General features: G+C 44.6%; 2 protein-coding genes across 6 annotated transcripts in view; one reads left to right on the top strand and one right to left on the bottom strand.

Moving 5' to 3' along the window:
- The first annotated feature begins 10914 nt into the window (after nucleotides 1-10914).
- Nucleotides 10915-50159, top strand: trim2a (tripartite motif containing 2a). Of its 4 annotated transcripts, none has more exons than XM_061245605.1 (12): nucleotides 10915-11070; nucleotides 36090-36268; nucleotides 36650-36887; nucleotides 38353-38504; nucleotides 39075-39255; nucleotides 41239-41962; nucleotides 42635-42738; nucleotides 45677-45844; nucleotides 46508-46676; nucleotides 47202-47272; nucleotides 47423-47563; nucleotides 47804-50159. In XM_061245605.1, exons 2-12 carry the CDS (start codon nucleotides 36135-36137, stop codon nucleotides 47954-47956), a joined length of 2235 nt encoding a protein of 744 aa, XP_061101589.1. In that variant the 5' UTR covers nucleotides 10915-11070; nucleotides 36090-36134; the 3' UTR covers nucleotides 47957-50159. The 4 variants fall into 4 exon arrangements, with proteins under 4 accessions (XP_061101589.1, XP_061101587.1, XP_061101586.1 ...); XM_061245603.1 differs by lacking the exon at nucleotides 10915-11070 and adding an exon at nucleotides 11814-11943; XM_061245602.1 differs by lacking the exon at nucleotides 10915-11070 and adding an exon at nucleotides 21527-21668.
- A 3172-nt stretch (nucleotides 50160-53331) lies between these two features.
- Nucleotides 53332-69733, bottom strand: part of LOC133131154 (zinc finger protein 827-like) — a 50330-nt gene continuing 33928 nt past the window's right edge. Inside the window, exons 9-15 of one of the 2 annotated variants that reach the window (XM_061246340.1) lie at nucleotides 66157-66294; nucleotides 64646-64814; nucleotides 62381-62547; nucleotides 61354-61512; nucleotides 60516-60693; nucleotides 56264-56781; nucleotides 53332-56128 (exon numbers count right to left, since the gene is read on the bottom strand). In XM_061246340.1, the coding sequence (XP_061102324.1) occupies nucleotides 55731-56128; nucleotides 56264-56781; nucleotides 60516-60693; nucleotides 61354-61512; nucleotides 62381-62547; nucleotides 64646-64814; nucleotides 66157-66294 (1727 nt within the window). In that variant the 3' untranslated portion in view covers nucleotides 53332-55730. Of the gene's footprint in view, nucleotides 56129-56263; nucleotides 56782-60511; nucleotides 60694-61338; nucleotides 61513-62380; nucleotides 62548-64645; nucleotides 64815-66156; nucleotides 66295-69733 lie in introns of those variants that run through there. The other variant, XM_061246341.1, reaches the window with a different exon arrangement.

Genomic DNA, 69733 nt, shown 5'->3' with positions numbered 1-69733 from the left:
TTCCTCCAAAAGCAGTACACAGTGAGGAGCATTCTGCACTGAGTGTTGGAACATGAACCTTGACAAACTGAAGTTTAGAGATTTATGACGATTGAAAGTGATTGGCATATGTCATATGTCTGCCATTGGACAAGGCAAACCACCTCTGAATCTGGTGGATAGATCAATCGGTCAACAGACAGACTTTTATTGAATCCCTTGGGGGTAATTTGTCCTCTGTATTTGACCTGTCCTAGTTACTTAGGAGCAGTGGGCAGAGGTGCTCCATCCAGCTGCTGCTCAAAGCCAGAAGCACCTCTTTGCGAGGCAACAGTGCTAACACAGTCACCTTTTCTATTTCAATGTACATTACATGTAAAAGCGTGTCCAAGATACAGCTATACTCTCATTTTTTATTTCCTAAATGGGTCTGCATTGCTAATGGTTTCAGAATGTCTCCCCCTATATGCAGTTGAATCTATTCCCCTAGGTCAGACCCTGTGAGTTCAACTAGTTCTGGTACATTTGAAGGAAATGTGCTGCATTTAATATATCTGCTGGATGGAGGTATGGCTTTGTGTGGGGAGGGCATTCTTGCATGTATAAATTGTATATTTTTTAATCAAACTGACATCCAGAGTTTGGATTTCTCTTTGAGGTTGCGGAATGAATCATAACGGCATGAGCTTGTGCAATGTGCTTAAATTATTTATGCAACCCTGAAACATTTGAATTCATCCTCGACCTTGATGCTGTTTCTCCCTCCGCACATTAATATGCAGAAATACAAAGGTTCATCATTCTTTGTCCTCTGTCTCCTCCATAGATGCTAGGAGTCTGGTTTATAAATAGAGTAATAGATTAAATTTACTTAAGAGGCCAATGTGGGAAGATTGCAAAATATTTAAATAAGTATATTCACAAAAGCTGTTCAAACTACTATAGTTCAAAAGGATATGTCAAAGAGCATTAAAGTGCTAATAACTTGTTGTTAACCAAAAAAATGGAATAATTGCACATTCTGAAGTGTTACACTGTAGTTGTGTGTAGCCTGTTCCTGAGTGGGCACTGTGTAAGATGGAAGTTCAGGTCCTGCTCACAGTCTCCTCCCGGGCTGAAACACAGATCCTGCTTGACTTTAATGGCCATGAACCCTCCAGTTCAGCAGAAGCGGTAAGGGTTTGGGCTGGTTGTGGTTGTGAGTGGGGAGGTTGTGTGTTGCCCTTTGGGCTGGGAGAGGGCTGGCTGCAGTGAATTTTGGCTGGGTATGACCATCCGTGTTCACCATGTTGTAGCAATGCAAATCATGCAAATAAGCAGCGCCTCGGGCCAAGCTGAAAAGTGAGAGATTCTGCTGGCACAGGCGGGAGCCAGGCGAGGCTCAGAGAGGAAACGCAGTGCTGTCACTCTACTCCTTTGCATGTTGTACTCCATTGCCTCTGCAGGGAAAATGCCTGCCAAACCTGGCCAGTACGGCAACAGTTTATCTTTCTCATCACTGGGCATGTAAATGTCAAGTCCTCTGGACAAAGTTTCTGTTTAATCCCAGGCCATCCGTATGCTAACAAAACATACCGCAAGATATGGTAATTATGTAGAATTAAAAATATATATATTCATAAGTTTTGAAGAACTGCATTTAAAAAATATCTTACAATATTTGAAGGTAGCACTAACTTGCCAATATATCTGCTTCTAATATAAGTGTTGCTAATTATCTAGGTAATATAGTTTCAATATATTGTAGATGATTCAATTTGTTTAAGGGCAGACGCGCACACACTGACATTGATTTACCGTAATTGTCTGGTATGTCCAACCGAGCGCGTTCCCTGAGTTTTGACACAATGTCACCCTGTGGGGTCCTTTTATTCCTGTGTTTATCCGCTGAGACGTCCTGCCCCTTTCTTTGTGCCGCCTCGTGTTTTCGTCCAGGGCAGACCCCCCTTGATGGATAGCCTATTGACGTTGGGCCCGGTGACGGCAGTGGGACCTTTTGTGAAGAACTATACTTCCCACCGTCTCTTCCTCCCTGGCCGGGTGCCATGGCAACCCGTTGCGGCGGTGCGAGACCGCGGCTGTGTCAGGTGTCTCTCAGACGGTCTCCCACCTCCGCAGTGAGTAACGCACCGCCAGGCACACTCTCAGCCCCGGACATCGTCATCCTGTCTCTATATTTTATACTAACTGCTAAAGGACATCACACTCCATGGTTCCCTTTTTAAACCGAGACAAAAATAATCTGTGATTTATCTTGAAATAAATTCAACATGCGATATAATTTGATACCTGCTCTACAAGCGTATTATTATCACGAAGAAAGATTTCCGAACAGATAAATGGGCTGCAGGCAAAACATGCAACATTTACTGGAACTTTTCTGGAAACATCTGAGTTCACTGTGAAGAGTCATTGTCCGCAGTGCAATGATTATTTTCCTCTGAGGGAATACTGTTGTCTAAGAGTATTTTAACAGTAAACCATTTTCTTTAGCGCAGTTGAGCTCAATATTAATCTCCTGAGTATGAGAATGCAGTATTTCAAGGAAATGCCTTTGATACAGAGAGCAAACTAATCTCCCGTCAACCAGTCAACAGACCTGAATATTTTTGCCAATCTTATTAATTAGTTGCAACATCTAAATGTACTTATGTATGACTGCACCATTCAATCAACATGTTACAACAGTATGGACAGTGTAGCCATACTGTTTAACTGAATACAGAGCCGTCCAAAGGACTTCTTTAAATGAGAAGTTTCCATGAGAATCATCATGTTGTATCACAAGTAGTCTGCATATGGGAGAATCACTAGAATTGTGTGGAAAATAAAATATGCAGGCATCTGGGAATACAATTTATTCTCCCTGTGGTTGAATTTACAGGCTTTGGACTACATTTGAGGAGAAGCTACGGAGACAGTTCGGTAAGATTTAAATTGCTATGGTTTGAGGCCTAAACACATTTTAGCTGATAAAAAAGAAAAGCTGTAAATTATTTTCAAATCAGCATATTTCTTAGAGCAAACCGCTCATGCCTTGGGTATTAAACAGTCTAGGATTATGAAAGAAAGGTTTCCAAAGTAGAAAGCCAGTCATTTAAAAACAGATCATCTGTCTCTACCACAGCATGCAGAGGCTTTAGTGTGTTATGGTCATTTTCGCCCATCAGCACGCACACATAAACACACATACGTATACATACACACTTAAACCCACACGTACACACAAACACACACACACACACACAAGCTTCTAGCAATATTATTTTAATTCCCAAGTCCTAAGTACCCTGTGTCCACTTCTCCGTTACCTCTCGGTAAAATTGTCAGATGTATTACATGCTGCCTGCTTTCATCCTCAGTTACAACGAAAGGGTTAATGAAGCAAAGAGCTCCCTTTCTCATGCAAATCAGTGAGTGACTACCCACACACCTCTCCTTCCATCTCCAAAAGATCAACCAGCTCCACACCAGTGACAGTGCCTCAGTTCTACTGCCCCCAGCTGTGTTCAAATCATAGCACATCTCCATGTCCATGGCCTGTCAGCTGCCTATCTGAGGATTTCCTAACCTTTTCTGAAGTTATTATAATAATAATAATAATTAATAATAATTCCTTGCATTTACATTGCTCTTTTCTCACCAGCTGATGACTCCGACTGCTTTACAGTGTTTCAACCACCACCAATCTGTAGCAGGAGAGGGAAAGAACAAATGTATTTTGGCCAATTAAATCAGGGGATAATTAGGTGGCAGGTTTTTTTATCTAACGTGTTGTATGGTTTATATGGGTTTATATGGTGTAACACGTCCTCCATTTTGAATGTAGTTTCTCAATTTGTTTTTTGAGAGGTATTTTGTAACAGTACAGTACCTTTGTGTTATTTTGACAATTCTTGAATTGTTTAAATGGTATCATGACTTACGAGTGTGTGTGTGTGTGTATGTGTATGTGTATGTGTGTGTGTGTGTGTGTGTGTATGTGTGTATGTGTGTATGTATCCCAGCTCACATTTCTGCTGTTCCCTTATCCTATCCTAGAGGTGACAATGTGGTATGTGGGGATTTGATACTCTTACCATTAACTGTACATGACAGTATGAATTTTGTGATTGTTTCTTGTTTCCAGAGCTTATTTAGTATTCTATTCCATTGCCTAACTTGAGAGAGGTATGCCAGAGTCGTTCCTAGGATCACGTCTTCAAGCCACAAAGGGCTCCAGAATCTACAGTGAACCCATATTTATCCAGCAGTAAAATGCTGGACCTTTTCTGCCAAATTATTCTTCTCAAATATTTTACAGGGCCGCAGACTCATAGTAAAAACTTGGCAAAGTTTAAAAATGACATTGTCCACAAATGGAAAGTGGTAGTTTCAGCAGTTCCAACACTAGAGGGCAGCATCACCACAGTATTTTGCAGACATACACACCCTCTACTTGGTGAATGCAAATGCTGTGTATATAATTTCAGTGTATATAATAGTATTGACTTGCTGGAATTTTAACATGGAAACTGCTTTGGTAGATCATGAAAATCAGTCAAATCCACCTAAATATTCTTCAATCCAAGAGTTAAATCGACAACATGTTTTAGATTTCACTCTTCATGTTGCATATCAGCAATGGGCCTTAGTAACCACTAGAGGGAACTACATCACAGTAATTTGACATTTAACCACTTATTTTACTTAAACTAGTGTGAGTACTTAAAGATTGTATGTGACTACCATATATTTTAAGGTAAGAATCCAATTAATCAGTATAAATTAGTTTGATAATAGCATGTGCATTATCCCTCGGTATGACATCTTGAAAAATCCATCAAATTCTATTACACAAAACAATCCACAAAAATAGAACCTCCACAATCACTTCTCATACAACTGTACATGGTACAAAATGATAGCACTCAGAAATAAATACTGGGCGTTACAGACATTGATGGAGCAAATATAAAATATAATTCAATTTATTTGTACATTCTCATACACAGGAAATAACAGTGTAAGGGTAATAACAGCTATAAGTATCAGTAATGGACACTGAGCTCTGACATGTTTAATAAGCAGGTGTTACGAACCGGTCTCGGGTCAGGCCGTGATAGGGTAAATGATAGGGAGATGGAATGGGGAGGGAGAATGAAACGAACACTGCAGACCGATGAGTAACTCCGGTTCTGTTTGCCTAAACAAATGTAAATAACCGTCAAATAGTCTTCGAAGCCTTACCGGGCTCGAGGTGGCGTGTAGCCAACCCCCATTGGAGATCAAGTCTCCTCCCAGGATCGCCTTCCAAAATAATAAAGGAAAATAACAAACAGTGCCCCGATGAAAGGATGCAATCCAGCTGTAGACACTAACTTTACCGGAGTCACTACGGTGAGCAGAGTCAGGATCAAAGTCACAGTCAGGGTGGGCAACAGGGTCGAGCAGTGGGGCGAACATAACAAAATGGGGTGGACAGGACTCAAAGTCGAAAACAAACGAGGCAATGGCCATACACGGTACCGAATAGTAAACAACGCAAAGGGGCTAGGCCACAGGTTTCAAACTCCAGTCCTGGAGGGCCGCAGTGTCTGCTAGTTTTTGGTGTGCGTCAGCACGAGAGATTCATTTCCAAGTCTTTCATTGGCTAAAGAGTCCACCCACCTTGTTCTCAAGGCCTTAACTGGCTGCTGATTGAAAGGAAACCACAAATACCAGCGTACACTGCGGCCCTCCAGGACTGGAGTTTGACACCCCTGGCTAGGGGAAAGTCCTCAGTCCTCGGTCAAACAAAAATACGGTCATACATAAGTGCAATCACAAATCCAAACTCAAACGCAAAAGGGTCACAGAGCTCGTCTACCCCGATCAATAAGATAGGCAGGCTTTTCAAATGAACGACCCGGTAGCGGAAATGTCCAATTCCGCGGCAAACCGGAAGTAAACAAAGGCAGTTGTAGCAAAAATGCCCAACTGCAAATACAAAAGCTTGCGAGGTCGTAACACATATTGAATCCATTATTAGTTTGGTGGGGAATTACAGAAGGGTCATACATGGTCATTTATAAAAACTCATAGCTAATCTACAGAGAACTGACTGAGTGTTGTCTCAGAAAATACAAAACAGTTTTCATACAAATGCATTTTTAAATTAAAGAGTACCACTTGGGCATTACACCTGAGAACCTTAGGACCAACAAGCTCGTGATCTGAGGCTACAGCATCTTTTCATCTTTTCCCTATCTTTTCACAACGAGATGAGGTCACTTTGCCTGGCTGTCATCGAGGTCGGCCTACACTGCAGGCTCATCCGTGGATAAACCCGGGTGTTTAGGATTATGTGGAAATCCCTCTGTCATCCCATCAGCTAAGATCCACAGGTCGCTTTGTATCTGGTAGCTACTGCTCCACGGCTCTGAGAGATGCATCGAAGGACGTAGTCTAGTTCTGCGGAGAACGGTGACAGGCACCATCGAAGAAGATGCGTGGTCTTTTTTTAGACTACAGATGTTTGAAGAACAAACGCCACTTTGGCGTGGAGGCGACCATTTTAATTAGCTTAGAAGTAGGCCGGGCTCGGCGTGCTTCACCACGTCAGGCGGTGTGCTGATGGTGATTGGCCGCTGGAGGCCTTCTCTGAGCGATCTCTAATGAGCAACTCCAGGGCCGACCGGGGGAGCGTGGGTAAGAGGCATTGATTTTTAATGAATGTGGGCGCCTCGGGTACAAGGCCTCCAGCTGGTTTGCAAATCTCGCAAACACACCTATCCATTTCGCCTCAGACCTTTATTACTGTCTCTACTGGATGCAGTGCTATTTGTGTAACGAGAAATCATTGTGAAAATAGCTGTGTAGATAAACATTAAGAGCAAGCTATGTATGTTTTTGTAGACTGCTTCAATTTCCCGAGACTGGATTTTCTTTCTTTTTAAGCGCAAAAGGTGAGGCCTTACCAACTGTGGTCCTGACGAAATCCTGTAGATTATGTTTTTTTCCTTCCACACAATCCCTCCTTCTACCCAACCCCATAATTAAAATGTTTGAAAACACGGTTTTAAGTTGCATAAATTTGAACAGAAACCGGATTTAACACAATGCAGGGTTGGCTTGTTCCGCATTCTGAGAAAACAAGAGCTACTGGCTTCAAGGATATCCCATGGAGTACTGCTGCAGCTCTTTTGATTATGAAAAGGAGGTATCGCTTTTTTAAAATGGATGAGATTTCTTTCCAGAGCTCGTTGATTGGTTGCCATATTTGCAGTGACCGCCTGTGATTTTTTAAAATCATCTGAGAAGTGCAGCTTTGAGTAGATTTGCCACGGTCAGCCTCTGTGCACTGCTGACATGAGAACACAGGGAATTCCTCTTCCTCTCTGTGTTTCTCCAGGTGCAGTGCATTGTGGGATTGGACTCAACAGCACACTGGAGATTGCAAAAATACGTTTTATAAAGGGGATCTTAGGGTTGCCCTCTAAAACTAGATCAACCCCGGAGATATCTACAGTTAACTATACCATTGTTATTGAGATGTTCTTTTCTCCAGTTTGGAATTAGGAAATGTATTATGCTTTTCTCCTCCCACTGTACCACCTGAATCCATGTGGGAAGAACTGCACCCGTTATACATGCAGTCCTGCAATATTCTCACCTTGAAAAAAAAAAAAGGCAGTCTATTAAGCTGGCACAAACTACAGGCACCTTGCATGCAGGCCCCCTGAACATGTATAGTTCAGCTTGTGACATAGCTCATACTCAGACTAATGACGTACTAGCTACAGTATAAGGTTCAGCTTGTACTCTTGGTCAGTATATTTACTGAGTAAGCAACTGGGTAGCCTGAGGTTGTTATGACTTTTGAATGAATCTGTCAGGGTATCAGTTTACTGCAGCAAACAAGCATATATTGATTTGAAAAAGAACCCCAAGGATAGTGTTTTGATTTTACTTTAGTGAATGACCCCTGCAATTCTTCTTTATAAACCCCAAATATACAGCTATCTTGGGTTTGATTTCTTCTGAGAAGCAGCCTTCAGTAGGCCGTAGTTCAGAGCTGTTTCCATGCTAAGACTTAAGACCTTCTGGAGCAGTGAGCTGTAAATCTCCTGATGTCAGTGCTGTGTGGTTAATGTTGCCTGGAAAGAAAGCAAGTGGACACTCCCTGCAGGTACAAGATATGCTAAAGATTTATTTTCATGAGTGTGATTAAGGAAGCTTCAGGAATAATTAGCACTATTTCCTAAAGTACTGAGTCATCTATGCCTTGGTGTTTTCTGGACCATTTCGTCCTCATGCTCCCTTTGTAATGAATGGGCATATAATGCAGATTTACAGTAAGATGTAAGATTAATGAGGAAAGTACACAGTTATTGACTGACCAGCCAGAGGATTTATTTAAGTTTATTTAAGACTGTATACGGTGTGTTGTTATTCAGCAAAATCAAGTTGGTTTGATGTAACAATAACGTTAAGTGCATGAATAGGCCATGCACTTTCATGCTTTTTACTTCTTGTGTAATTGCCTTTGCCAGTGTACTGCTTTGGATGACATTTTTGAGCTTTTGAGAATTTCTCTCTTACCCTCTTCACCATGGAGAGGGGGGTTGTGGGTGATTGGGGATGTGTTCCTCACTGTGTGGAGGAAATAATGGCTAAAGTTCTCCATCTTCTCAACAAAGAGCGAAAATAATCATGGGGGCTGTGGAATTTTGGACAGTTACCATGGTTGTGAGTGTGAACATGGAGGAATGCCCACACTCAATTACAACATGTATTATATTTAAGTTTCTTTAAAGCTCACTAAACATCTAAAAATCACTCTGTTCAGTAAATAAGCTCCGGTAGAATACATTTTACACCAAAGGAGTCTCCATAAGGCTCAAGAATTCTGTTCTGTTGAGAAGTGACACAATGATAAATGTACATTTGTACTGACCATTGCTTCACATTGTTTTGACACAATTGCAAGTCTCTAAGCATTTAAACAAAAAATATGGTTCAAGAAAATGCACATTTGTTACAAATCTCCATAGATGCAGACATTGACTAGGCTACATGCCATGCAAGTACTTCAGTTTAGCATTTTAAAGTAATCTCTCAGGCAGTTATGTAGCTGACGGCTTTAGAAGGAGGGTGTTTCAGAATAGGAGGCTCTTATCTCTGATGGCAGTGGCTTGTGGCGCAATATACAGGGATTGTGTCGATGTTCTCTGTGTGACGGTAACAGTTGCCACTCTTTGTATTTGCAGATCCTTTGGAGATGAGATAAGAGGGTGTACGGCCCCCGTGGACATAGGAACAAAGCCCATTCCTACTTGTGAGCAGTGAGACAAGGATATCATGATGGGGTAAGGAAGAATATCAATACAAACTAATCCTTTAAGCCAATGCTTAGTGGGCTGTATTTGGGGCAGAAAAGAAAGTTTGTCTCTTTCTGAGGGAAAACAGATTATTGCAACCAAAAGTATAATCATGAAGACATAATGATGTTGATATGAGATACAGTTTAGATATTGTACATTAATCACTAATAGTCACTGCAGTCACGAATGTTGTTTTTTCATTATTTTCCTCTGCTCACTAAAAGGTTATATGACGGTAAAATATATTGTATATATAGAAAATAAAACTCTAAATAGAGAAAGATTTTGTGCTATGTTCCCCTCAAAACACTCAAAAAATGTAAATCATGTAATTAGTGGTTGCTTTGATCTCACAGAATGCAATACAGCAATTCACTCCTGTTGGGATTAGTTCCATGGATGTTTCCCTGATCTGCCAGCACTGCAAAAAACTTCAAATTGGATTATTCCCTCCTAAATTCACAACACTCTTTAGATGATGTGTGTGTCTGCCTGCCTGTGCGTGTGTGTGCGTGTGTGTGTGTGTGTGTGTGTGTGCGTGCACGTGAGTGCGTGAGTGCGTGCGTGCGTGCGTGTCTGCCTGCCTGCCTGTGCATGCGTGCGTGCGTGCCTGCCTGTGTCTACCCTTCCAGTTGCCACAGAGAACATGAATTATGTGTCTCACTTTTATAAGATTGAATATTGCACGGTCACATGTCTACCAAATTGTTAAATCATCATATTTTTATGGTTCAGGACCACATGAGCAGGAACATAAACTCCTATTAATTATTCACCATATAGTCTGCAGGCAGCAGCACTAATTCCCCTGTCCCCAGAGAGGATGGCAGGTGCACAGGCTAACAGGCTAGCAGACTAACGGTACTCTTCCCTGTGTCTGGGCCAGTAACCACTGTATTAATGAAAAGAGGAATAGTCTTTGTTTTGGACTTTGTTTTGCTCAATGCTTAGCTCATTGTGAGTTTTCCCTGCCCTTGTATTGGTTCCTCAGTTCCTCTTCTGCTTCAGTAATTCTCACAGAAGGATTTTCCATTATCTTACTTTTTTCAGGCCGGGGAAGGGGGGGGTGGGGGGTGGGGGGTGGGGGGTGTATGGAGTCTGGAGCAACATCTCTTCTGCATCGCTGTGTTCTCTGCATGCTTATTAATTCCTAATTGGAGACTTTTAGTATTCCATTCACATACATTGTATTTTGGGAGCGGAATGCACTCAGATGAAGGCTGGGCTGTTGAACTCAGACTGAAAGTTTCTGTGCCCCTTACACTGTTAGCATCAAAGAATTCTCCCATTAATAAGATGAATGCAAATAACTTTTCTCTCCCCCCCCCATCTGAAAGGGGCTTTCATCCACTGATGCATAATGTATAGTTGCCATAGCAACAGCCTCCCACAGGACAGAAAAGAGAGTGGAGGGTTACCTTGGAAACCAGAGCCATGCTGAGAATCAGATGCCTGAGGAAGGGCTGAAAGGAATGGGAATGAGGCGGTGGCCACTGTCGCTTTAAAAGTTTATGGCTCATGCGCATGGCGGTACAGGAAAGAACGGTTAAAACGAGGACAAGCTTTCCGTCCTATCCTCCGAAAACGGGGCTAAAATAATAACGGCGGCCACGGAATTTAGGACGGTTCACGTGGTGCAGAATGAGAACACGGAGGAATGTCCTTACTGAATTACAACATCGGTTATATTTAGGCTGCTGTAAAGTATATTAAAAAATCATGAACAGGGGAAGAGACAGTGTCTACAGTATGTATATGCCATGCATATTCTATTTAATTGCTGTAAGCTAAATGGCAATATTACCTGTTCATCTTATTTGCTGTTATGCTTTTACAATCTGGAATTTGACTTATTTATGTTAGGCCATTTCACCTGGGAAGCATTTGTTATCGCAAAAGTGTGAATATCTGATTATTTGTGATAGAATCTTGCCTCTCCTCATCAATACCCAACTTTTTGCTTGAGCAAAGCGGTATTATTGTTAAGTGTGCGAAGTAGGGCGTGCCTTCTGAGGGTTTTCATATAGGTCACGTTGCCAGTGCAGTTTTCTGGGTGAGAAAATCCTTGGAGAAAGACATTTAGCCACTTCAGCAAAAATGCAGGTGAGCTGACAAACAGTGGGGAATGTAAATGCTCTCAACATCACCTTTTTTAGATCTACATCGAACATGTGTTTGTACATCACGTAGCCTATAGTCGGTTGTAACTGTGGTATAAGTAAAGGTGTTAACCGGCATACTGTAGGCAAGGCTTTGCGCAACAGTGAAATGTGCAATCGACTGTGAAATGATGCGTGCACCTTATTAATTTGTATCGGATACACCCTTTGAAATGAGAGTGGATGGATATACAGTTGGTCTGAGCTAATTTATTATTATCCCGTCGGAACCACTCCTCCCTCTCCGGTCAGATTAGAATTCCTGCACTAACTGCAGTAAAACCGAGAGCTGCATTACATGCACACTGAATTTGGGAAAGAGGAGGGAACTGACAGGTCAGTCTGTATTGACTTCATATGCGCTGTGGCTGGTGGAGTGTGTCCTTATTTTACCGACAGCATATGCTGTTTTGGCGGAAGCTGGACGTGAGGGTACATATTCCTAAATTCAATTCCTGAACGTGAGTATGCGTGTGTTTGCCATTCACAGCCGTTTGCCAATGCTTTTTAATTAAGGATGTAGTAACGGGATGTTTCCGTCAGACTGCGTCATGTATCGTTTTCACTACAAAAGCGACTCATGAAATAATCTTAAACTGATTCGGTTTATTGACCTAGTGGACAATCACAAAGGGAGGCGTGTGTCCATATAAACGGTCATCTTTTGTTTTTACTTACCAAGAGAAAAAATGTGCTCAGTGTGTCCTTGGTTTTACAAAACGTTTAACTGCCATAGGCTACGGCTAATTCAAAGGTAACCTATTCGGTAATTCGCGTAAATATTTAGCCCAGATTAGGTCAATCGTCTCCTAAATTGTACTATTTGTAAACTTTCTGTCACATAGTAAAACATGTAGGCTATATGCTAGACACATGTGTTTTTTCTACCTGCTCATAGTTGTGTAGAATTTGTGGATTTTATATCTCGTTACAGTTACTGTAGGTTATGCTATCTTCCTTTTTTAATTTTGGCGGTTGTAAAAAAACAGTTACACTGTGCATTTGTATCTTTATTTTGTCACTGTGCTAGTTTTGAAAATATATAGCCTAATTGACACTTGCCATAGCTATTTTTAATCAGGTCAAGTGAACGCTGCATTCTGGTAGAGTACCCCTTTAAACCAGTGTTAAATCTATGGCTACGATAAACGGAAATGGTCGGGCCACTCCAACGAAGTCATCTTCCCATTCTTACATTTTCACCATGTGCTATTAATTTACGAATTTATCCGCTGACTTAGAAAGTCCCATTTTTAGAAGCCCTATATAAGTAAATGAGGTGATATTAAATACGATATTCAAATGTTAAATATATGGCTAGAGTGAAGTGCTGTGTTTATAAAATCACCCATTTTTGAATAAAACTTCGTTGGTCACTCAGCTGGAGCTTAAAACGTTGTTTTAAAGCAAAATGCCTAGGGTTTTTTTCAATGATGTAGCCTATTGTGGCCGTCCATACTTTGGGAAATGTGAATGATTGTGCACGCTTGCGGCGACACAGGCGACTACAGCTTAAGTCTGATTTGATTCCACTGATATACCCTACTGCGAATGCTTTTGTGCGGACTCGTGTTTTCTTCCAATGTATAACAAGAAAAGGACATGTAGCACGTGACACAATAATTGTTTATTGCTGGCCCAGATCCCATAGAATGCAGAGTTATTTAAGCCGATAGTAGTAATAGCCTACGGGATGACGTCTGAATAACTGTTGCTTCATGCGTTCTGTTCATGACATCGTGGGCAATGCATGCTATTGCCCGTGCCACACCCAGTAGAATGTCAGACACTGGCTGTGTGTCTACTACGGGGACTCTACAGTGGTATGTCATTGCAGAGTCGATGGATCGTCATCTTAAGTGACGGTAGCGCATGCGTCAGCCATACATACTGCCCCGTCGAGCGTATGCGCGCAGTCAGCCCTACTCATCGACGGCGCTTTCGCGTCTCTAGCATCAGCAGAGTGTGGCAGGACATTCGAACAGGATATCGACTTCCCTGAAGTGTGAACTGAACGGTTTACATGTATTCCACAAAGGAATTAGCCTAAGCCTCTATTAGCACACAAGTGTTGTGGCCCGGTTAAGCCTGCAATTAATAGCGCGGTCTGGTTACCAAGGATGGAAAGCCTCGTCCCTAACCTGAATGCTGACTCGCTCTCAGTGTGAGTGTCACTTCAAAAGAGGATTGTGTGTCATCATTCTATAAAACCTAGAGACCACTCCCCGTCGGATAGGAATGGAACAGGCATTTTCTTTTCTTCGTACTGTGTAACTTAGGCAGCTGCACATCATTAGTCGTTACAGCTGTGTCACGTGGATACAGCCTGGTTTCATTACATAGTTTTAGGTTTCTGGGCAGTGATGTTTTAATGGAAAAATGTCATGAGAGATGGATGAAGTGGATCAGTAATGACATGGACTGCATGCTCTTATCTTCCAAAGCAGCAGGCCTTTCTGCAACATGATTTCTGTATAATAGATAAAATATTTTATTGTCCATTAAATATGCCATAAAATGGAAAATTGCATTCAGGCATCTCACTGACTTGTCCAAAGACTTAGGGTACTCATATTCATATGAACATAAATTAGAATGAACACTATTAAAACCCAAACATGACAGCTTTGCATATGCAGTAGCATCCAGTATTGACCAACAATGCACCTCCCACACAAGAACAAATACAGGTGTCTTATCCTGATATTATGAAAGCAGTTATGGAAATGAATCTTTCGATAATCTGATTAGCTTCCTTCAGGCATACTGAGGCATTGCGCCATGACATATTATTGCACAAACAAATCTGCAGAGTGCACCCAAATTTATCCAAACCGCTTATGCATATTAAGTTCTTGGAATGAAGCCCGGAACATTCTATTTTTAAATGAATTCTTTCATGAGATCCAGAGACAGTAGCCCTCCTCCCTCTGCAAGCTCATCCTCAGACGGACATTATGCTGTGCCGCGCTGTACCGCCTGAGGGCCAGATGGACTCAGAGTGACAGCAGAAGTGCAGTTCAGGGCTCGGTGAGCCAGACACCCAGATGGGCACCAGATGACCTCTGACCCCTAGATAACTCTCCTAATGGGGGAAATCCTTTCTGGGCGGGCATAATATTGCACTGAAGAAAGACGTTACAGAACGCATTTGTGCTATGAGAGTGAGTCTTCTGTGACAGTGGTCTAACCCACATTATTGACGTTATTGATTAAAACTGTGGGCTTAGAATTGATTATTGGGTGCAAAGCATGATATGCTTAAATTATTGAACCATTTGCCTCCAGTATTTCATTTCACTGGCCTTTGATTCAATGATCAGTGACATTGCTAGTGTTGCATGCTTAGTTACCAATGCGGTATTTCACTTGTGAAGGGGTTTGTCATTAGGTTATGAGGCTCCTCTCTTCGTGTTGAACTGGCTCACTGAGAGCTTTCTGTCAGGCCCAGGGTTGTTATGGGGTAGTGATGACCACCAGCACTGATGGCCTGAATGCATGCATATATTCAACCGATGAACTATGAACCTGTGTGCTCCTACGTCCTGTTGTTTTTAATATTTACATGCTTTTTGTTTAGGTTGAGCTCCTTTGAGTTATAAACGCTTTATTTCTTTCCAAATAAGTGGTGCATTCCCTTTTCCTACCACCAGAGGATATCAAGGTCCTGTGAATTGGCTTTTGAGGGAAAAATGCTTCTGATCTGAAGCTATGATCCCCGTTGGGTAAAACATTAAAGAAGATGGGGCTTCCATTTTTTCCCAGAAGTAATTAAAAAAAAAGAAAACCCAGCTAACATTCAATCAGTTTCCATTCAAATGTGTCCATTATCCTTGGGAAATCTGGTTATGAGAGATTTCTGGGATTTAATGGAAAGGTCACTGTGACAGAAACAAAATCTAGAGTCTGGTTATGTAGCTTGAGGGGGATGTCTGTTGTGGGATATTACCGCCAACATGTCAGGACTTCCTGTTCAATGTGGCAGAATGGACCAATGATGCAGGGGCAGTGCTGTTAATGGTAACCACTAGGTGGCTCAGGGCTGCAGATATACTTGATTCTCAGATGCTGTGCAGGAGAGATAGGAGGATAGAAAATGATTCAATCACTTATAGAGAGTCCTGGGTAATGTAGTGTGCAGGTAAAACACTAATGTGTTATACAATGCATCAACACTGCTCTAGAATCAGACCAGGTGCCCAGAGGTTGCAAGACGAAGAGGTCTGGTAGATGTGTTGGTTCAGATCCTTCGAAGACAGCTGCCTGATAGCCTAGCACCAAGGTTTAGAATTTGAGCTGATATCAGTAGCCAGTGTAGGGAGATTAGAAAAGGGAGTGACATGGCTGAGCCTGAGGAGGTTGTGGATTGTGTGTTTGTTTGTGTGTGTTTGTGTGTGTTTGTGTGTGTGTGTGTATGTGTGTGTGTGGATAGATGCATGCAGAGAGAATCTTTTTACTTTTTGTGTTTGTGTAGCGAAAGCATGTTAGAGTACAGAGCATTTCTGAGGCAAAATGTTTTTACCTTAATTTTAATATCCCCCAAGAGTCCAAAATGCAGTTAGGTTAAATCCAGCATCTATAAGCAACATGCAGTGAGTAGATGTTGAGGCTTCTTTCTTCCATACACTGAGCACAGCTTATCTGCACTGTGAGAGAGGGGAAAGCACAGGCACATTCTCAGAGAAGTATGCTTCAAAAGCGCTGCTACAATCTGTCAGGCTAATCGTTACTACGGGAAGGTCAGAGTTCACCATTTAATACTTATCCCCCTGCAAATGCATCATTTCTGTGATTGGCCCAGAGCTGCCCAGGCTTCCGAATGCACAACCCGTGCTGCGTAGAGGGAATGGGGGCCAAACCAGGCATGAAATGACATGTGAACACTTTCCCCTGTTCCCTTAGAATCTCTCATTAACAGAGCGTTAGTAAACGGCTCTGTTTGCCCCTTGTAATGTAACAATTGCATACATCATGTTATTTTAAGTATGTAGTTATTTTAGTTATAGGCACTACTACTACTTTTACCCATGTGCACCACACATTGTGTCATGGATGGGAGGGTGTTTATAGACCTCCCGGTGGGGTCCTTGTGTTTGCTCTTTTGACTCTACGTTAGTCTTCTCCAGTTTCATTAAACAGTGTGTTTTGCTCTGAGCTCCCCATGTGAAGTCATCTGGGTAAGGAGTCCTTAAAACAACCCTGTTAAGCAGATTTAGGGGGCATTCATAAAATAAGGGCTTACTTCTGCAGAAAAAAACCCAGACTGGATTCACGTAATGAGGACTCGCGTTTCACAGATGTGTTCACAGTATTTCTGAACCAGAGCTATGCACTGTGTCCTAAACGCCTGTCACCTCTTGGCTTTGCACCGCTGTCTGATCATTGTCTACCCACACGTTAATGGTAAAGCCTTTGGCTGCCGTCTGTAAGCAGAATGACAGTAGACAGTGGGTTGCCTGATTTGACTGTGTCAGCTCACTAGAAGCACTGAACCCTCAACACCTTCACATAAAATTCAGTGTGTCTGTTTGGATGAGCCATTAAAAAAAAGGGGTTTAAAGGAATAAAAAATTAAAATAAAATAAAAATATGAATAATTTCACATGACATTTATGTGCATTTATGCTATTATGTTATGTGTGTCCTTTCCTTTATTTTAGTTGTAGGCTCTAATAAACTACTAACAGGGAATTAATGTCATGAAATTAACCCCCATTTAACCTGTATAATTCTGGAGGCCTTTGAGAAAGATTTTGAAAAACCCAGACTGGTTGAGGGTCTGAACTGGAAAAAGTGGGGGTGCTCTCAGGGGTCCCTGCCCTGCCTCTCTTGAGTCTGAAAACAGGCTTGTAGGCTACATTTAGCTGAAAAAAGGTGATTTTATATCTGCACAAACATTATGAAATAATGAAACACTTTTAAACCTCTATGTGGTTTTTCTACAGCCTGTCCATGCTATGTTGCCTTGCGCTACTAGGCCCTCACTGAACAGCTGCGCTGTGGAGCTTTTCCAAATAGCCCTCCCTAAAATCCCCTTAATCATTTTAAGTGATGCCAGAAGAGGTTACATGGGCTTGTATAAACTGGCAATTGTTTTGAGTAGTGTTTGTGTGTGTGTCTGTGTGCGTGCGTGTACGTGTATGTGTGTGGGCATTGGAGCGGGGTGGCTGTTGGGGCTGCCAGCAGGATTTATGATATTGAGCAAATGAGCTTTTTCCAGTTGATTGAAGCTGTTTGTCAGGTGGTGTCTCTTTTGATGTTACCTAATTTGAGGTCAAAAACATGCATCTGTTCCAAATAAACTGTTTTTAGTTCACTCCTATAAATCAATTTGGTTAGAATCTCTTTTGCCATGTATGTAGTAAACTTGTAAACCAGCTTTCAGACCCTAGACAGCCCTAGAATAACAGATAAGATTATTTCTATGATTTTAGGTTTTTTAAGTGCTTTTGTACAATATATGTTCTCGAGTAAGAGGATTCAACTATGGTAGCTCCCTTTCTGTAAGCCCTTCCTGACTCTGGACAAAAGGGAGGAACTGCACTGTCATCCTCGGTGGAGAATGAGAGATGGTAAGTGGAAGAAAGGGAGAGCGAGAAAGAGAAAGGCCCTTTGGGACTAGACAGATTAATGACTTGGGGGTAAACCAGGCTTAAAACTCCCCCTGTGTCCTGGTGCTCACTGATGCTAGCTCTCATCTGTCCTGCACAGAGTGCCTGCAGTGCTCAGTCAGACTGGGGCATGTGGCTCGGACACGTCTCTGGACATTACGTTTGCGTGTGCAGTATGGGCTTGCTGGCTCATGTAGTGTCTGCTCGCTTCATCTGCACTCAGGATCGTTGGTTCATGGAGTAGAAGTGCACAGTGGGGTCGGAAGCAGGGTTACCCAGGCCCGGTCCTGGAGAGAGAGACACACAATCTGTTTTTTGTTGTGACTCAGCAGTTAATTGTGTAATTAACGGTTTCTGTAAGGCCCCTCTCGTGCTTTTTTGTGGCTGAATTGGTTGCTAATTTTAAGGGGCCTGGGTTGGAAAACACAAGTCTAAAGTATGTGAACAATACACTAAGGGGACTTACATTGTAATTATACAATGAGCAATCATATTTAATTTAATCAGTAATATCAGGCTTCCGAGGTGCTTTTTCCCTCTTGGTGATGCTCTGTTATCACTAAATGGGGAAGATAGCCCTACTGTATGTGGCTATTGATTCTGCAGTCTGTATCTGTTGGTGCAATAGGGGTGTGAGGCTGCGCTCTGGATGAGTTTTCATTGGTGGATCTGAGAGGTGGGTTCTGATGGAAACAGGCCATTCTAGGCTACAGGTCCGAACAGGGATGGGCTTCCCATTGGTCCAATCTTCAACATTCTCAGTCGCTGCCTTGTAGAATTGTTGTGGTTGGCTGAAATGCATTTAGCTGCATTGTGAATCCTGAGTTCATCACTAGTGGTGCATTTAGGGTAGCCACCCATCCCTTATAATACGGGGTCCCTTATTGACGAATAAACTGCATTCCTTCTTGAATCAATGCAGGATGCAATTCTGACCTATGCAAAGTTCCATGCACACACAAGTCTTTTGCAATAATGAATAGTGATTCATCATCATAAATAAAATCAAACCAGTTTAACCAGAAATAGTTCAGATACAGAATCCGGGTGGTAGCAGACAATGCTGCAAGCACTGCTTCGCTCTGTGTGTGTGTGTGTGTGTGTGTGTGTGTGTGTGCGTGTGCGTGTGCGTGTGCGTGTGCGCGTGCGTGCGTGCGTGCGTGTTTGTATATGTTTGTGTGTGTGTGTGTGTGTGTGTGTGTGTCTGTCAGGCTCTGTCCAAATTTTGTGATGAGAGGGCCTGAGGTAGGGCGTGTTTCTTATTTTCTCTGCATTGAAGGTGGCAGCTTGAGATGCAGTCAACTTACAAGAAAAAAGCCTTTTAGCTACTGTTAGCCTCTAACCCTTATTTTTAGCTTAGCGTTACCTTTTCTTTACTTTATAGTTCCTGGTCGATTTGGCTCTACCCAGCAAACACCATGCATCATATCAAGAGAGTTTGAGGCAGTGGCTTCTAATTGTGCCTAATTTTCAAGAATGCAGCTTTTGCTAAAGCCTGTGTTATCAATCTAGCTTAATCTCTCTGAAAAATAGCCAAACTGTTTTTCCTTTGTCCGGGTTAAAGCCCTGCTAGACTTCACTGATTATTACTGCCATCTCATTACTCTGTAAGGGAGACCACACAACAGGAGGTTCAGACCGAGAGTTCAGGTTTCTTTAAGGCCACAGATGATTTGTGGGAACAATATCTGCACTGTACAAGTCGTCCCCTGGCATCTTACCATTTCCTGTTTCTTTCAGGAATTATTGTCACCCAGGTTGCATGGCAGCATATCTGTGTGTTTACAGTATTCTTCTTGGGGCTGCTTGCGACAAAACAAGAAAGCACTTTATTTATGAGGGACCCCATAACTTGTGAAAGGGCAAAGCTTTGAGGTTGTCTCATGCATACTGATTATGTTTTCGGTTATATCTGTGGGAGCTTGGATATGCTTGGTGAAATAGTCAAGCATTTCTCTAGCAACCCTTCGTATCTAGGACAGATAATGAAAGTACTGCCAGTGTACTGATTTTAATCCGGTCCCTGAAGGGCTTACCCAAATTACTGAACTGAATATGGAGTCTAAATATGAACTTGCATGAAGGCGATGAACAATGGTGGCCATGGGTGTTTAATCTTCTGACTGTAGTTTATCAAGTTGTGTTGCTGTGTTAAGTGTTGGTTTTCTTACTACAGGTTGGTGGTCACAAAAAAAAGTGTGGCAAAACTAACACTTTTTAACAAAATTCACACGTCGGAGACCAAGGACAGTGTAGACTGAATAACTGCACTGAATAACCAACTGCACTTGTGCTGAGCCTCAAAGGTCACGGTCCATTTCCTGGTCAACCGCTGGTTGCGACCTGTTTCCTGGTTGGTATCTGGTTAAGTTCTGTTTCCTGGTTGGTATCTGGTTAAGGTCTGTTTCCTGGTTGATAGCTGTGACCGCAATAAGACCCGTGTGACAAAGTGAGGCCCAGTGAATGCAGAAGAGTCAGCTGGTGTGTGTGTGTGTGTGACAGGCCTACTGGCTGTGAGAATCCAACCAACACCAACCGTGGGCTTAGAGGAATTTAAACCAATGGGACTCAACCACAGATCTGTGGGCTCAACACTTGAACCAAGCATTTGTGGCTGCTTATGTAACAGACCTGCACTTCACAGTTTGAAGCAGCTTTGCAGTTTGGGTTTTAATGTGAACTGTATGGGTGCATTATTTCATATATTTTGTACATATTTTTTTTATAATGATGCTTTGTAATGCCATTGGGTCATTTCTTCTCCAGCTGTGAAGCCTGCCGCTGACCTCACAGTTTGCAAGTGGATACAAGTGGGTGTGATAATGTCTTAAGCTTTTACTGCCTTATGCTTAGAATAACGATTTTTAAATATAGAAAATATAACAGTGACCCATGAGATTGCTGCAGTCAGCTGCAAGCTGTTCCCACTGGGATCAAAATCCACATTTTTGCTGCCCTTTTGGTGTTGATCACATGCTGTTTTTGCTTTTTTACAATTGAAAAATGTCCATTGTGGTTGCTTTAAGATTTTAATGCATCGGTAACTGGTGAGATCATGGCTTGGATTTCGGTTTAAAAGAGGCCCAGAATTTCCTGTAACACAGGTTCTGAGGGTCTAAACATTACCATCTGATCTTGTGCAGGATGGATGTGTAAAACAAGGGTCGGTGTGCATGAGTGTGCATGCAGCCAGTCCCCAGCCAGGCCTTCCTCACCCCCACCCCCACCCCCACTCCAACCGACCCCCACCCTTATCTAGAGAAACTGCTGCTTCTGCGCTGTGCTGGCCTCCAGCCCTGGACCAAGGCAGAGGGACACGCGGATCTGCCCACAAGCCTGGAGCAGCCGTCTGATTGGCCGCCGCCCCTCCTCTGCCGGTAGAGCCCCTCCCCCCTCCCAGGACTAGTGCTGCTGAGTGTTTGTGTTTCTGTAACCCGACACTGGAGCCTCACACACGCGCTAGCTAAACGCTGAGAAATGGGACCATCTCTCTGACAGGGCGCCCTCCACAATTTATCTCCCTCCCCTGTCTGCCGTTTACCGTGAGAGTGCACCAGGGCAGCTATGGAGACCAAGTAAGTGCTTTCTGCTTTCACGAGAGAGAGAGACAGAGAGACAGACAGAGAGAGAGAGGGGGAGAGAAAGATTGAAGGGGAATGACAGCATCTAGATAACATCGTTCTCTGTCTGTCTATGGAGAAGAGAGGTATAGAGATGGGTTTAGACAGTACTCCTTGTTTCTGGTACGGGCATGAGGAAGCCTTTTTGCACCCGTATAATCTGCCTCTGGCACAGACATGCGATTTGATTGCAGTTCCCTTGGCTGAGATATACTCCGTGTGTGATGTTCAGGGGCAGTGGGCAAAGGGAACTTTGCTTGGGTGGGTCTGGCAGGTGCGAATGTGACGCCATCTCAGCTTCTTGCTGAGGCACCCTGCGTGTCTCTGGGTTTTGGTACAGCGAACATCCGAGTGTGTTTTTCTTTATAGAGCAGGTGTGGTGAGCGCCAGGGGACTGCTCTGTTCTTGTAAGACGTAAGAAGCATCTGTGCCATGTACGAGCCAAACCATGTGATAAAATCTTATCTCTAATCTTTATGAAGTTGTATTTATGTGTTTTAAGCTGACACAACTATTGAGAAAACCAGGTAATAAAATCAGCCATTAATCTAAACTGTCATTCATCATCATGTATAAGAAAATAAGTGAACTACTGTTGAGACTTAATAAAGATAACATTGGATAAATGCAAATTAATTGTTTTATCTGCCACACAGTCTGAACTACACAGATATTTGTGTGCTGTGTGCATGAAGTAATGACAGCTCAAAACACAGCTTTGTATTATATCCTTTAACTTGTGTAGTTGTGAGTGTTCTTTTGAATCGATGACATAAATTAGGTGTGCATAGGGGATGTAAGAGTGATGCAATCTCTAGCTGTTTTAGCCAGTGGCTGACGGCTGGCCCAAATGGTCAAATATGCTTGTACGAAAATATTTGAATGCAAATTAGACACTTACTGTAGAAGCTTCTAGAGCTTTTGGTTCTATCATGGCTACTTTGCCCAGCAATCATCAGATGAAAGTAGTCTACTCAGCATATTTGCATTTTTTGTTTGCTGTTTTCAGGTATTGCTGTCATGTCACACGCATTCAAAAAAGCTATATTGTACTGTTAGTTTGAGATGAGATGTTTGTCATTCCTTAACTGGGAGTTTGTTTCAGTTAGTTATTCTGCCAGTCACTGTGCTGGGAGAACACTGGTTCAAATTTTTGAAAATAAATGGATAAGTAAGTCAATCTAATATTGAGCTAAAGAACTTTGTTCTCTTCATAAGTGGGGCAAACTTCATTAGTGGGGCAAACTCAGAGCATTGGTAGAGGCTGGAACGAGGTATGAGGCAGGAACTGTGAATAATCTAGTCTGCAGAAGGGGTGACGGTTCACAGAACCAGGCCTATGTTCAAAGTCCCACAGAGGGGCAGTCCCTCTGACCATTCATGTCATTCATACTGTACGACATCACTTTTGTTTATTTTCACTTTTAGTAAATCATCATGTGTTATGTTTTTCTAGTCCCCCAAATATAGTTAATAAAGTTAGGTTTATTGCTTCTGGGAGAGAGCTTGGGCAGAACTTACCAGTCCAGGGCCTCTCTCACCTGAACTGTGTTAGTAATTCATTATATACTATGGATATATATTGATCAATTACATTAGTAAAATACACACATATAAATCAAATATAAGTCATGCACATATTAACTCCAACCCTTGCTATGTGTATTATTGAAGGGGTCATTTTCCTGGTGCAGTTTTGGATCCAGGGCCTTTTTCAGCCTTGCCTGGGTTCAGGTGTGCCACGTGAAAGGGAGCATAGTCTGCAGACGCCACGTCAGCCACCCCAACCACCAAACCCCCCCCCCCCCCCCCCCCCCATCTCCATGCCACCTGCGCGGCTCCTCCAGCAGACCCTGATCCCCACCGCTCGTACCGCTCTGTCGGAACGCGCCGGTTAATGCCGTTTAAAGCAGACGTGTGGTAATTGTCATTTCGTTATTTGCAGGGAGCTTAGGGAGATTATCTCTGCGGGCAGACTGCAGACCGTCATGCGTGTTGGGGCTCAGGCTGCGCAGATAGGTCGCTCTGCGGCGTGTAGGCTGAAGTCTTGATGAAAGCGATATCTGGGTGTCACACTGACTCTGCTTAATGAGCTGGCACTGAGGGCTCTGCATCTGACCTGAAGGTCTGAGGAGTGTTTATCAGGCCCACAAGACTTAACACTGCGTGTGGGTGCGGTGTGGGGCATGAGCACCAGGGAATAACCTTTTTAAATGATCTGACTTCATGGTTATAACACTGGATGGCTGTGTTTTCACATTATCTCGTGATGACCTTTTTCATTGCAGTGCATGGCTGGCACAGTGACAACCTAAAGGTACTGCATGTTCTTGCTTTGGGAAATGGTGGCAAAATAAGTCTGTAATGTGTAGTTAAAACATATTTGTGGTGTTTAATACACATTTGCATTACAGATGAGGGTAACTCGGTGGTACAGGAATAACAAGTGCAAGGAAGGTGTCACAGCAAGCCAGGCCTGCAGCAGTTCTCTTATATCCCCTGAAGACATTACGCAATAGAGCAGGAAGTGCGAAAAAAGAGACGATGATGGAGAGGAGGAAACAGCTGACACGGCAGTCTCACGGTTTAGGTTCCTGAGATCTTTTATACCTGCAGAAAAACCTGCTTGGCTGGGCTGCTAGCATCTGCGTTTTCTTAAAGCTCTCCTACAATAAGTATCGGTTTAAAACCTGAGTGTGTCGCATGTTGTGTCTGCCAGGCCTGTGGAGAGCGAGGAAATTGAACCTCCACACGCACAAGGGAGGCAAACGAGACACCAGGGACCTGCTGTTTTTCCCCTTCTCACACTTATAAAAGGTCTGATAACTGCTTTGTGCGCAAGCACGTTTGTTACCTGGTTGCTATGCTAAGGTGGCCAATTTTCCAGCAACTTGCTGCTGTCTTCCTGGAAGTGTTTTAAGTGCAAGAACTTTTGGCCATGATACTTCAATGTTCTTGACTGTAGGATGGGTTTGGAGACATTGAATTCTGTAACATGTTTATGGGACTTTCGGTTTACAGACATCATTGTCTGTACATTAGCAAGTCAGTGATATATTTTCCTGTGAGATAAATTATTGTGTATTATTCGATAAGAAAAATTTTATTCAGAAAAGGGGAATTCATGATAAAATAATTTTTTCATATATTATGAGCAGGCCTTAATCTGGAGGGCTGTTGTATCTGTAAATTTCTGTAGTTTTTGACTACAGTGTGGACATTGAACTGGAAGTTAATTATACCAATTATGATAATCTGTTACACTATGTGTCTTGCTTCATTAAACCCCCTAGGCCTGCCCACCCAACAAACAATTCCCCTATAGGACCTGCATTTAAATTCCTTCAGGGGTCCAGCTAGAGAAAAGATGACAGCAGTCTTCATTTTTTGTTTTGTTTTGCTAAATAAGTCTCCCATGCCTCAAACTATGACTTAAATCATGTCTTCATTAGCAGCTTTTGGTTGATAGCTTATTGGAGATATGAGCTTGCCAGTGAGTGTTTCTGAAGAGCTTCTATTTTCCAATGGGTCCTGCACACATGGTTGGTATGGAATGTGTGTGAGTATTATATACTGTGTGCTAAAACAGTTGTAGGGGAGCTGAGTTATCTTGACACATGATTGACAGGCAGGAATTTCCTTGAGGGCTGCTCAGTAATTAGTGAAGAGTGAATCGAAAATATGTTGCATTTTTATTGAAATTTCCTGTACGGAAATTGAGTATACCAAAAATGTAATTATCAAAATATACAAATTGAAGCTTTCTGGAATTGAAATAAAAAATGACATATGTATATAATGTATATATTTACGATGTATTACATATTCTATCTCCATGAGGATTGCCCCCTCCCCCTTGGAGCAGCAGCATGCTCTAATCTAGTCATGGGGTCATGACCCCAAGCCATCGCAGCAGAGTATTTCCCATCCTATGCATCCAGCATGTCATATAGATCATTCTCTGGGATAGAAATGACAGTAGATGATGCAGTTGTCAGTTCCACAGCCCCTGAATTGTGAGGGACTCTGGTCTCTGTCGAACGCACGGCAGAGTAATTTCCTGTATGGCTGCCGCTGTCTGCTCAGCAGAGCTGGGTTTGACATGCTTTCATTATCTGCTTGTCCCGCGGGGGTCAGCTCTTCATGTGTCCCAGCCTGAACAGAGGGGGTAGGAGGGGGTGTCCGGCACAGCGCTCTTCTGTCCTCAGCAATTCTGCCAGAGTGCCTCCCCTCCCTCTGTCCTAACCCCTTCTGCTATGGATTCAGCTTAGGCAGACTGTGGGCTTAGCACACCCTATACGATAACAAATATGGTCCTGCAGATGAATCTCATAACAGTGAGAGATTAAAACAAGATCAAAACGGGATGTGAAGCTGAAGCATGCCTGGATTATCCACACAATTTTTCTGAAAAGATTTGACTGGAAACAGCTCTGTAAACCATGTCCATATGTGCCATTCCATCAGTTAGGCTGAGGATGGAACGTGGGGAAATGTTTTCCGGGTGAAGTTCTCATGATAGCGTATGGTTTCCATTGTTAGCATTAAAGTCGAGTTGAAGAACAGTTTCGTAATACTCATGAAATTAGATTTTTATATATATTGATTTTATATATTGTATTGACTTAAAAATGCATGATATTGTTCATTGTATTTTGCCATTTCATATTTTCCGCATTAATCATGCACCAGATACTGCTGTAGAATTAATTTCCTTCCAGAAATTAATTCTACAGCAGGATGTTTATTGGATGTAATGAACTCAGAATTACATCCAAGGCCATGTCATTCTGAGTTTATTAAGTCACATTAATTGGCCGATGATAACTTTGTTATAATTATTGCTGGGTGTTTGTCACAGAAGTTAAGGGTGTCATGGCTTCTGTGATTCTGCCCATTGCTTTGACATTGTCAACCTTAACATAGCCTTCATGATTTGTATACACCTTTAAAAGCATTTTTACCTTTACAGTAGCCACTGTAGCCTACTGTATACAGATTCTGAAATGCACTGGAATGAAGATTCCCGCCATGGTCACTTGTTGCAGTCATGTTTGACCGGCACTGTACTGTGTTGATGGCGAATGGTCTTCCCCCATTGCAGTAATGTTGACAGAGACAACAGGCACTCCTTCAAAGACTCAAACATCAATGCACAGCATGTTGTACAAAACAGACTTTAAAGAAATGAAAACACACTGTAAACCCGTTTTATTATTTTAGTAATGCAATTCAAGCAGTCTCTGTTTCTAACAACATTCTGTCACAGACAAAAAGCTTTATGCTCTTTAGTCCCATGCTGTACTGAAGTGATTAAATGCTCCAGCCTATCAATGCATTTTACTCAGAATTTGTTCTTCACGGCAACTTGCCACTGATTTTTTTTACAGTTTTTTGGGGAAACTTCAAACACTTATTACTGTTGCTAAATTTCTCTTATACATGCCTTTCAAATAGTTTCCCACTGCTGCACAGGACCTATTTATTTCTTAAATGAATGCTTTTTAAAACTCACACATTGTCCTGCTTATTCCGTTTTTTTGTCATTCCGAACCTGTACAACTCAAATTAAATACATTCCTACATATTGATACTGCATTTACTGATAAATTCCAGTATTTTACTTTGTTCTACATCGGCATTGTCCCTCTGTAGACTCGAACCTGCAAACACTCTGTTTCCTGAGCACTGCTCTCACACGATAAGATCACTGATGCTGCAGTGTTCCTCCCCATCCTTGAGGATGCCTGGAGGCTTTGGATGTGCTCCATGTTAGCTGTAGTCACTACAGAGCTAACATGCAGCCTTTCTCAGATGGGCTCACTCATGTCTAAGGATGAGTCTCCCTGCTGCAATGAGAGACAGCAGGCTTTAATATTTTCCTACCAATCATCCACACCAAAGCTCTTTGTGCAAGTCGATTCTATTCCTTAGTGTCATCATCCCTTTAAAACAAATTACTGTGCCTTTGTCATTTTAATGCGTTGTTCTTTTAAATCACTGAATCCCTCCATGTTACAGATACTGTGTTTTTTTTCCCCTCAGCACTTTCACCAAAGACCAGAACAAAGGCTTGAGGAGAAAATTGGTCTCAGATGGACTTAACTACAGCTCTATCCAATAATATTTGCTGCAGTAATGAGCAGGAACATTAGAATCTAGGACAGTGCAGGCTGGAAAAATCCTATCATGGTTAATCTCACAAAACACATTCAAAGTTGAGAGAGGTTGTGTCATTTTTATCTTTTTGGTTCTTTTAATTCACTTGAGAATAATGTGCTGTGTAGTTTAGTGCCTCCACAGTTGTCCAGTGTTTTTCATGCATTCCTGATTGATGGCTTTAATCTGTGTTTTCTGTGTGCTACTGTAATAGCTGTGGGAGGACTTGATGCCAGTCATTCATGCATAATGGCTTTTGTGATGATAGTAATTCTGAAGTGCTATTACTTGGAACCCCTGATGTTGCCTGGTAACAAATGCTTGGGAAATGGTACTTTTATATTCAGATACTTGTAACTCTCTCGTAGTAGTACATTATCGCACAACTGTTCAACATGAAACATATTATTTTACTGCCATTGAATTGTAGTATGAATGGCTTTGATTAATAACCCGCTGTATCTCTAGTTGTACGTAAAAACAGGAATTTAGTCTGTGTAAGTCCCTCTAGTTAAGTGCATCTGCTAAATGCTTAAAATAGAGATTGCAGGACATTTTTGTTGTACACTTTTGAGTGTGTGTGCATGTGTGTGTGTGATGTGGACGTGGGTGTGCGAACATGTGCGTGTCTGTCTGTGTGAGTGTATGGTGTGTGTTTCTCTGTGTGTATGTGCATGCGTATGTGCAGTGAAGCAGTGCCTCTGTCGGACAGGTGAGAGATTTGGTTTTGGACTGTGTGAAATGCCTGTGGTGAGAGAGAACACAGGCCACAGCTCTGCAGCGCTTCAGATATACAGTACCATAGCTCCATATCGGCACACGTGCTCAGAACAGACATTTTAGGAGCCTGTCTGTGAACCGTTCCAGATTGGTGGCGAGACCCCACCATGTCACGTGACCGCCCACCTCCCAGCCAACCCGTTGTTTACTTTTGAAAGTGCCAGCTGTTTGCGTCTGCGTCACTGTCATCAGCCCATGAGGCCCGGCCTGTGGGTGACGGGGCGATGTTTACTGACAGGCCTGTGGGTGCAGAGGTGATTTTTACTGACAGAGCTGTTCTGGGAAAGGGCTGAGCTCAGTGCTCTGCAGGCACGCACTGACCAACTCAACCTGGACTCAGACGCTAGGATCTTCAGTGCTTTCTCAACAAATAATCCACCTGTAACCACAAACCAGCCTTTTCTGCTCTGCCGTTTAATCTCGTCTAAAATGTTTAGCCTTCGGTAGTGAAGAAGTGATCTGCAGTGAAGTGAGGTTGTTCTGCTTAAGAAGTCCTGTCAACTCTTCCAGGGGTGGCTGCCTGTGAAAGGTGAGTTTTGATCTCGACGTGGTCCACAGAGCGGGACACAGTTAGGAAATGTGCACTCCAGGCCTCCGCACAGACACAGTGCCGTGAATTCTAATGGTGTGGCCTGTTTCTGCCCACCTCTCTGAGGCCGCTGTGATGTAATCCTGGCAGGGCGGGTTATGAATAGCGCTTTTGGCAGAAGGTGACAGCTCGCTGCTTTGTGTGCCTCTGCGTGGGACGGCACCGGGTCCGGGTGACTGCCTCATCTCCCGGCGGTCCAGCGGCTTCCTCCCTGCCCTGCTGGGCTCCCCGAGGCGGGCGGCCCAATTCCTTATCACCCCCCGTCCACTCCGTGCCTTTCACTCCTCCCCCGCTTTCCCAGAATGCAGTGCAGGAGTGCAGCCAGGCAGTGTGATAGTAGCTGTAATGTAGTTAAACTCTCTGAGTGGGAGAGAGTGATTGGAATCTCTTTTGTAGTGTTACCTCTATGCTTCTGTAAGCAGAGGTGGGCAGACCAGGGATCATAGAGTTAAAGGTCCTTCCATGTGTGTCAGCTGATTTCACTCATTAGTTCTACCTCCTGGCTGAAGAGTTGTGCAAATGAGCCAAACCAGGTGATTGGAACAGAATAGTAGGTGGGGAGGACTTTTACGTTCTGGAACTGGGTTTTGTAAGTTGAGTGAGTGCTGTATGTAATTTCCATTTGTGTTTGCTGGCTGAAAGCACACAGAGGTGTGAGAGAGACCATGCTGTGCTGAATGTCTGATTTATCCCCCAGTATGGAGAGGGATTCCCTCACTGAAGCTTGTAAGATAAACGATGTAGCCGATAACGGTAATGTATCTCCACTGGTGAGGTCAGAATCGTGTCCCCGCATATAGGAGCGCCCATTGCCTACAGTCAGACAGAGGGTTCACGTGGCGTAATATACGGGCGGTTTCTGGGTGTACATGCTCAGACTGAAAGTGGATCCATCCCACGGCCGTTAACTCCCCTGCTCCTGGTGTCCTTAGACTTGACCGTGAGAATGCCTGGGTATTTGTGGCCTTCTGATGTCGATGGCTCTCTCTTGTCCTTCTCGTTGTGGCCTTGCAGTTATTTTCTCTCATATTATATTCTGTCCTGCGTCGCCTTTTCATGGACGTTATGATTCATCCAGATGCATTTCATTTCCCGGAATTGTTTTGACCGCGATTATGGGCAGCAGCTTAAACAGCGTGTTGACTGCCACGGCCTGCCTGAGGGTGACATCAGAGCAGAACAAAGCCCTGGATGACTCATACAGAAGAGTGTCACTTTACTGCCCTGGCATCTTAATTATCTGCCGAATAGGTGTTAAAAACATGAAAACACCATCGAGGGAACCATAAACAAGCCAATGAAATGTAAAAGACTGTTTGGTATTTCTCTACTTTTCCGTATGAGATCAACGCTGGATTTTATCCAGATAATCTCAGCAGCTAGAAAACAGCCCCTCCCAGACAGAGTCAACATTCTATGGTCAGCTTTATATTTTGATTTTAATTTTGTTTGCTTTTTGACTTGCAGTAACTCATTACAAACACAGCTGGGTGTGCTGTTTCCAGGTGTACAGATTGACTTGTTTCATTCTCTATTATGACGTTTGTTGGATGGAGTCACACTATTTATACAGCAGGCCGTGTCTTGTGTTCGGTTCTTGACCATATGGCTCAGGTTCTTTCTGCGCTGTAGTAGAGAATTGGCTCTTATCTCACTCACAGTGACATGGTATGCCTGCAAATCATGCCACCTGAATGTGTCGTACTGGACTATTGGGACAAGGGGAGTGTGATCATATCTGGCCTTTCACTGCACTCTGTGTTTCCATGACAACGCTGGAGAGTAGTCTGAAGTTCAGTTGAGGTCCTATTGCACCGCAGGGCAGTTTTTTTTGTTTTTTTCTTTGCTCATTGAGATGTGTCCAATCTGTGTGACCAAAATGATAATGACTTTAACAACATGATGTCTTTACCCATGCAGTCTGTCTTATATGCTGCCTATACACTCACCAAGCACTTTATTAGGAACATTTTTACTTTATTACACCTACTTATTCATGCAATTATCTAATCAGCCAATTGCATGGCAGCAGTGAAATGCATAGAATCATGTAGATACTGGTCAGGAGCTGCAGTTAATGTTTACATCAACCATCAGAATGGGGGAAAAATGTGATCTAAGTGACTTTTGTGGATCTAGGACATGCTCTGGGAACTACGAGTCCCAGACTGCCACTGTGCCTGGGTGGGGAGGGGTTGAAACCAGCAGCAGACTGGATGTCTCCATGTAGGACCATGGGGGACAGAGTCATGGGTATTAGTGTGCTGCGGATCTCTGTGTTAGAGTCATGGGTATTAGTCTGCGGTGAATCTCTGTGTTAGAGTCATGGTTTTTAGTGTACTGTGCATCTCTGTTACAGCTATGTTAGATGTACATCAGTGCATTATCATGGCTTCTTTTGATTCATCTCTAAATGCTTCTCGAAGCCTGAGGAGAAAAAGAAAAGAAATGGCAAACGTTGCTGTGAAAACATTCTGAAATGACAAACGTTGCTGTGCCAATTGAAAAGTCGGTTCAGGCAATGGAACTGTTCCTTATGAGCGACTGAGCTCATTTCTGTTTTCCCAACACTGCAGTAGTTGGACAGAGTGAGCGGTAAATCAAAGATGTGTGTGTATGTGTGTAAGAGAGACTGAGTATGTGAGAGAAAAAGACAGCATGTGCATGTGAGAAAGAGTGTGTGTGTGAGAGAGAGAGAGACAGTGTGTGTCTGTCTGTGTGTGTGTGTGTGTGTGTGTGTGTGTCCCTGTGTGACCAAAATGATAATGACTTTAACAACATGATGTCTTTACCCATGCAATCTGTCTTATATGCTGACTATACACTCACCAAGCACTTTATTAGGAACATTTTTACTTTATTACACCTACTTATTCATGCAATTATCTAATCAGCCAATTGCATGGCAGCAGTGAAATGCATAGAATCATGTAGATACTGGTCAGGAGCTGCAGTTAATGTTTACATCAACCATCAGAATGGGGGAAAAATGTGATCTAAGTGACTTTGACCGTGGAATGATTGTTGATGGCAGACAGGCTGGTTTGAGTATCTCAGAAACTGCTGACCTTTTCACACACACACAAAAAAATTAAATAAATAAAAAATGAGTGAGCAACAGTTCTGCAGACAGAAACACCTTCTTAATGGCATGAGGTCAGAGGAGAATGGCCAGACTGGTCAAAGCTGACAGAAAGGTGACAGTAGCTCAAATAACAACACATTACAACGGTGGAATGCAGAAGAGCATCTCTGAACACACAATGTATTATAACTCTGAAGTAGATAGGCTACAGCAGTAGAAGTCTAAAGAATAAGTCTGATAAATACCTAATAACATGCACACTGAGTGTATATATATATATATATATATATAGTTCTTACCTCAGGACCCCATTTCAATGGGTCTAATCTGGAAAATTTTTACAGATTGGCCATGTGTTTGTTTTTTTTGTTGTTACTGTATTTTAACGAACAGGGCAAGGGTGAGCTACAGTGTTGAGATATTGAACCTGCAGTCCTGGTGCTGAGTTGTGGACTGTGGATTAATATTCTAGAGCCAGGATCCAGAGGCAGGAAGTGAGGTCATGGCTAGTGAGCTGGGAGCTGGACTTATGCGGTGGACTGGAAGGGTGTATGGAACAGCAAGTGTGTGTGTGTGTGTGTGTGTGTGTGTGTGTGTGTGTGTGCGTGTGCGTGTGCGTGTGTGTGTGCGTGTGTGTGTGAGTGCGTCGCATGTTCATGTTCGCATGCCTATATGCTTGCATGGTGTGTGGGCCTGACACACAGCATAGTGTCACACTGAGGCACACGTTTGCATGTGCGTGTGTATGCACTGTATGTGTGTGTGTTTGTACTGTGTCTGTGCATGTGTGTGTACTGTATGTGTGTGTTTATACTGTGTGTGCACTCATGTGGAAGGGCTGCAGCTCTAAGCTGTGTTGACCGTCAACACGCTGTGAGGGGCTGGCGGAACTCTGGGTGAGTCAGCAGGAAGCCATAGGCCATTAGCCTCCTCTCTCGCTCCTCTCTCATTCTCTCTCCTCTCTCATTCTCTCTCTCTCCTCTCTCATTCTCTCTCTTCTCTCTCATTCTCTCTCTCCCCCCTCTCTCATTCTCTCTCTCCTCTCTCATTCTCTCTGTTCCTCACTCTCTCTTTCTCTTTCTCGTGCTCTCTCTCTCTGTCTGGCTTCATCCATGACCCATGACCAGAGGGCCATCGACTGATGGTCAGGACTGGATATTTGCTGACTACTGCAACCACAAACCTTTGCAGGTTTTAATGCGGTGAGCTGGCAGAGAGAGAAAACAATGAAGTAAGGACTTATGTAATGATGGATTTTCTGAATTGTCGATCTTGATAAGATAGAAAGCTATAAATCTCCTAAGCCGTTTTCTTGATTATGATATTATGGAGTGTTTCTGAGAAATCCTCAATGTAAGATACTGTAAATAGGTCTTACTTACAGTATTGCATAATTTGCAGTACACCACTGTTCTCTGCATGAAATATTTAAGAGCAACGTACTAAGTGCTTGTGCTTCCCATCTCTAGGCCTGTAGGGATTTGGGGAGAAGTGCACATACACCTCTGCTTTGGTTGCTGTAAATGCTCTGTTCAGTGTGTACTTCTGCCTGTCTTCTCCTGAAGAACTCCACCTGAACAGCTGGCCTGAGAAGTCAAATGCCATCATGCGCAGCAGCGAGATGTCATGGCTTGACCCAGGAAGTGAAAAGCCCTCCATGAGCGGATAGTCATTTCTCGGTTGCATTTAATGTCAATGTATTTGAACCACGCTTCCTCCCATATGAACGGACAGGACACCACTTCCTGGGCAGGACAGCTGAAGTGAACCACAAACCCTGGCCTCTGTGCTGCGAGGGGAGTCACACATTCCTCCTGATAGCAGGCTAGGGTGCATGGCGTATTTTGAAACAAACTGTTGGATAGAGTGCTACTTTATTTTCAGGGGGAGGGGGTGAGGGATGGTTGGCATTCCTTTAGCTTTTTGTTCGTTGCACAAGAGCCGTCTCTTAGTAACATCTTTCATCAGGCACTATACTTGTAACTTCGAGAACTTTGCTATTGTTTTATTTTTGCTGGCTTGTTGCATTGCATTATTTTCATATTCCAGTACATTTCCCTTGCTATGTGAATTGTAAAGGAGTTGAAGCTATAAAAAGAATGTGAAAGTATCAAAAAGACACAGTCCCCAAATATATCCACATACTTTCTATGAAGAAAATTTGAAACGAGCTGTTTGGATGTGAAGTTGTGACAGCACAACAATGCACTCATTTGCTTTAGCACGGCCAAGAACAAATCCAAGCACTCGGCACAGACGGTGTTCAGTTCATTGGAGCTAGCCAGACAATAGGAACAGCGGATCATTGGAACGCTGTACAGTTGCTAAAACAGTCTCTACATGGCTCATGAAAGGTGCTAGAAAATGGACACGTAAAACTGGATAGATTGTTTTTGGTACTTAAAACCACACAAAACACACAAGTCTTCTTATTGGGACCTAAAATAAAACACTGGAAAGGTGTACATTATGGGACCTTTAAACTGGGCCTCCACTCCATTGTTGCTATGACAATGTGTTTTTTTTAGAGACTTTATGGAACAGAATATATTTTTGTAACTGAAAATCTCCCCAAAGGGTCTTCCTTTTGTGGGAGCTGACCTGCTTGATAAAAAAGAGAGCATGAATCAAATCCATTATTTGGGTCTAGTTCAGTTCAGCCCTTTCTTTCTGGGTATGTGAGTGTGCTAATTTGGGAAATTATTTCTGAGCATCGGATTAGAAAAGAGTTTAGAATTTGTGGAGGAAATGATGATGCGTGAAAAAGTTAGGCTACTACTGCCTCTAGCTAGTCATGGAGTAAAATTGCTGATGCTATCATACATTAAAATCTTCATTTGTTTGGCCATGGTAGTTTGAATTTCTATCTTTTGATTGGATATTTATTTGGACAGTGTTTCATGAGTAAAGGAGGTTAACTTTTTCTTAAGGTAAAAGGCCACTGCTCTGTAGTACTAAAGTGACTCCACTAGGCTCATGCTTTGGAGAAAGTATGAGCCTAATCCCTAACCTCATTGAATAACTTTTCAGAGACCCACTTTGAGAAAGTCTGCCTGATGCTACCGGTATTGTGGATCTAGGACATGCTCTGGGAACTACGAGTCCCAGACTGCCACTGTGTCTGGGTGGGGAGGGGTTGAAACCAGCAGCAGACTCTGTTCTCCACCTGGATGTCTCCATGTAGGACCATGGGGGACAGAGTCATGGGTATTAGTGTGCTGTGGATCTCTGTGTTAGAGTCATGGGTATTAGTCTGCGGTGAATCTCTGTGTTAAAGTCATAGTCTTTAGTGTACTGTGCATCTCTGTTACAGCTATGTTAGATGTACATCAGTGCATTATCATGGCTTGTTTTGATTCATCTCTAAATGCTTCTAGAAGCCTGAGGAGAAAAAGAAAAGAAATGGCAAACGTTGCTGTGAAAACATTCTGAAATGACAAACGTTGCTGTGCCAATTGAAAAGTCGGTTCAGGCAATGGAACTGTTCCTTATGAGCGACTGAGCTCATTTCTGTTCTCCCAACACTGCAGTAGTTGGACAGAGTGAGCGGTAAATCAAAGATGTGTGTGTATGTGTGTAAGAGAGACTGAGTATGTGAGAGAAAAAGACAGCATGTGCATGTGAGAAAGAGTGTGCGTGTGAGAGAGAGAGAGACAGACAGTGTGTGTCTGTGTCTGTGTGTCTGTGTGTGTGTGTGTCTGTGTGTGTGTGTGTGTGTGTCCCTCCCTCTCTAACCTCCCCTCTCTCTCCTCTCTCCTCTCAGGGCGCTGGGTGAGGCGACTCCGGACCCCCATGTCAGAGTTCTAGGATGGCCAGTGACGGCTCCAGCATCCCCAGCCCTGTGGTGCGTCAGATTGACAAGCAGTTCCTGATCTGTAGCATCTGCCTGGATCGCTACGACAACCCCAAAGTGCTCCCTTGCCTGCATACCTTCTGCGAGAGGTAACCACCAGAAATGACCTCACTCTGCTGGCTGATCCCCCTACACACTGTGCTTTCTGCTGTTGTCAGATCTCCATCAGCTACAAATTAGAAGAGTGAAGCAGGAGAGCACTGAGTATTTTCACACACAATGCAGGGTTAGAAGATAAGGGATTGTGAAAAAAGGAAATTCAACTCAAGTCTGACACAAAATGGCCGCCCTCTCAGCCTTCTGCCCAGGCTTGTCTCTCCTGTGTGTAGCTGCTGGTAGATAAATGAGTTTCTGTCTAACTGAGATTAGGTTTTCAGGGTCGATGTAGCAGCGGCTCTCCCCACTGTTAAGGCGTGTATAGAGGTCTTTTTGAAGGTTAACGGGCAGAACCGTGTGCCTCTCTCCCTTAGGTGCCTTCAGAACTACATTCCGGCCCACAGCCTGACCTTGTCGTGCCCCGTGTGCCGTCAGACGTCCATCCTGCCGGAGAAGGGCGTGTCCGCACTGCAGAACAACTTCTTCATCACCAACCTGATGGACGTGCTGCAGAGGTCTCCTGAGAGCAGCAGCGATGACCCAGCCGTGCTGGAGACGGGCGGGGCTGTGCCCACCGGGCAGCCCCTGTCCTGCCCCAACCACGGAGGCAATGTACGCCCTCCCCTAAAGCACCCCAGCCTCACACTTCCCCTCCTACTTACAGTCCCTGACCCACCCCAACCCTGGAGACAATGTACGCCCTCCCCTAAAGCACCCCAGCCGCAACCTAGAACTTGTACAGCAATGTACACGGTCTTCATGAATCAATGACCACCTGCAGTCTTTACTCATATCGCGATCTGAATCACTCACACACTGCTTCTTACACAGAATACTCACATAGCACTCTGAATCACTCACAGTGTGTGTCTGATTCACAGAGTACTCACATAGCACTCTGAATCACTCACAGTCTGTCTGATTCACAGAGTACTCACATAGCGCTTTGAATCACTCACAGTCTGTCTGATTCACAGAGTACTCACAGAGCACTCTGAATCACTCACAGTCTGTCTGATTCACAGAGTACTCACATAGCACTCTGAATCACTCAGTCTGTGTCTGTTTCACAGAGTACTCATAACTACTCACAGGGCACAGTTTCTGACATATAACTCAGCCAAACTCTTTGGCTAACTGCTGTGTCTGTGTGTGTTTTGGATAGATAGCAGGGAGACTTGGTGCATGTAAGCTGACCTGGTCCTCTTGGGGCCACTTCTAACCACGATACTTACTGCCAACCCTGTGCCTCTACCACTTCTGTCTCCATAGCGACACATTTATTTTTACTGTCCAGAGGGATTCGCGTCTCCTGTGAATTTGGCTTGCCAGAGCTGGAATGGATGTTACACACTATGTCCAGATCCAACTCTGCAGCCATATCAGGAAAACCTGACAAACTTATTCCATATTTACAGCAGGCACACAATATTTTCACAACTACAGGAATGGGATTTTATTATGACTTTATTATTTATTATTTTTTTCCAACAGGGAAGAGAACATTTTAGTTATGATTGTACAGAACAACAAGCAAATATAAAAAATAATATTTAAAAATAAAAAAACAGGCAAAAACAATATGTTTTAATTCACTGAAGTATGTTGTCGCATTAAACTTTACAATGAGGAATGTGATCTTTAATATAAAATGCACTACACTGAAGAAGAAAGCAGGTGACGGTCAGGACATTCCCTTTGAGGGATGCAGGGTAAATCCCTCACTGTTTATCCAAGGTAACCTATTTTCAAAGGACAAAGAGAAAATGCTAAATACAAAATACATCTGTTAGTCCATGAAGGCACACATGACGCTAAGCACAACTATGTACAAAAAGAAAAAAATGCAATTTAAAAAAATGTATAAAATATATATGAAGTGAACAGTCATTTCAGTCTCACATCATCACTGATGACATTTTCACAACAAATGAGTGACATTCACCAGTATGAAGAGACACACATTGTATGTGTGTAGATGAGATGTGGCAGTGTGCATGACATGCAGGTGTGTGTGTGTGTGTGTGTGAGGGCGCTAATATGCCTAGTGACAGACTGCCCCCCTTGCGGTTGTCAGGTGATGGAGTTCTACTGCCCCCCGTGTGAGACGGCCATGTGTGAGGAGTGCACAGTGGGGGAGCACGCAGAACACCCCACCGTCCCACTCAAAGACGTGGTGGAACAGCACAAAGCCTCCCTCCAGGACCAGCTCGACGCTGTCAAAAACAGGTGCGTCCCATCTCCTCCTAACTCCTGGGCACATATACACATGTATACACGTACATGTACATAGAAACATGTATTCATTATACACGCATACCCATGTACATACACATGCTTTAATAAGACTGCAGTTAAACATATAACAAAGGGTCCTGCATTTTTCAATTTCACGGATGTCTTGGACCGTGTTACAACTCAGTGACAATGACCGTACCCATGTGCACGCACATACGCACACACACACACACGCACATGCTGAGTCATGAGTCACCCAGAGGACATGGGTGCGCAACTAAATGGTTTGAGTAGTCAATACTGAGAGCTATGATGAGTGCTGCATTTGCTTATTTGCAGATTATAGAAATGCAGCTCACTTTTCAAGTCCTGCTGGGAATTGTAGTACTTTCTTAGTGTGGAGGATGAGGGGGCAGTAATCTTGGTCTCCTCGTGCCGTGTGCTCAGGCTGCCCTATGATTGGTACATGGTTAGTACATAAGGATGAAGCTCAGTCATGTACAGCAGTAGTTTGGAGGTTGAGGGGGCAGTAATCTTTGTCTTCTCGTGCCGTATTCTCAGGCTGCCAGAGATCGACTCGGCTCTGCAGGTCCTGTCGGAGATCCTGCAGCAGCTGACCAATCAGAAGTCATCCATCGAGGAGGACATCCACGCCGCTTTCGACGAGCTGCAGAAGACGCTCAACGTGCGCAAGAGCGTGCTGCTGATGGAGCTGGAGGTCAACTACGGTCTCAAACAGAAGGTGAGAGCCGACCGCCTGCGGTCCACCACGGTCCCAACACAGCAGTGGTCTTGCAGTCAGTACAGGGGGTAAGGCAAAGAATGGGGTCTGTTCTCAAGTATTAGTCAGATGCATTGGTAGTGCTCTGTCTGTTATACACAGGGCATTATGCTGGGTTGGGGTGAAGTCCATTTTAGTTCTGGCAATTGAGATGATTTAAAATCAGTTCATCAATAGAAAATAATGCATATTACGCTCTGGGGATTGCTTAAATTAATATGTATGAGCATTTCCAAACAAATAAATGATTAATTAATGCAATTTCAGCCTGTATTCCTGGTATCTCAAACCTGCATAATCATTACCTTTAGTAAAACTTGTAAGCTTGAAGTGATGCATGCATATTCCTGTGTCTCTAATGTGACAGCCATGCATGCACACACACTGCATTATGACTGTAACGAAGATAACAGTTTACACCCCAACCCCTGAGGTAGCCTTAGCCCCATACCCGTGCCTAATTAATAATTAACCTTAAAATGGGTCACGCCCAGCGAGAGCCAATCACGCGCGCTGCCCTCTCACATGGGCCTGGCCAGATGGAGCCAGGTGGTCACATGATACGGTGATGGACTGCAGGAGGCGGGCACAGCCGCCCCCGCTGAGGGCGTGGGCTATGCTGGGAGACTGCGGTGACAGAGCAGCTTTTCCATGCAGTGCTTTTGCTTTTCATAGACCGTTTGTGTAACATTAACCTCGCTGGTTACACGCTCTGTTCAGCTCCACTCAATGCAGAAGAGTCCTGGTTTATGTGAGTCTATTTGTTGTTGGTTCGTGTTGTATTGTGAGGACAGGGAATTCTCATTAAGACAGCGTTAATGGCACTTTAAGAACACAATGCTCCTTTATACTGATGTTTTATTTGTATCTGAAATTATTATGTTGTGTGCGTATTATTTATGTTTGTTTTACGACCGCATGCATGTGGAGATTTTATGAATTTGCGTTGTGCATCTGCTCAGTGAGTGTATTTTCATGAACATGTTTGCGTGTATGTGTGGTAATTATTTGTGTGTGTACCACTATTTAGCATGTGGGTATATTTAATAACTATTTGAGTGTTTATGTAGAGTGTTATGTGTATTTGCTGATTCTGTGAGTGTATGTGTGTTTGGTTTGTGTGCATACATGTTGTATGTATTTAGCAAACATTTTTAGCCAAAGTGCTAAGTGCACGCATAGAAAGCACATTTAACATGACTAGAAACCAACACTTGAGCTGTAGGGTAGATAAGTGTGTGTGTGTGTGTGTGTGTGTGTGTGCGCACATGCACTTATGCAACTCTGTGTGTGTGTTTGCTTGTGTGTGGGCATGTGCCTGTGTGAATGCATGTGTGCATGTATATCTGCTGACCTTGTGCGTCCCTGTGTGTTTCATGACTGTACAGCACTGTGATAGAAGCAGGAGGGGCCCTTACTGATAGCATTATGTTTGGGGCCTCTGCGTATTTGCTGACTGCTGTGTTAGCAGGAGGGGCCCTTACTTTTTCAGAGTACTGGGGCCTCAGTGTGAATGTATGTGCTGTATATGTGTATTTGCTGACTCGGTGCATGTGTCTTTGTGTCTTTGTGTGTTTGTGTTTGTTTGTGTGTGTGTGTGTGTGTGTGTGTGTGTGTGTCTGTTTGCAGGAGAGGCCCTTTAAGAGCTCTGCATGTTTGGGGCCTCTGTGTGTATACAGTATGTGTATATGTGTGTATATTTGCTGACTCACTGTGTGTATAAGCAGGAGAGGGCCTTAGTCTTTAAGGGCTCGGTGTGTTTGGGGCCTCTGTATGTATACAGTATGTGTATACGTGTGTATATGTGCTGACTCACTGTGTTTATAAGCAGAAGGCCAGTCTTTAAGGGCTTGATGTGTTTGGGGCCTCTGTATGTATACAGTATGTGTATACGTGTGTATATGCACTGACTCATATGTGCTGACTCACTGTGCTGTGCTGCAGGTGCTCCAGGCGCAGTTGGACACTCTGCTGAATGGGCAGGACAGCATTAACAGCAGCTGCGACTTCACGGAGCAGGCGCTGAGTCACGGCACCGAGGCCGAGGTCCTGCTGGTGCGCAAGCAGATGAGCGAGAGGCTGGGCGAGCTGGCCAATCAGGACTACCCGCTGCAGCCCGAGGAGAACGACCAGCTGGACTTCCTCATCGAGACCGAGGGCCTGAAGAAGTCCATCCACAACCTGGGCACCATCGTCACCACCAACGCCATCGCCTACGAGACGGTGGCCAGCGGGGAGGGCCTGAGGCAGTGCGTGGTTGGCCTGCCCACCTCCGTCACCATCACCACCAAGGACAAGGACGGCGGGCTGTGCAAGACGGGCAACGCCTGCCTGACGGCCGAGATCTGCACCCCCGACGGGAGCGTGGCGGACGGCGAGATCCTGGACAACAAGAACGGCACCTACGAGTACCTCTACACCGTGCACAAGGAGGGCAACTTCAACCTGGCCCTGCGCCTCTACGACCATCACATCAAGGGCAGCCCCTTCAAGCTCAAGGTGTGCAAGTCCGCCGACGTCTCGCCCACCTCCGAGAGCGCCAAGAAGAGGCTGAAGTCGCCGGGCAGTGGCCACGTGAAGCAGAAGGCCATCAAGCGGCCGGCCAGCATGTACAGCACGGGGAAGAGGAAAGAGAACCCCATCGAGGACGACCTCATCTTTAGAATCGGTGAGGGCTCCTCGCCGTCTGCGGCTCCTGGAGCCTATGTGAGCTCAGACACCGTGCAGTGACACTCCTGCGTTTTCTCTGAGTCATGGTTGTACATGGTACATGTGCATGGGAGGAGTTTGCGTGTTCTTCCTGTGTCTGCGTGGGTTTCCTCCAGGTTCTCTGGTTGGCTCCCATCTGCAAAAACACCAACGGTGACTACCAATGAGAATGAGCCTCTCTGGCTAACTCTCCCATTTACAGCAGTGTTATTAATGTGCATTGTCCTTGTTAAATAAATAAACATAAAACATTTATATAGCTGTAACACACTTCTTCATATGGATATATACAGTACTGTGTTGCCTGCAATACCCTGATGGAAATGGGATATACTGCACCAAATATAAAAAAATGAAATCAATTATTAACAGCAGAAACAATATTGCAAGCATTTTCATAATAAGATCTTCAGTGTTAAATCTGCTAATTTGTAATTAGTTTACAGCGTATCTACAGTAAGTGATTTGTATTCTGTGCACTCTTTGCTGTTTATGCTGCCTTTTTTAAACTCTAGAAAGTCTTGCATTAATATTGTTATGGAAGGGCACTCTGAACATTTGAAGTTGAGTTGCTGTGGCATCCCTTCTGTGTTCAGAATGACGTGTGAACGATAACTTGAATGTTTTCCAGGAACAAAGGGAAGGAATAAGGGAGAATTCACCAATCTCCAAGGTGTGGCCGCATCTTCTGTGGGAAAGATTTTGATAGCAGACAGTAACAATCAATGTGTTCAGGTAAGGGCTTTTAAAGAGGCACCGTAGGCCTGTTGACAGAAATGACAATCCCCCCCCTTCCTCCTCATTCACCTTTAGTTTTCATTTTGAATTTGAACTCAATTTCAGTTGGATGCATAGGTATAATAATCCTATTGATTTACCTCATGGGAATGGAATTAACTGAATTATATTGACTATATTAAATATATGAAATGGGGCGACATGGCTCAGGCAGTAAGAGCAGTCGTCTGGCAGTTGGAGGGTTGCTGGTTCGATCCCCCGCCCGGGCTGTGTCGGAGTGTCCCTGAGCAAGACACCTAACCCCCAAATGCTCCTGACGAGTTGGTCGGCGCCTTGCATGGCAGCCAATCGCCGTCGGTGTGTGTGTTTGTATGAATGGGTGAATGAGAAGCATCAATTGTACAGCGCTTTGGATAAAGGCGCTATATAAATGCCAACCAGTTATATATACAGTTGCTTCAGAAAATATTCAGACCCATTCACTTTTTGCATACTTTTTGCACATGCAAATTGCCATTTTCTCCCATCAATCTACACTCAATACCCCATAATGACAAAGTGAAAAAAAAAAAATATATATTTTTTGTAAATGTATAAATGTATTATCCCTCGGGATGAATAAAGTATCTATCTATCTATCTATCTATCTATCTATCTATCTATCTATCTATCTAAAGATCAAAAAGCCATACAATCTCGAAAGAACTCTCTGTAGACCTCTGTAAAACCATGTAAACCATGTTCCCAGGAGCACAGTGGCCTCAATAATTGTGAAATGGAAGAAGGATTCTTCCTAGAGTTGCCTGCCCAACCAAACTGAGTAACCGGGTAAGAAGGGGCTTGGTCAGGGAGGTGAACAAGAACCCAACAGTCACTTTAACCGAGCTCTGGAAGTCCTCTGCAGAGATGGGAAATTCACCAGCACTCCATTTCAGCAGCACACGTCAATCAGGCCCTTATAGTAGAGCGGCTAGACGGAAGCTACTCTAGAGTAAAAGGCATATGACAGCCCGCTTGCAGTTTGCCCAACCATGCACAGTCAGCCGCATGAAACTGCTGATGGAGCTTATGTACTGTAGAATTCTTATTAAAAAATGTGGCTACACTGTTGCTGTCAACATTATATATCCCTTAAACCCAAACTCTGAGAACATGAGGGAAAAGTTTCTCCGGACTGATGAGACACTAACTCTTGGGGGAGAACTCCAAGCACTATGTCTGGCTAATACCATCCCTACGGTGAAGCATGGTGGTGGCAGCATCATGCTATGAGGGTGTGTCTCAGCAGCCACGACAGAGAGACTGGTCAGAATTGAGGGAAGGATGACAATGCATAACAATGACCCGAAGCATACAAACAAGGTGACAGTGTCTGACTGTCCTTGAGTGGCCCAGCCAAAGCCCTGACTTAAACCCCATAGAACATCTGTGGAGAGACCTGAAGATGGCAGTTCAGACACTTCCCATCCAGTCTGACAGAGCGTGAGAGGAACATCTGACAGGAACAATGGGATAAACTGCCCAAATCCAGGTGTGCAAAATGTAGTGACTTACCCAAGAAGACTCAAAGCTGTAATTGCTGCCAAAGGGGCTTCTACAAAGTACTGAATTAAGGGTCTGAATACTTATACAAATGAGAGATTTCTGGTTTTTTTGTTTTGTAATAAATTAGCAAAAATATAAAGTTTTCACTTTATCATTATGGGTCATTCAGCGTAGATCCATTTAAAAATATTTTTTTAAAAACATCCACATATTACCTATATTACTCTATACTCCATTTCAGCAAGGGTTTGTAATTTAGTAAATAGTTGATAAAATGATCGAAATACATTTCTAGTAAATTATTTTTTTATATTTGTGTACAAAGAGAACACTTGTATTTAAAACAGAGTGAGTTGAGTTGTCAAAGTCTAGGTCCCGTAATTACCAAATCTCACAATGTCCCTATTATCCCCATAATGAGTAATCTGGCTAATGTGTGTTGTGCAGTCTCTCTGTAGAGGCAGATCAATTTCACTCAATTTGTTCTCCGGGCACTGATCCTGAATTAGGTTAGGCTGGCTTTCTCGAATAATGTTTGGGGTTAAGATTAGGGAACAAAGTACGAGGAGCATCTTGTAGAAGAGCGCCAGCTCTGTACTAATAGATGCAGACCCGCACAATGACTCCTTACAGATCAGCACAGCCAATCAGGACCTTGCTCCTGAGACCCCACCCCTCTGTTGAGAGCAGTTGGTCTCCGGGGAGATGACTCACAGTCATCCCTGTGCATCCTTGCCCGGCATCCATTTTATTAATTTCCCTCCAGTGAGCACAGTCAGCCGCATGAAACTGCTGATGGAGCTTATGTACTGTAGAATTCTTATTAAAAAATGTGGCTACACTGTTGCTGTCAACATTATATATCCCTTAAACCCAATTTTTTGGGTCACAATTCAGTATCAGCACAAATGGCCAGACTTCTATTTCTTCTATTTATTATGTCGTATTCATTCCTATTTCACTCAGATTTGGCTGGAGAGAAAAGGCCTGGTGTTGACACGGGCATAGGGACAATGCACTAAACTGTGCCTGTTATTGAACTAAGTCTGTTTTCATTAGCCATCATGTGAAAGTATTCTTGTTAAAACGCCCCTGACTTTTTGTGTTTGCGCAGTGAAATTCTCGTCTCAGGCTCTGTTGCTTTTGTAGAGGAAATCAATCTTTTTGTGAAGAGAGGAAAGGCAAGGAGGCAGGGAAATGAAATGAGAATCTGCTGTCCTGACCTTAGCTCAGTCAAAAGGCTGTCTTTGCTTCAGGGAAGGCAGTGGGTGTACAGTTTCATCTTTTAAATCACACGGTGTGAAGAGCTGAGACATTATCCTATGTGTGTGCTCCTGTACTAACTCCTAATAAATCAGTAATAAACATGCCTGTGTTTGTGCATTGGCAGATCTTTGCCAATGACGGACAGTTTAAGAACCGGTTCGGGGTTCGAGGCCGGTCTCCGGGGCAACTGCAGCGGCCCACGGGAGTGGCTGTTCACCCCAATGGTGACATCATCATCGCTGACTACGACAACAAATGGGTCAGCATATTCGCCAGTGATGGGAAATTCAAGGTGAGCTGATCTTGTATTCGGTCTGTGGTGTCTTAGAAATACCCCATTTGGTGGTAAGATCAGTATTTAAAAGGTTGAAAACCAGCAATGGCATGGTCATTCAATTTTGCACTGTGGGCTGCACACCTTTGAGTCGATGTTTCATGTTTCACATTGAAAATGACATGTTTAATTCCATAATATTTTATTGCATACTTATTTCGCATTGTGTAACCCTTCAGACTTATGGAAAAGTATGTTCACTTTTGGTGGACGTAATGAAATTGTATCTGAAGCGACAATTATTTGTACAAACTCCTGATACAGTGGTTCTCCACCCTGTTCCTCCAGCTCCTGATATGTTTTCATTTCAACCCTAATCTGATTCTGCTACTAAGCAGCTCAATGAGATCTCTAGCTGCTGAATGAGGTGTGCTTTGTTGGGGATGGAGTGAAAACCTACAGGACAGTATATCTCCAGGAAGGTTGGGAACTACTGTCCAAATATATCGTGAAATGTTGCGATATCTTGATAATGTAATTTATCTCAGTGCATTGGTAGCGTATTTTGGTACAGGATGAAACGCTGTGGAGATGAGCGCATGAACGTGGACATGATTTCAGATGTTTAATATGCAGTGGGCATGCGGAGAGGAATCCGTTTGAACACACTTCTCTCCTCAGTCCAAGATCGGCTCGGGTAAGCTGATGGGGCCGAAGGGTGTGTCGGTGGACCGGAACGGGCACATCATCGTGGTGGACAACAAGTCCTGCTGCGTCTTCATCTTCCAGCCCAACGGCAAGCTGGTCACCAAGTTCGGGAGCCGTGGAAACGGGGACAAGCAGTTTGCAGGTGGCGCACGCCCGCCCCTCTCTCCTGCTCACACTTACACACCCGATGCACACCTCGCTCAATTATATCATCTTTTTGAATTCAAATACTTTTCCGCGCTTTACTGAGCTTGTCTGGTGTACTATGAAATACTCTCACAAAGTGCAAACTCCACCTTTGGCTCCTCTTGATTAGCTCAGTTGCACCAGGCAAGATAAGCACAGAAAAGTATTTAAATCCAAAACAGTTACTGTATGTTTTTGACCCAGATCTAAGATGGTGTGCAATATTGAACCATGACTGTTCATTAATATCTTATATTGGTGTGATATCTTCATAAGAGGTGGACAATACTGTATGTATAAAAATAAAAAACGATGTTTTTGAGGAGATATACGTATGTTTATTTATCTATTATCTTTTTAAAGTTATTTTTAAATCTATAAAGGGCTAACTGACATTTGAATAATCTACAGATGGTACACGCAGCATGCTTATATGAGAGGAGAGCCGCTAACTTCCCTGTTGTTTGTTCTGTCTGCATAGGCCCTCACTTTGCAGCTGTAAACAGCAACAATGAAATCATTGTTACAGACTTCCACAACCACTCTGTGAAGGTAAGGTGTCTCAGTGGAGGGGTACCACTGGTACCAAGAGTAAGAACAGCCGTCTGTCTTTAAATTTGAATTTGACACTATACTATATTTTACTGTTTAAAAAAATTGAGGGGCTGAAAGTGTTGTTTCCTGTGCAATGGTGGAATGCAGGTCTTTAACTCGGAAGGAGAGTTCCTGCTGAAATTTGGGTCCAATGGCGAGGGGAACGGACAGTTTAATGCTCCCACTGGGGTGGCAGTCGATGCCAACGGCAATATCATTGTGGCAGATTGGGGGAACAGCAGGATACAGGTGAGATCTGAGGAAAAACTGGCTATTGTTTGTTCATATATTTTTTTTACAACTGAAATAGCAGTCATTGGTTGAAAACAAAAGGGCATACTTGTATCACTTACTTACTGCATGGGTAACTTGCCTTTTTGAACTTACTCCCTTAAATTGTATTAATGTCATTGGTAGTCATGTTTATCAAGCTACACACTGCCTGACAGAGGAGCTTATTGAAGTGTTTTTCCCCACTCCCCACTGCAGGTGTTTGATGGCAGTGGGTCCTTCCTGTCCTACATCAACACCTCAGCGGACCCCCTGTATGGGCCCCAGGGCCTGGCTCTCACTGCAGACGGCCACGTCGTGGTGGCCGATTCAGGGAACCACTGCTTCAAAGTGTACCGCTACCTGCAGTGACCACACCCCACCGTCCTCCCCCATCCTTCCTGGAGCCATGTGTCAGTCACTGTGCACTCACCTATCCAGACTGCCTTCCTCGTGCCATGCAGGGTCATGTGGTGTCCCTGGCCCCTCCCTCCTGAACTTCATCACTGTGACCTCGCACCTGACCCGCCCACTTCCCAACGAGGCCCTGCCTCCTCCTCACACTCCTCGTCTTTAATAGGACACTCTCATCTTGTGCGATTGGGTGAACGACACAGCAGATTAGATCTGCTTGCATTTGGTAGTGTTCCCCACCACAAAAGCTTCAGAAAACCTGTAGGCTCACGCAGTACAGTAGTTTTCTTTTATTTCATAATTCCTCTGAAGAGGATAATGCCCAAATATGCAATCATTATTATTATTATAAATCCCTATATTTATTGCCATGACACTTTCAAGTAAAATGTATGTGAAAGTGAAATGTAATATCTTACAGTCTTACAGGGGCTCAGAAGGGTGGTGTTGATTCTGCTTGTACTATAGGGAAAATAGGTTTGGTAGCTTTTCAGTTTTAAGAGGTCAAAATGTGAAGATGCCACTAGGTACAGGATATCCTCTGTCACCATTTTGTTTGCAAAACTGGAGTGAACTGGACACGTTGTCACCGCCAGTGTTGTCAGTGAAGCTTTACTTAGAGTTCTTGTGATGAACGCGCCATGTGAAATTGTTCTTCCGTCGCCAGCTGAATATTCAACACAGGGCCCCAGATTGTCAGAGTCATTTTCAAGCATGAACTCAGAATGTTACCACCTGTGTCCTTTCTGTTTGTGCGCTTGAGGTGCTGTTGTTTTTCTGTGGGAAGGCTTACACGTCACTCTGGTGGTGAGGACAGAAGAACATGCATGCTATGCGAGTGTCCTGTGTGTGGAGAAGACCTGCTTATATGTACGGTGTATCTACTGATTGCTGAAGCACACAGTTTCCTATCTTTTTGCAGCGATCATCGTTGTTACCAATTATCTCTAACCCTGAGTTAATGAAGGATATCAAGCAAGGACAAAATATTTGTTAAATTTTATTGCGTGGTAATAAGAGATGATGGCAATCAGACCTCTCCTGTGATATGTAGCTTTTTAAATCTGCATATGCTGGAAGTCTAATGGGGAACAGTTTCACTTTATGCTTGTCGAGGAGTTATATGTGGATGTATGTTTTATCTGATTTCCATATGTACTCTAAGTATACCAGAGGTGCAGTTGTACTTCTTGTATAGTACACTTGAATCGTTGACTGATTATTTAATTAACAAGAAGTGGAAGAAATTTCACCAAAGCAACCATCCCTGCCTGTGTTTCGTGACATCCTTAGCACTTGACTCTGTCATTCAAAACTGCTTCAAGATGAAATGCACTGCCTATCCACAGCATGGTACAGCAGAATAATGACATGAAAGTTCTTGATGATAGCCTATTATGGACAATTCATATAAAGGAATCACGACCATGCTGTTCACTGACCTTAAAAAAAAGAAACCAAAACATACCAATACATTCTACAATGTGCTATGTGTATATGTGGTTATATGAAAGTTTGAAGGGACTGATTGCTTTTCATAGAAAATAACATGCAGTGCTCCTTACAAATTAGTTACTGTACATTGGGATCGCAAGTAGTAATTATTATTATTTTCTGAAAGCATTTTATTTTTTATTTTGTGTACATGTGTAAGGCCAAATCAAAAAAGTGCCCATAGATGTTTGACTTGATTTTTATCATGCAGTTTTCATGTGTTCATTTCAGTTGTAGTTACATGCCATTGTGGGAATATTCTGTACAGAGACTGAAACTTTGTGTCTTGTAATATTGTCTGTGCTCTAATTGTTTTCCCTGAAATGTCTACAGAAGAAGCTAGTTTCATTGTGTGTGAAGGGTTGCAATTGTTTTAAATGTTAAGCACTAAGTTCTGTCTGTAAGAAACGTAGCCTTAATTGCTTAATATGATTTTATGTTATATGTTCCACAAAAGGAATGTTTTTCTTACTGACACAAATAGCACTATGTTGTCAACCTGCAGTTGTTCCTCCTCATGTGAAGTGCACATATGTTTTCCTAACCTTTAATAAGCTTCCCTGTGTGTGAGCACACATTCTCCACATTTGAGCATTCCATTATTGACATTAATTTAATCATGTCTATTTGCATTGCAGAAATAAACTACTGACTTCTTTTAAAAGCATGGAAAGCTTGTTGCCCAGTGCTGTAAGTGTGTTTCCGTTTTCAGGTCTCTTGCATTTCTGTATGCGGGTTGGAGGCAAGACTCTTGTAGGAGATGGCCGAGATAAACCCTTATCCTAGCACATTTCATTAGTGAACACTAGGGGGAGTCTGAAACCACTAATCCAGTGATACTCAAATCTGGCCCTCAAATCTAAATCCAGCCCTGATTTTCTTTTTCTTTTCCCAGGTATTTAACTGAACAATTAGTGCTGCTGATTGGCCAGACAGTCTTCACACCTGGCTCACATGTAAAGGGAGGATGGAAAACCAGCAGATCACGACAGTGGAAAATATTCAGCTATTCAGCGGAACCTGTAGCCTAGTAGCTAAGGCACATGACTGGGACCCAGGCTGGTGGTTCAAGCCAGATATAGCCACGATAAGGTCCGCACAGCTATTGGGCCCTTGAGCAAGGCCCTTAACACCACATACTGTCCCCTGCTTAGTCTAATCAATTGTAAGTGGCTTTGGGTAAAAGTATAAGCTAAATAACATTATTATTATTATTATTATTATTATTATTATTATTAGTATTATTATTATTATTATTATTAATATTATTCTATATGTTTTCAGATTATATAGCTCTATGTAACTCTCCTCAGGCCACAGCAAAATGTTTCCAGATTTTCAGTGTACAGATGTCATTTATGCACATCAACATTTCAAGACACAGTGTGATGACTAGTGGGCTAATACAGGGCTCAGCAGGTAGTTGTTTAACTTGCTAATGTTTGCTAACAGTTTTCTAAGGATAACAGTTGTGTAGTTCATAGCTTGCAGAGAATTGCCTTCAACTTGTTTTTTTTGTTTTTTTAGGTGAGCAGACAGCTCACTTTTTCTGCTTTATTCAGATAGGGAGAAAGCAGAGAGGGTAACAAATAGAGAAGAGATCACAGGTCAGGAAGTGCCATAGCGGGGATCAAACCTCTCTGTGGGATGAATTGTATATAGCTTAAGACTCTGCTAGTCTACAGACTGTGGCACACCTCTCACTGACACAGGTCTGTATTAATGTATTCTACTGTGTATTCTTATCATGGATATTTTAAAAGAGATTTCTTTAAGAAAATTATTTGTGAAACCTATTCTTGGATTTCAAAGTCGCTATTCACTTGATGGAATGGAAGTGCAAATAACTTCATGTTACCACAAGAGGGCAGTCTAGGCTAAGTTTCCCTACCTCCTGTCATAATGGTCTACCTGGTTTTCTGGAAATTGTAGAATTTACCATTGGGAAAGGAATTTCTGTTTATAACTATACACATTTATAAAGAAATGCTCAGACGTGACTAGCTGGACACAAACATTTGGCTTAACTCCCAACTGTGAGAATGAGAACTTTACAAAGAGATGCACAGAATCAGAGTTAAAACAAAGATGTCCAAGAAGATGGGCACAAAGCCGGAGCAAGATTTTGGAGCCTGCTTTTTCAAATCAACAATAGTCTTCATTGTGGCCATTTATGAAAAGACGGTTATCCTTGTGTGACGTGAATATTTCATAAGATTTCCAATAAATTTTTGCATCAATGTAATTTTGCTTCCCACAGAAAATGGCTAAAGAATACAAAAACAGCAGATTCAGAATGTGACTGAATGTGTCTCAAAGATGATTTTCCCTGAACATGGTATCCACAGAGCTGGTAAAGGCTGTTCTTGTGCTGATTGACGTGGAGGTGTCGGGGGAACAGGCCCTAGTGTTTCCCCCTCGCTGACATGGGCTGAGAGCCTGCTGGTGACGCTCTTTTGTGCTCACAAGATACAGGGCATAAATATGCATCACCCACATGCGTGTGACAGGTCTGAGGATGTGAACAGATGTTATTCCTGTAAGAATCCATTTTGTGCCTGAGTGCCTCGCTCCAACATACACATTTTCCCTCTGGTTCTTCATCCTCTACTGCTTTGTGAATTTGAAAGTTTTCTGGAGAAGACTTTTGGGGCGAATCACCACCCAGTCTGGTTATTCATGTCTCCTGTCATTTGATCTATATATGGAATCTATGAAAACAAAAAAGTTAACTTCACACCAATCATCGGTCGAAATGGAGTGTTTTTCTGACAGTGGAAATTGTTCCCAGAGATCTTCAAAAAACGTTTTGAATCTGATGCTATCACCTCATTATCCTGCAGATTTAAATTGGATAGAGAGAGGGGCGCAGCATTAGCACTTGGAGGTGTGCAATCTCCCTGCAACACAAATCTCCTTAATTGGGCCAAAGCTGTAAACAGCACACATACACAGGCTCACACAAACACACTCTCTCTTACACAGACACACACACTCTCACACACTCTTTCAAACACACACACAGATACTATCTCTCTCTTTCACACACACACACTATCTCTCTTTCAAACACACATCCACACACTCTCTTTCACACACACACACTCAGACACACTATCTCTCTTTCACACACACACATACACACACACACACACACACACACACACACACAGCAATAGTACACAGTGGCTGCCTCTGCTGGATGTTTGACAGAAGGGTCACTTATGACAAACATGAGTGGCAGGGCGGCAGAAGTGCGGAACATGCAGTCGAGGGTGAGCAGGGGTGTGTGTGCGGTCAGCCATGTTCTCCTCAGCGCAGGAGCTGAAGCGCATCGTAGGAGATGGCCGATTAGAGGGGGGAAACCCCCAAACCCAGGTGATAAATGGCCCCCTTAATGTCTGCAAACACGTTCTCTCTGCTTCATCTGTTTCCATTAGCCAGGGCTGACCTTTGGCTGGGAAAAGGCAGGCTGCAGCTGTCACTGCCGTCTCACTGATCTCAGATCAGGCATAGCCACGCTTGCTGATGACTGGTACCAGGAGCCTCTATGTGGTTTTCTGGGCTTTTAGATCTGGGATCAGTTTTTTTAAACACATGGCATGACATGATTTATCACCAGTCTGTATCCTAGACACAAGGGATACATGTTTCAAATAGGCCATCTCTACTGTGTGATCACATTTTCTTTGTTGAACACATTATTTTATACATTTGGGAAAAGATTGAAATTTAATAATGCAACTGCTTAACCCCAGCAGAGAGACTTTTTAAAACATTAGTGTGGAACTGTAATTTATCTTAAAATATCACATTTACAGAAGACAACAGAAATGCTATAATATTTGATGTAAGCTTTACTTTCAAATGTTAACATTGGAAACTGGCAATCATAACAGAAAACAATGCCAAACAAAAGATACAAAACAAAATAAGTACAAATTATCTAATTACCAGTTACTTCCACAAATAACCCTGTACAGCCTTAATGATGATGTCATAAAAAAGCTTTATACAGCACATACCAATTTTACAGTGCCAAAAAACTATTACAAAAAGACCGAACTTGAACCAAACACAGAAATAAAATACAACACACCTCCAGCTGGAGATATGTGAAGAAAATTGCAGAGAATGCAGTTATGACTGCAAAAAGAGATGGAAAAACAAACAACAAAGTAAGCTTAGAAAAGTTTAATCGAAGTGCTAAGAGCTGTAGCTTGCAATATCATGCATTTTCGGAAGTGCTAAAGGTAGTCGCGCAATGGCGTCAGATCGCTGTGCTAATCACATTTAGGCAAACGAGCTGAGCTAAGTGCTCACCAAATTCTGGAACGCCCGCCTTCACACCTGGAAGTCTGCGTAAAACTGTTATCATGTTACATTGTAAGATTAAACAGTATTCAAAGGCAACCTAGCAGGTACTGAGTAGACACTTCGCGAGTGTGACCCACTCTTACTGACGCTAGACCTTTCTCTTCCAGCAGGTGGCACTAGAGTATAAAAGATAAGATTGATAACGGCCGTAAGGTGGGGCACCGCAAAGTCAGGCTATTCATTTACAGAACACCACCACTGACCCCATTCACTAGCTGGGGACCAATCGAATTGAACCATAACCACCCAGTACATTTACATTTGGTCTATAAGACACGCTCCTTTTCCACAGTCGCAAATCACTAAGAAACGAGTAAAAGAAAGCAATTGACACTAGCGCAAGTAATGCCTTTACAAATAATGAACAACTTTGGATCACTTGGGAACACAAGTGTCATTCTGTCGGGGCACATGATAATCAAACTAAGAGAGATAACTGTTGCTTCCAAATCCATATGAGTGATGTTGAGCTTCTTTGTCGACAAATACAAAAAAGTGCAAAAAAGAAAGCACTGTGCAAAACTGGCTTTTTCAATTTTAGCCTGAGCATTTGTGCCCAGGATAAGCTATACCTGTACAAACTACTCATCCAATTACAACAAGTGGGCTTTTCTATACGTGGTACCTCCTCATTTCACATAGACTTTAAGAGAAGAGAACCACCCCACTATACAGACATTTCCTTCAACATTTTCTTTCCTAACAAGAAAACAGAACACGTCAGCATGTGGCCTTCCATAGAAGGCTTCCTCTCTGCAAGAGAACAGAGTTTTTAAGGGTGAGAAATAATTTTAAAAAGGAAGAGGTGGTCGAAGTCCTTTTTTCAATCTCAAACTGTTCTAAAGTGCAATCCTGCTTCCGAGAGAGAGTAATACAGAAGGGGTTGCCATACCTCCACTGCAAACAGGGGAGAGGCATGTAGGAACTGGGGTTAAAACACATTGTGGTCTTAGCCTTTTCTCTCAGCATCTGCTATGCATCTTCACTGAAAGTTATTATTTATTGTTATATTCGTATTAGTATTAATAACTATTACATACTGTTGGTTATTCATTGTTCATTCTGAATGATTAAAAGGCCTTTGATAGTCAAAGGAAAATGAGGCAGCCACGTAAGGCCGTTGATATAGGACTCTATTCTGAAACTCATTCACACTGGCACCATGTCCACATTAAAAAAAGCAATACATTCATTCAAGTTCTCTTTTTCGGGGGGTGACGTCAAAATAACATTTCCAAAGAGCACTAGTGAAAAGGTGAAGCCAGAGTAGGAGGAGCCAAAATTCTAATTCGTTTCCATAGGACAGTTACTCTGGGGCTCCTCCTACCACCGAGGAGGGCGGGGCTTTGCCACGAGGCCTTCTGCAAAACAAAGTGAAGGTAAAGAGCTGCTCTGTGAGCAGATGGAGTGAGGTATCGGTGCCTGTTCTGAGCTTTGAGCTTTTCAAACAGTCTAAAAGCTCTGCAGTTTTACTGGTATGGACACTGGAGTGTTCTTTAATTCACATCAGCGATAACTTCTGGACTGTTGGAACACATACGCAAGCATGCTTTTCTAGCGCTCTGCAAAAGACACGTATACACACGATGGAGCATTCAAGGGGCTTGTCTCACTTCATCTTTTCCTTTTTAAGATAAAGCAGTAGGGTGTGCGTCATTCAAAACCATACAAAACCTCCAAAACAAAATAAATGAACTGAAAAGAGAGATTCAAAGCAGCACTGATATAAATTCCTTAAGCACATACAGCCTTAGTTGTATTTATATATAATTTTCCCCCTAGCTTGGATAGCCATCTCTCCAGTTTGTTATCTTGATTGGAAAATTCCAGAATTATCCGCACTGCTCCTATCATAGGTGGGTCACGCAGTTTGAATTCGTTTCGTCAGTCCTAGGTAAGCCAGGAACGAGTGCTTCAGCGAAGTGGGGGAGTGGGAGGGCGTGGCCGGGGACCTGGCGGGGCGCGGTCTGGAGGAGGGGGGTGGAGAGAGGGCGTGGAGTGCCCCGCCCCTACCAAAGCGGGCAGAGCTGAAGAGCGTGGTCAAAGGGACGAGGTGGGCGGGGTCGCAGGTCCTGTAGCGCTCGTACTGCGAGGAGAGGGAGGAGAGAGGAGAGAGGGAGGAGAGGGAGGAGAGGGAGCGGCCGTTGGGGGCGGGGTAGAGCGAGGCCGGCGGGGAGGAGCCCTGCTGCCTGCTGGTGACGGACAGGGCCACCGACTGCAGGGCGAGGGAGGCCGACATGCTGAGGAGGGGACTGCAGGCTCCGCCCCCAATCCCACCCACCATGGCCCCGCCCCCACGCTCACAGTCCTGCCCCCCGAATACGGCCCCGCCCCCTCTCTCAGAGTCCCACCCCCTGAACATGGCCCCGCCTCCACTCTTGCACACCAGCCCACCGCCCGCGGCCCCGCCTCTGGCCCCTCCCCCGGCCCCTCCCCTGGCCCCTCCCCCGGCCCTGGCCCCTCCCCCGGCCCCGCCCCTGGCCCCGGGGCCGGCCCTGTCTCGGTGCTTGCGGGCGTGTCTGTTGAAGGTGCAGGGGTTGGCGGTGGAGAAGGAGCAGTGGGGGCAGTGCAGGGCCTGCTGGCCGTGTTTCAGCCTCTTGTGCAGGCTCAGGTTGTCCTTGCGGCGGCAGCAGTAGCTGCAGCGGTCGCAGCGGTAGGGCCGCTCGCCCGTGTGCACGCGCACGTGCTCCACCAGCTTGTTGGCCGTCTTGGACAGGTAGCCGCACTGCTCGCACCGGTAATGGCCGCCCAGCCGGTGCCCGCGGACGTGGCGCTCCAGCTCGGCCTGGCTGCTCTGCGAGGCCTGGCAGATCCCGCAGCGGAAGCGCGGCTCGCCGGGCGGCTCCCCGTGCGTCTTCAGGTGGCTCTGCAGGGCGGCCGGCTGGCCCGCCGAGTACGGGCACAGGGGGCACCTGAGGGGGGACACAGACAGCCCACCGGGGTGAGGCGGGGGGGCCGGGGGGGGAGACACATACACACAGGCACAAACCTCAGCCCAGCACACAGAAGGGTGGGGGGGGGGGGGGGGGGGGGAGCTGAGACTCAAGAATGGTAGTGCTTGCGTGAACGTGCTGGAGTTTGCTGGGTCGTTCATATGAAGGTAAATGAATAAATGAATGGCACTTACATTTACATAGCAGCTTTCATCTGCTCAGGGGCCCAAAGCGCTTCACAAACCCTGCAGAACAGAATCACCTCAGAATCCCATGGTGAAGGCCCCGTCACCTCCGTACCGGAGAGAGAGGAAACCTGCCTTTCTGCCCCACTGCCACAACACAGTCTGCCCCAGCTCCTAACTACACACACTGGAGGCCTGGTCTACAACGCCACTTCCCAACACTCCTGATCACTGCCCCACTCATTTCAGGACCTCACAAACCTGACTGTAAGTGCCCTGTGATTATGGAATATACTGCAGTATATAATAGTATATTTTAAATACTGCATATTTCACAGAAACAAATAAAAAATGTGATCTAAATGTAACAATTATTTGTATTATGTGCCCATATATTGGGAAGTGTTTGAATATGAATATCCTTTTCTGATCTTAATATATACAATAAATAACAGTTCTGTTATGGGCATATTATGGGCATATACTGTATATTATAGCTAATATTGCATTTTTGTCAAGGAAACCCTGTCACTCAGTAAAGCAAGATGTTTGCAAGAAAGAGAGGTTGTGTTACTTTAAAGTTACCTCAATTGCTTGTTATTACCTCAAAGTTGTTAATTATTCACATGCAGGGTATAGGTCAAATAATGTTAGTGCAGATTTGTGTTATAGCAATCGCATGGTCATTGTTTCTACATTACAATAATGATTGTAGCTGATTTGTTTTACAGTTGTTCATGTCACGTACACTGGGTGCTGTAACCATGTGAACACTGTGTACCAAGCTGAGGCAGTACTGTGACAGCACTAATACGCTGTTCCTCTGCTTCCAATGTGACCTTGTACTGCACTGACCCTCCCCTCCCCCAGTGACAGCGCCATACAGTGACCCTCTCCCAGTGACAGCACCCTGACCCTCCCCCAGTGACAGCACCATACACTGACCCTCCCCCAGTGACAGCACCCTGACCCTCCCCCAGTGACAGCACCCTGACCCTCCCCCAGTGACAGCACCCTGACCCTCCCCCAGTGACAGCGCCATACAGTGACCCTCTCCCAGTGACAGCACCGTACACTGACCCTCCCCCAGTGACAGCGCCATACACTGACCCTCCCCCAGTGACAGCACCATACACTGACCCTCCCCCAGTGACAGCACTGTACACTGACCCTCCCCCAGTGACAGCGCCATACACTGACCCTCCCCCAGTGACAGCACCATACACTGACCCTCCCCCAGTGACAGCGCCATACACTGACCCTCCCCCAGTGACAGCACCATACACTGACCCTCCCCCAGTGACAGCACTGTACACTGACCCTCCCCCAGTGACAGCGCCATACACTGACCCTCCCCCAGTGACAGCACCATACACTGACCCTCCCCCAGTGACAGCGCCATACACTGACCCTCCCCCAGTGACAGCACCATACACTGACCCTCCCCCAGTGACAGCACCATACACTGACCCTCCCCCAGTGACAGCACCGTACACTGACCCTCCCTTCCCCCAGTGACAGCGCCATACACTGACCCTCCCCCAGTGACAGCACCATACACTGACCCTCCCCCAGTGACAGCACTGTACACTGACCCTCCCCCAGTGACAGCACCATACACTGACCCTCCCCCAGTGACAGCACCGTACACTGACCCTCCCCCAGTGACAGCACCCTGACCCTCCCCCAGTGACAGCGCCATACACTGACCCTCCCCCAGTGACAGCACTGTACACTGACCCTCCCTTCCCCCAGTGGCTGGGCAAAACACAGTCCACAGTCCTCCGTGAACCATAAGACATACAGTAAAGCCATCAGTGAACCATAGCTACAAATTTAAAACACACATTCTTTGATAACATACCGCAGCATCAAATTTCCTGTAGTATTTGCATTCATAACCCCCAAAAATGTCTTGCTATAACTAACTAGTCGATTGCTAGCCAAGAACCTAAACTGTCCAACAGGAACTAACATGCAGGCGTTCACAATCTTTCTTTCAATTGTCCGACCATAAAGCATGTGAGCGTGAACGAGTCGGATGGCCAAGTCATTGTATACGGCCATGTATTCCCACCCGACATCACTTTAAAGCAGCATGAGTCTCCTATTGTTTTTGTGACCTCACCTCACACTATTCCTCCCCCTGTGTATTAGGGTCTGCCATCAGCCACGAGAAAGACTGCAAATAGTATTAAGTGCTCCCATTTTACTCGTCATGTGCACCTCTCAAAGAAGAAAGTAATATGCAAAAGGAATGTCACCACAGCCAGCAATAAGGTTCTGGCATTTTGGTGAGAGGGGGAAGCCTGACCCGGACATGTAATAAAGAGCTGTGGATGTATGCAGGGCATGGTAATATGCCAAGTACAATCATATGCAGATATAGCGACACACTGGGCACACAACCCCCCTGGGGATGGTGACATATGGAACACTCCTGCCGTTTGTTTGACTCCAGTCCCCTTGACACCACCACAGTCCGTAGTGAGGCCAGGAACACAGTAAACAGACCAGCAGGAACGCTCTGACTGACAAGGCTTCTGACACCACCACCTTTCCTCTGGTCACATGACACAGACCCCTACCCTCCCGTTGCAGACGGTACACACAGCGCTCCGAGTCAGATCCCTCCTGTGTGTGTTTGTCCTCTACAGAGGAGGCTTTCCGTTCCGTCTGTCTGCCCTCTGCTCCAATTCACCAATGGACTCATTTTATAACAGCACAGCTTGTGCTACCACATGCCAGGGGTCTCCTACCCTGGCCCTAAGGGGCCACAGGGGTTCCCTCGTCACTGGAACTAAATTAATCAATTAAAAACAGTGAATTCACTTCACCTGGTTTCTTACGTCTTGATTGGCTACTGAGTTTAAGCCTGGAGCCCCAATGCTCAAAAACATGTATCCTTCCTTTCCTCCAACATTACTTGTCTCCTCCTCCTATTTGGAAGTACCGGGGGAGGAGACGAGTGAAGGAACCACTGGGGAAGACCTGGGGACCCCAGCATCCATCCACAGTATGTACTTATTGACACAGTGAAGCTTAATTGTAGACAATGGAGACAAGGTCCCTATTTAGGCTGACTGTGAATGAGAAGGCATAATCTTTATAAAAGCTTCATAAAATCCTCCTATTCCCTGATTCCCGCCCAAATCTGCACATGCGCCGTGTAAGTCTTCATTAATCACGTTATGTACATCACCGGGGCAACCAGGGACATTCCAGCAACGTGGCTTCCTCGCGGATCAGTAGTGGCGAACATCATACTGACAGGGAGAAATAGGACTGTATGTGCTGGCGTCTATATAAAGAACAGCTCCAGCTGGGGGAGGGGCTTCACACACGGTTCACCCAGTTAGGCACAGAGCATAACAGAGAGCAGGGAGAGAGAGGCTGATCTCATGGCATGGTGCAGTGGTGACAATACGCATGTGATGTCAGAGAGGGTGGGGTAAGGCAAGGCAAGGCAAGGCAAGGCAAGACAAGGCAAGGCAAGGCAAGGCAGGGGCAGGCCCTGGCTGCACTTACTTGAGTCCGCCAGAGGGGGCAGCGTGACACTTCTTGTGCTCCAGCAGCTGCTCCGGCGTCTTGAGGAACTTGTGGCAGACGTCGCACTCGAACATGCGCGAGATGAGGTGGGCCTGCAGGTGGCGCTCGTACGCAGACTGGGCCTCGCAGACGAAGGCGCAGAACACGCACTCGAACCCTGAGGAGAGACGGCGGGCTGAGGTCAGGGGCGCGCACACTTGGGACCCTGGGACCTCAGGAATAGGGAAATGTTGTGATTGAAGGTCCTCCCCAGAAAAATGTAGTCTCAATTCTGGTGACTTTTACAGTATGAATATAGATAAATATTAAGCACAGTGACGTAGAATTTATTTTGCTCTCTGTCTTTCCTTCTCTCACTCTCAACTTTTACTCTGTTTTTACTCTGTTTATCTCTCAACCATCACCTCCCTGCAGTCTGTGTGTAACTAGCTAGCTAAAGAGGCTGCCTACGAACAACCGCGTGGGCTATAGAGTCCAGTGCTATGAGCTCTTGTGCATGTAACTATGGAAACGATACATGTGTCTCTGTATTTTAGTCCGGGTGGAAACAGCTGAATTTTACAGTCGTGGGGCTTAGAGCCTATATGCTGTACAGACGGATTAATGGGAAGAAAATAAACAGATCGAATCGAAAATGCCGCGAATCGAGAGAAATACGGGAGAATTGTGACCCCAGGATTTTGGGAAAGGGTTAGTGAATAGTGAAAATCGTGTGGGTGGGCGAGTATAGGGGGCAGGGACCCCGGCAGATGGGACGGGGCGGGGCGGGGCAACACCACGCACGCACTGGCGGACGCCTCACCTTCCGCTTTCCCGCCTTTCTCTGGCTTCCCCTTGGCGCCCGATCCCGACAGGCTGCCGGCGCTGGACTGGCTGCTGGCGGAGGAGGTCTCGGAGCTGTGGACGGAGTCGCTGAGGGTGGACAGGGATGAGGACGGGCTCTTGGTCTCGCTCAGGGGACTCCTGGAGGCCAGCCCTGCAGCAGAGGCACACACGGTTAGCCGCTCACGCCCCTGCGTCGCCCTCATAAACCGCTGAGAGGAGGAATTACAGCATATCACTCACTAATTAGCATTAATTACACAAATTATCATTTATAACACTCGCTGCAGTTTACTCGCTCCCAAATGACCTCTTCACTTTAGGTTCTCGCCAAATTTAATGAATCCACAGAATGTAATTTTAAAGCTGCTTATTGCAAACTTTATTAAGCTTAAAGTGAGTTAGTCGTTACCTGAACTATGTGTTTGTGTTATTAGCTTGTAAGTATATGGCATATACTGGAATCTGACATAGTTCAAGTCTATGTAGTTTCTACTCCCTATGGGGGCATTTTTATTGTATTGTACAATGATCTTTCTTTCTATTAAAAATGTGCAGTAAGTGAAGCTAAATTCCACGGTTCAGTTCACAGGGCAGCAGTGCTCCGCTCAACTACAGAAACTGCGTCCAGAGAGAGGGCTGGAGCCTGCGTCCAGAGAGAGGGCTGGAGCCAGCGTCCAGAGAGAGGGCTGGAGCCTGCGTCCAGAGAGAGGGCTGGAGCCTGCATCCAGAGAGAGGGCTGGAGCCTGCGTCCAGAGAGAGGGCTGGAGCCTGCATCCAGAGAGAGGGCTGGAGCCTGCATCCAGAGAGAGGGCTGGAGCCTGCGTCCAGAGAGAGGGCTGGAGCCAGCGTCCAGAGAGAGGGCTGGAGCCTGCGTCCAGAGAGAGGGCTGGAGCCTGCATCCAGAGAGAGGGCTGGAGCCAGCGTCCAGAGAGAGGGCTGGAGCCAGCGTCCAGAGAGAGGGCTGGAGCCTGCGTCCAGGCAGGCGTGGACAGAAGCGTCCGTTGCTAGGCCGCGCTCACCAGCGTGGCCGGCGTTGATGTGCGCCTTCATCTCCACCTCGTCCCCGCAGACGAAGTCGCAGGACGTGCAGCACAGAGAGAACATCCACTGCTCCCTGTCCATGTGCACACACATGTGACTGACGAAGTGGCTGTTCTGCTCCGTCTGGAACCCGCACATCAGGCAGCTGGAGAGACAGAACCGGGTCACACGTGTGCACACACACATATATACAAACACACACACACACACACACACACACACACACATATTCACAAACACACACATATACACACACACACACACACACATATACACACACACACTTACACACATATACACACACACTCACACACACACCCACACACACACTCTCACACACACACACACCCACACACGCACACATATACACACACACACACACATATATACACACCCACACACACACACACACACACACACACTTACACAAATATACACACACATACACAAACACACACATACACACATATACACACACACATACACACACACACACTCACCCACACACACATACATACACACACACATACACACGCACGCACACACACATACACACATATACACACACATGCACACACACATACACACACACACACACACTCACCAACACACACATACACATACATACACACACACACATCAACACACATACACACTCACGCACATACACATCTACACATACATACACATGCATGCACACACACATCCACACACACACACACACACACACAAACACATCAACACTAACTCATTCCAAAGGTGTTCTATTGGATTCAGATGACTGGGACTGGGAAAGCCACTGAACTCATTGTCATGTTCATGAAACCCGGTTGAGATGACTTTTGCTTTGTGACATGGTGCGTTATCATGCTGGAAGTGGCCATTAGAAGATGGGTACATTGTGGCCATTAAGGGATGCGCATGGTCAGCAACAACACTCAAATAGGCTGTGGCATTCAAGCGATGATTGATTGGTATTAACGGCCTCAAAGTGTGCCAAAAACACATCCCCACACCATTACACCACCGCCACCAGCCTGGACTATAGACACAAGGCAGGTTTGGTCCATGGATTCATGCTGTTGATGCCAAATTCTGACCCTACCATCTGTATGCCTTAGCAGAAAACAGGTTTTTCCAGTCCTCAACTGTCCAGGTTTGGTGAGCCTGTGCCCACTGCAGCCTCAGCTTTCTGTTCTTGTTTCTTTTCTGCTCAGCACAATTGTACAGAGTGGTTATCTGAGTTACCGTAGCCTTTCTGTCAGTTCAAACCAGTCTGGCCATTCTCCGTTGACCTCTCTCATCAACAAGGCGTTTCCATTCGCAGAACTGCCGCTCACTAGATTTTTTTTTCCATTCTGAGTGAACTCAAGAGATTCTTGTGTGTGAAAATCCCAGGAGATCAGCAGTTACAGAAATACTCAAACCAGCCTGTCTGGCTCCGACAATCATGCCACGGTTGAAATCACTTAGATCACATTTTTTGCCCATTCTGATGGTTGATGTGAACATTAACTGAAGCACCTGACACATATCTGCATGATTTTATGCATTGCACTGATGCCACATGATTGGCTGATTAGATAATCACATGAATAAGTAGGTGTACAGGTGTAGGTGTACCTAATAAAGTGCTCAGTGAGAGTATGTGTCATGTACATACCATAAATCCACCCATACATATAGACACAAACACACATGAACACATACAAACACAAATACACACACACTTAGGCATTCAAGCTGAGCTCCTGACTGGTACAGTGGAAACACCTCTCTATAATACACTGGCTGTTCTCAGCTCTACTTTAATAAGGGCTCTAGGAGAAGCAAATGATCTAATCTGTTTAGGGGTAAGCGACTTGTGGAAGTTCATCTAAACACAGTGAGTATATCTCATTAAGCCACTGACTTCTCATGTTAAAGTGAAAGCCACTCTGACAGGGTGGGTGAGTTAGGATGACTGTATGCTCTAATGTTTTATATATGTATGCGTGTGCCTGGGCCTTATTTGTACATATGTGTGGGCCTGAATGTGTGCGTATGCAATTAGTGTTCTTTCGAGGGCTTCTGCCCTTGGCAACCCCCTTACGACGGCCATTTGTGAACTTGTGCATATGTGTGTGCTTTATTGTGTGTGTGTGTGTGTGTGAGTGTGAGTGTGTGTGTGTGTGTGTGTGAGTGTGTGTGTGCTTTTGCGTGTGTCTCTGTGTGTGTGTGTGAGTGTCGTGGGTAGCACACACCTGTAGTAAAAGGGGCAGTTGCTGCGTTGGGTCTTCTCGGCGTTCCCTGCCGTAATGTGGTCTTCAGCGTTGCTGCTGGCGAGCTGGGCTGAGTGGATGGTGAGGTGCTGTTTGAGGTTGGCTCTGCATTTGGCTGTGTATGGACACAGGGGACACCTGTACTTCTCCTCTGCAACATCAAACAGCAGCAATGTGTGACTCCTGGCCCACTGAGAGAGGGCGCAGTTTATACATTTGTTTCAGGTCTCTTAACTGGAAAAACTGTTTCAAGGCACAGGACTCAGGCACCTAGTTGCCCTGTAATAGCAGGAAATGACATCATTGACAGGCCTCCTGGTGGTGTCACTGTGCTCTTTATTTTCACGTGTGTGATTTGAGTGTGAGCCTGCTGGATTTGCCATGCCCAACTGTATGAGAGGGCTACTCCAGTTTCTGGAGATCTACTCACCTGTATGTTTTCACTGCTGTCCTAATTTGACAAACCTGATTCTACTAATCAGCTCAACGAAATCTCTAGCTGTTGAATGACAGATGCTTTGCTATATTTATTTAGTATCCATTATTTATACAGGGTAGGTTAACTGAGCACACATACACTTTTCCAGCAACGTCCTGTGAATGCCCCCCCAAGTAGCTTCAATTTCATGTTTTTGTAGTGCGGGACCAAAGGAAACCCACGCAGGCACGAGGAGAACATGCTAACTCCACACAGAACCTGGGACCTTCTTGTTGTGAGGTGACAGTGCTATCCACCATGCTGCTCAAATCATCATAAACACTCATGTTGTGATTTAAGACTTCTTACATGTGATCTGGGACAGAGCTTGCCTGATAATGAGACAAAGCCAGCAAGATTTGGGACTGCTTTCACGATCCCAATGTTATCTGAGACAGAGCAGGTTGAAACAGTGGAGACAGCGCCCTTGTGTTGGCTTGCTTGTGGACCACTTTCCAAAAACACATTAGAGCTCGAGCAACAAGCTTGGTGCTTCGCCAACAGGAGTGATTTAAAGCAATCTCTCTAATGCTGTGGTAATCCGGTCTATTTACTTTATGGCAAACAAATGACAAACAGGAACAGATCTGCAGAATTGCTAGGCAGAAGTGTGTCTTTATGTTCTGAGACACAAGTCAAGCTGAATACATATACACCGCCAACTCCTATACACTAGAGATGGACTCCTATACCCTTATAGCCATTCTCAAGAGTCAAGGTGAATAAACTTCACATTACTGGTATTATGTTATTTTATTTATCATTTACTTAACCAGTGTAGTCACATTGCAAGTGAGCCTGTGGGAGGAAAGCAGATTACCCTGAGGAAACCCATATGAACAGGGGGAGGACATGCAAACTCCACACAGAGAGGATCCAAACCAAAAACCTCCACCTCACAATTATGCTACAGTTATGCTTACTAGTAGAATGGCGAGTAGCAGAGTGTTGTGTTTGTGTTTTGAGAAATAAAAAAACCCTGTTGGTGCTGTACCAGGGCGGCATGTGTGCTCACCTGTGTGCACAGACATGTGACGCGTGAGGGTCTGCTGACTGCCGAACACCTTTCCACACACGCTGCAGGGGTGCAGCTGCTCCTCCCTGCGCCAGGGGGCCATCTTTGCCCCCCTGTCTGCTTCCGTCTGCCCCAAATCTGGAACAGACCCACACGGTCAGCCTACCAGGCCCACCTCACCTTCCCCAACACTCTCTACCCAGGTCCCCATCACCCCAACACTCTCTACCCAGGTCCTCATCACCCCAACACTCTCTACCCAGGTCCCCATCACCCCAACACTCTCTACCCAGGTCCCCATCACCCCAACACTCTCTACCCAGGTCCCCATAACCCCAACACTCTCTATCCAGGTCCCCATAACCCCAACACTCTCTACCCAGGTCCCCATAACCCAACCCTCTCTAGCCCCACAACATTATCTGCATGCTCCCTGCTTTTGGTTTTGTCTCCAACCATCTCTCTTTAACACCACATCTCCCACACTTTTCCCATTCCTTTCGCCAGTCCCTCTCTCTCTCTTTCTCTATTCTCTCTACTTCTCCATCCCTCCCTCTCCTAGCCAGCATGGTTTGTCAGAGATCATACCCAAGCAAAAAGTCCTCATGAAAGAGATAATCCTATAACAGCTGCATTCACTGTGGCGTGAAATAAAATCAAAATCCAATTTCAGGCAGCATGAAATATATCATAAAAGTTCAAATTCTTCATTTGCATTGAGCACCAAGGAAATGTAAATCTATTTGCCCATATGTATGTCTTCTTGACTTTCTGCAGTACAGACTAAAAATATATAGAATGGATTTTTGCAGACTCAGCAGCAACTGTGGCCGTTCTTTCGAGTATGGCTTTGCTAATAAAAAGCAGATTTTTTGCATCAATGAGTCAATGGTTAGACGGAGGTACTTAAAAAAGCGAAGAGGAAGTGGCTACAGTGCATTGTGGGACGTCTGAGTGGAGTTAATGGGGTCTCTGAAAGGGTGGATAGGTTAGGGGCCCAACGGAAGTCAGCTCTTGGCACCAGCAGCCAGCAGTTGCCTGCTCTCACAGCTGGTGTGCGCCACTGGGCTGCAACTTAAAGAGGAACACAGATTTCCCACCCTTACCGTCCCACAATTGAACATTTGAACACTGCAAAAACCAAAAAATAAGTCTGTCTCAACACATATTTCAGTCTTATATTTACAATAGACTTAACATCTTATTTCTCTTCACAAAGTTAGACAAAAATATTGCCAATGGGGAGAGATAGTTTTACTCATTTCAAGATTTGGGAATGGGGTAACTTAAAACAAGCTAATATTTTCTACTTGAGAGAAGAAAATCAGATTTTTGGTCTCATTACAAGGTTAAGACTCTTGTTGAGTTATTTTACAGTGTTCCTTGATAATTAGCCAATAATTTCCAATATGTATTTCATCCAGGCCTTGCAGCTGCAGTCCTCTGACACTGTAGTTCTTCACTCTGTCTGTGCCTGCAGCTGTCTGTGTTTGTAGTCTAATGTGTCTGTACACCTCTGTGTATGCACTGTAGTCCCCTCCTAACAGCTCTAGGCCGGACATGGAGCGACTGAAAGGCCACGCTCAGCAGTTCAGAGGCATTAGCATGCAGGGGTTGGAGGTGGGGACAGGGTCAGTAGAGGCTCACTCCAGCCTGAGGACCTGGCTGCAGAAATGACTGATATTTAAGGGAAGGACTAAAAGGCTGGTGCAGGCCTTGAAGTAGTTAATGCTTTAATTGGTCTTATTAAAGCTGGAGAGACACTGCCTCCACAGCGCTGCCTCGACCTGACCCAGGGCTGTGAGGAGAGAGGACTGCACACCGAGCTGAGTCATGTACCACCCACACACACACACACACACACTGTACACACACCCTGTACACACACCCACACACACCACACACACCACACACACACACACACAGAACACACATTTTACACACACCCACACACACACACACTGTACACACACCCACACACACACACACACACACACACACACTGTACACACACCCACACACACCACACACAGAACACACATTTTACACACACCCACACACACACACACAGAACACACACTCTACACACACACACACACACACACACTGAACACGCACCCACACACACACACACACACACTGTACACACACCCACACACACACACACACTTCTACACACACCCACACACACACTGTACATACACACACACCCACACACACACTCCAACACTGTACACACACACCCACACACACTGTACACACACGCGCACACACTGAACACACACCCACACACACACACACACACACACACACACACACCAACACTGTACACACACACACACACACACTGAACACGCACACACACACTGAACACGCACCCACACACACACACACACACACATACTGTACACACACACACGCACACCCACCCACACACATACTGCACACACACACACACACACACACATGTTCACACACACACATACACATACTCAGACACACTATCTTTTGCTTTCACACACACACACACACACACACACACACCATCTCTTTCACACACACACACTCACACACACACACACTCACACACAGAGCAATAGTACACAGTGCCCTGCTGGATGTTTGACAGAAGGGTCACTAATGACAAACATGAGTGGCAGGGTGGCAGAAGTGCGGAACGCGCAGTTGGGGGTGAGCGGGAGTCGCACATACGCTCACACACACACACACACTCGCACACATACACACATGCACGCAAGTGCATGTACTGTACACACATGGGTGCACACAGACACACTCGCACACATACACACACACGCACACACAAACATACATTCACACATGCACACTACACACATACAAACACGCAAGCAAGCGCATGTATTGTACACATACACACAAGCACACACACACATGGGCACACACATAGGCGCATAAACACAAGTGCACACGCACACACACACAATCTGGTATGCGCACACACAGTCTTTGCATTCTCTAAAAATAAACAAAGACAAACAGAACCATTTATACACAAACACCAAACACACACATACCAAGACAAACAATAGCACCTTCCTCCTTCCTCTTACATTGGAAAACACACACACACACACACACACACACACACACACACACACACTGAGCAGAGAAAGTATCCAGTGTGGGTTTGCACTATGTACACCGAGGGGAAGCATTCTCCAGCACCCTTGACATATAAAATGCAATCATTTTTTCATTAACTAGAGGACAGATAGGCTGGCACACACTAATTAACCTCTACAGCAGACCAGGGCTTAGAGCAGGAGAGCATCCATCAGCCAAGTGAGGGGCGGGCAGTGGCAGCTGGGCACTACCGTGTGTGTGTGTGGGTGTGTGTATATGAGTGTGTGTGTGAGTGTGTTTGTGTGTGTGTGGGTGTGTGCATATGAGTGTGTGTGGGTGTGTGCATATGAGTGTGTGTGAGTGTGTGCATATGAGTGTGTGTGAGTGTGTTTGTGTGTGTGTGGGTGTGTGCATATGAGTGTGTGTGAGTGTGTTTGTGTGTGTGTGGGTGTGTGCATATGAGTGTGTGTGA

This window comes from Conger conger, chromosome 6 (genome assembly GCF_963514075.1).
Source record: "Conger conger chromosome 6, fConCon1.1, whole genome shotgun sequence".
Taxonomy (NCBI): Eukaryota; Metazoa; Chordata; class Actinopteri; order Anguilliformes; family Congridae; genus Conger; species Conger conger.
This window is presented reverse-complemented; position numbering and strand designations above follow the sequence as displayed.

Bases quoted from the DNA above. Each gene is read 5' to 3' on its own strand.
- trim2a (XM_061245605.1), top strand. From the start codon at position 36,135: ATGGCCAGTGACGGCTCCAGCATCCCCAGCCCTGTGGTGCGTCAGATT. The intron at 38,505-39,074 runs GTGCGTCCCATC...CCGTATTCTCAG, and splicing joins CTCGACGCTGTCAAAAACAG to GCTGCCAGAGATCGACTCGG. The intron at 46,677-47,201 runs GTGGCGCACGCC...CTGTCTGCATAG, and splicing joins CGGGGACAAGCAGTTTGCAG to GCCCTCACTTTGCAGCTGTA.